At 31.6% G+C, this 72089-nt stretch overlaps 1 protein-coding gene and 2 pseudogenes across 1 annotated transcript; all 3 read right to left on the bottom strand.

Moving 5' to 3' along the window:
* Window positions 1-12125: 12125 nt before the first annotated feature.
* On the bottom strand, window positions 12126-13889 carry LOC124887033 (annotated as a pseudogene).
* A 9201-nt stretch (window positions 13890-23090) lies between these two features.
* Window positions 23091-23912, bottom strand: LOC124887032. The gene is made up of 2 exons (XM_047396197.1): window positions 23627-23912; window positions 23091-23545 (listed from the first exon to the last, which is right to left on the bottom strand). The coding sequence occupies exons 1-2, from the start codon at window positions 23910-23912 to the stop codon at window positions 23091-23093; spliced, it is 741 nt and encodes a 246-aa protein (XP_047252153.1).
* An 11757-nt stretch (window positions 23913-35669) lies between these two features.
* On the bottom strand, window positions 35670-44480 carry LOC107841661 (annotated as a pseudogene).
* Window positions 44481-72089: the final 27609 nt, after the last annotated feature.

Here is a 72089-nt window from a genome sequence, read left to right as displayed (position 1 = left end):
CTTTATATAAGAGTTCAAGGAATTAGTAGGATTATTATAATCTGATGATTGCAAGGTGGTGGATAATAAAGTTGTTCCTATTAGTACTATTAGAATCACGTGCAGTAACAATAATTATGGAAAACATACAATGTCTCTATTTAGAGTTAAGCTAAATATGTTAGGGTAAGTTAGATAGCATTAGCTTCTGGTGTACTTTAATTAGTAGGTTTAATTAATATTTAAATTTTATACTCTAATGATGACAACCATTAGCTTTAATGATTGAAAAGGGGCAAAGTAAGGGTGTTTTAAGAATAAGTACTACGGTTACTGCTAATTTTGGTATAATACCACGACAAATAAAGTAGGATAGAGAAATCTTTATTTCTTATGCTTTTAGAGAGATTTCGAGTAAATAAGTGGACACGGGATTTAATTAAACAATGACAGTTAATTATTTGGTTAATAATGACTAAGCGGAAAGTGTATAAGTGATAGTACATGGAATAGTAAGTTCTGTAGTTCCTGGTATTTATTAAGTCCTTAATTTTAGATTATCAGGTTACAATCAGACATGTTTTTGACCAATTTAGGTATAGGTGTGAGATTATTAGAGTAAGAATTTACAAAATAGGTGTCATTAGATTCTTATTCTCATGAGAATTACGTATTGGACAGATTTGAAACATTCGGAAGCTTTACGGAAGGGCAAGACCCTTGCAAAGTAGCTTTCTTTTGAGTTCTTTGATTGAGGTAGATTATGTTTCAATTGGAGTTTATACTCGACTTAATTGTGTGTATGCTCCTAAATTAAATACTTGTTGATTGGTATTCGGACATGCTTGAAATGATTGATGTTTGGATTGTTAATGTGTGTATAAATGTTTATTGAAAATTGACTTGATGGAATTGCCTTATGACTTTAAGTGTACTTGTAAACTTGGTACATTGTGTGGCATGCTGTGAGGTTGTGTAAATTGATATTGATAATACTTGGTTATGTTTATGTTGGATCGGGTACCACATCGGTACGTTTATATTTATGTTGGATCGGGTACCATGCCGGTATGTTTATATTCATGTTGTATCGGGTACCACGCCGGTACGTTTATATTCATGTTGTATCAAGTACCACGTTGGTATGTTTATATTCATGTTGGATCGGGTACCATGTCGGTACGTTTATACTTATGTTGGATCGGGTACCACACCGGTACGTTTATATTTATATTGGATTGGGTACCACGCCAGTACGGTACATGAACATAGATTGTTTCCTACAGTTCATGACTATTTGGGCAAAAATAAGTCCCATAACATGTGTGTACATATTTGTGTTATTTTTGTGGATGTTTACAGTATGGTTGATACTCTTGATAGTTATGTGGCTTGTTTGTGAGCACTGTTTAATCTGTTCTTGCTGTATTGTTGATTCATTGAATATTTATTGTGTGATGATGCCTATCTACTTGTTATTTAATTTATGTTATGTACATGCTATTAAATTGAGTTGGCCTATGATACCTATCAGTACATAATGGTTTGTACTGATATTATCCTGTACTCTTCTTTTGTTAAGTGCAGAAAGTATTCTAGGCTCAGACATGACCTCACCTCTAGAGTTTGATAGTATATCTTGATCCAAGGGTGAGCACTCCATCTCCAGGCTGCCATGCGTCATCTTCTTTATTCTTGTGCATCTTTCGAGCAATGACACATTCTTTATTTACTTTATTTTTGGATATCACTTTAGATATGATCTTTGTTAGTAGTTCTTATATGATGACTTTCGGGTCTTGGGAATTTTAGTAAGTAGTTTGTTTGAATTTCCGCATTAATAATAATTAGTCCTAGATATTTGTTATTATGTTGAATTTTATCATAATATCATCTAATATTGACTAAGTGTTTGGGTAATTGTTTGGTTTAGATGATTCTCCCACAGGAAGAATAGTGTGGGTGCCACTTATGGCCATTTGGGTCGTAACAAAGTTGGTATCAGTGCCCTAGGTTTGTCGATCCCGTCGTACAAGAACATCTCTAGTAGAGTCCTACGAAACGGTATAGAGACGTTTGTACTTTTCTTCGAGAGGCTATAGGATACTAGGAAAATTCAAATTCTTCTTTCTTACATGATATTACTAGATTTCAATTGGTATCTGGCGATTCTAATTGGTATCTATTAATAAGAGCAATGTCAAGTAGAGTTCCATGGATTAGTGTGTAGGGCCCCACACCCAATCTTAGTAAGGCTATAAGGAATGTAGAAGTCATTTTTCTTTCTTTCTCTCCAATATGGCATCCTAATCTTGGACTACTAGATTGAATCCAATTGGTATCTAGACAATTCCAATTGGTATCTTAATAATTTTGAATAAATATCTGGGAGATTTCAATTGGTATCTGTTAATAAGGTCTAAAAGTTATTTTTAATAGGTAAAGACTTGTGAAAGTTGTGAACTTATTGATTGCTTGTGTTTAATATTTCATTAAACTTGTGTTGCTAGATTTTTGTCATTGTTGTGAGTTGTTTTTGTTAAGTGATAAAAATTGACTGAGTTGTTTTTGTTGATAAATATGATGGGATTATTTGATTTCTTGTTATTGTGAAACTAAAAATTCTATGGTTCTTACTTATTTTGGTACTATTATACAGATGGGATTGATGGTATGAGGATTGAGATGATGAAATGAGAATGTGATGTCAAGAAAAGATGGTGAAAAAGTAACATGAATAAAAGACTGAGGTGATATGTGTTTTCCGTAATGAGAGGTTCTTGTTAATGATGTTGTGGATGTACCCTTGTATAGTTCGATTATTTGATATTATTTGGGGTTCTTGTGTGGTCCGATCATTGCGAACACATTTAGAATTTTTGTGCAGTTCTATTATTGAAATTATAATGGGTCCCTTATGAGGACTAGCTAAGTGACATTATCTTTGAGTTCCTTATGTGAATGAATTCTTAATACTTGACAAAATAATGAATTTTAAATAAAAGTGACAAAAGCTAGTAGAGGTTGTTGATACCTATGGAATTTGATCGATGACTTGTCTGGAATGTGATATTGGTGATGAGACTGTCAACTACCTATAATTGATTTATTTTATTTGGCCTTGTTTATATGCTAGTGGTGTGGGGACCACTCTTGAGGTGATCAAGAGTTAAGTAAAGCCCGTAATAAAAATATTGTTAGGTAGAAATAAGAATGACTCTGTATATCTTAAATTGGTGTTAATGATATAAGAGAAGTTTGGCTGGATGATGAAGTGTTTGTCATTGAAAAATATTGAGTTACTGATTATCAGGACATAAGTTGTAGCTGAGAATTTAGGCATTAGGAAAAATTTTGAGAAGACAAATTATTATTGACTTGACCTTATGGCTGAATTATACATTTCCATGTCCCACAAAGTTGGCTGATATATGACACTTTTAGAGGATAGAAATTTCGATGATAGTGGCAATGCAAAATCAAATGGCATAATTCATTCATAAAATAATTAAGGATAATCCTGAATGGGAAAATAAATGAATTATTAAATGGCATGATTGATCTTCCTTTTAGTGATACTTGGTGGATATTTCTTGTTGAGTGGTTAAGGTATGATAATTAGATGGATATTAACAATGTTGTGGAGGATAATGTGTTGTAGTCTCTAATTCTATGGGACCCATAAAATGGCATGTTTATACCCCTTTTGAATCCTATTGGTTTTTCTCTCTAGTTTAGATTAATTGTAGCGTGGATATGATATAAACCTATGTTTGGGATGTGATTTTGGTATTTGAAGCATGATTTGTATATTTAGCCTTATTGGGCTAGTGTGGTAGTCTTGAAATCGTAAGTTGGGTAGAGTTGACTTGAGTATCTTGTTTCTAGTTGAAGCTGCTATCTTAGGCTTGAATATGGCTTAATTGTCATCTAGAAAATGAACTAGATACCTTAGCCTAGTTTGGGGCATAGTGTGCCTAATTATGGAAATTGAGGATTAGAAGTGGGATCGTCTGCCCCACTTAGACCTAAACTTTTGTTAAGTCTTGTGGACTTGGTTGCGGATGTTATACATAGATGAGTCTAGTAAACCTTAGGATAAGGCTACTTTGTACCTTGGTAACTTGGATTGATGTTCCCGGATTATGGGTTTTGAGTTATTGTTATGATACTTTCTGTGGAAATAATATTGGGCATTTAGAGATGATATTCCTCCTAGATACGTTATGTGGCCTATAGAGATGCTATTTCCTCTTAGATATACAAATTGGCCTAAAAAGGTGATATTCCTCATAGTCATGATGTATGACCTATCGATCTAACATATCCTATAGACTATTACATGTCTATCTATATTATGCCTCCAATATGTGTGATACCTCTTATATGTGAGATGATTAGTGATATGCTATGGCTTATAAATATGATTACCGATATGTGTTCCAGATATGTATATGGGCCTAAGGCCGTAATTATGATGTTGTGACTATTCTGAATAAATTAATGGGCCAATGATTGTGTTATGATAATGATGGAATATTCGATGAGTGGTTATCAGCATAAAGGATACGATTATATTTTATGAATACATATATGTTTGTATACACATCTCCCCGGTCAGGGACGGAGGAAGAGGCATTATATTGCTTACGACTTTATTGATTGAATACTAGTGATGGCATGCATAGATTTGGTAGATTCATAAGTATTATATCGGTAATTGATGTGATTGTAGCTGAAATGTGATCTGATGATTGTTCTGCCTAATTAACGGCTAAGGTATTTGGTAATTAGTTTCCTATTAGGAAACTATAGCACTTGAGGGCAAGGAATCTAATATATTAGTTATTTAATCTTGCTTAGTTGAAACATGGTAGCTAGTGATAGTTCATGCGTGACTTATAGTATGGTCAGGTCTAGCATAGGTGAAGAATAACTGGTATTGATGACTAAGTTCATGATGTCGATTAGTCAATAAACGAGGAGTTATGCATTAATGAGGATAGATAATAAGAGATGTTGGTAATAAGAGGTGACTAGGTAATAACCTTGAAAATTTGCTAAATGGTTAGTTAATGAATAGTTAAGCGAGGATTAGTTGGTAAACAATGGTTAGATAATGAATGGTGTCAGTTAATAAAAGATGGTTAGGTGACAAGTAGTAATGTGTTGTCTAGTAATGATTAATAGATATAGGATGATTAGTTGATAATAATGAATGGTGGATAAATGGTAGTTTTGGTCTAGTGATGAACCTTGACTAGATGTTAGATGTTGGATATTAAATAGGTAGTGGTTAGTTGCTACCCATGAATAAGAATTACGTGAAGGATAATGGTTAGGCTAATAACTAGAGGTTATGTGATGACTAGCGAACTAGTGATTCTATTATAATAAGTGTTGATTACTTAATAACGAGTAGTTGGGAAGTATTGACTAGATAGATATTCTCTGGTGATATAACTATTTTTATGAGTATTTTAGTGTATGTTATTCGGTAATGACTATTATGATGATATATTGATACCTGGCAAGGTCAAAGAATACTATTGTGATGATATTGATACCCGGAAAGGCCGGAGGATACTATTGTGATGTCACTACACAAAACACATCAAATTGTGGGGGGGTTTTTGCTGGGGTTATCTTAACCTCCGTAAAATTATATGAAATGCGAGGGTTAAAAAACCTCCACTAAAATTTGTAAAGTTGCGGAGGTTTTTGACCCTCCCATTAATTGTGGGGGTTTTAAACCCCTTGTAAAATAACACATAGACTCAAATAAAAAAAAATAGCGCTAAACCATTTATTTTTCCTCTCAATCACTTTACCAAATGTTTTGGCAGCTCTCAAATTAAAGCTCTCACTCTCAGTCGACCACTATTTCCCTCAAAATCGAACACTATTTCCCTCTAAGTCGACCACCATTTCTCTCTAACTCGACCACCATTTCCCTCTAAGTCGACCCAGTTGCCTGAAACCATAAGTAGTCATCAAAGTAAATTAATGGAGTTGTAAGTAAATGAGTGGAAAAATCAACTAGAAAGGTATTTATTGTTCTTTTGCTACAAAGTGTTGTACATTTCCATAATTATGGCAGTTAATGAATAATCATATTGAATATTCTTCATAAAAATTGGGGAATTGCAAGAAATTGGTTGCTGAGGAAATTCGGTGTCATATTTGAAGGGGTTGGGTTGGGGTTACAGAAATCGGGAAAATCTATAGGGGAAATTGAATATTCTTCATAAAAATTGGGAAATTTCAAGAATTCTAGATTCTTATGAAGAAATTTCATCTTATGAAATTGTAATTGCATTGAGGGAACATATCTTGCTATTTCTTAGTTTGATTGTCCATCGTCTCTAATTGCATGCATAATTTCTTCCTCTTTTTATTTTGGATAAAAGTGATGCAGTAATATTTTATACCTATATTGCATAATTTCAATTTGAGAACCATTATGTTGCAGGAACAGACATTTTCTAGCTTGTTTGTCTCATATATATGTTTTCTGTTGTAAGATTTAGGTCTAATGATATTTGTTTGTGCTTTCTCTAGTGAGGAATACTCAATTGCTCAAGGAGAAGGGATTTCTATCAGAACTTAACCTCCAAATAGAGAACATTGTCTGCTCACTGGATAAGGAACGTCAAGGAGCAGTATCTGTAGTTGCCACCATTCTCAGGGAAAAAGGGCAAAGTGTTAATTTGGTTTCGGAGAACAAGCCACTTAAGTGGTACATTACGATCTTATAGATTTAGTATTTGTTTGTTGATGTAGCTGCTTGCATCGTTATTATGTCTTTGTTGTTTCACTTTAAAGCTCATATTTTTAATTTTTTCATTGTTTTTTAAGGGTGTTCAAGCGAGCAGCACATATAAATGCACGCAGATTGATTTTGGTCGGAAAGGCTAAATGGCAAAAGGGCATGGTCAATGTTAACACTCTTTCAACAGGTGAGCAATTGGAGATAAAACTCGATGAACTGGAGTAATGGAGTCTTGATGTATGAAATAGTTTTCTTGCCATTCTTTTTATAATGATGCTAAGCTGCTTATTTAGCTAGGTTTTTTTAGTGATGCTGAGTTCCTTCTTTTATACACTTTGCTCACTCTTCTTCACTCAGGCCCAATTAGTTATAATTAAAGATCAGTTTTCCACTATCTGCGTTAAGATTCAAAACCTATTGTTGCACAAGATCTTAAATGAGTTCCTTTTACTTGGTGTTGCATGACTGTCCTATTTCCTACTTGTAACCTTAATCCATGACTTTTTGGTTATGCTGTTAAGTAGTATCACATTTGTTTTTTTATGTATGTAAAGTTAGTCGAGTTGTGCGAAAGTTGACCCGGACATCACAATTATCTGATAGAGTGATTTTTCATAACATATGTTGTTATGCATGTTCTCTGTTAGGATTCAAAAATTGATTTATTTCCTATTACGTTCACTTTTCTTCTTCATGAAATCTTATAGGTGATATTTAACATATTCATGAAATTCTTCAATGGATAGATCTTGGTTTGGAATGCCAAGAAACACACCAAAGTATTTACTTGGTTTGAATCAGTTTCTACATTTTGCATTTACCAACGGAGCTATAGGAGATAAAATAAAGTGTCCATCTTTAAAAAGTGGCAAACAAGAAATATGGTGTTTCACTATTTGATGGATAAGGATTTCCCTGAACATTACATCACTTGGGTTATGCATGGGGAATTAAATATTTTTCCTAATTCCAGAAATATAGAGGTCATTCAAGATGCGCCACATTTTGTAAATCCTATTGACTTGTTGATTAATGAAGCATTCGGGGGTTTAAAGCAAGAGGGTGTAAATACAGGTCTATCACAAGTAGCGGGAGAAGAAGAAACTCTACATGATTTGTCTTATTCAAATAACAAAGATTATTTTGAATTGCTTAAAGAGGGAAGTGAAGATTTGTATGAAGGATCCAAGTACTCAAAGTTGGAATTTTTATTAAAACTTTATCACATAAAGTGCTTGTCTGGGTTAAGTGATAATGGAATGACTATGGTGCTAGATCTACTCAGGGATGCATTTAAATTTTTAAAGATCCTTATATCTTTTTATGAGGCTAAGAAAACCATTAACAAGTTGTGTCTTGATTATATCAAGATAGATGTTTGTCCAAATAATTGCATATTGTACTTGGAAGATGATATTAATGCAGAATCATGTAAGCATTATCATAATTCTAGATGGAAGCCCAAGAAGGATAGTGATCTTAATCATGTTCCTAGTACAAGTAAGAAACAAAAGAAGAAGCAAAAGAAGCCTGCCAAAGTTTTATGCTACTTTCCATTAAAACCAAGATTACAAAGATTTTTTATATGCTCAAAAATGCAGAGCATATGAGATGGAATGTAGAGGATGATAACAAAGATAGTATCTTAAGGCACCCTCGAGATGGTGAAGCATGGAAAAGGCTTGATACAAATTATCCTAAATTTGCTTCTGATCCTCGAAATGTTCGATTAGGACTAGCTACCGATGGTTTCAATCCTTTGGAATAATGAGTACTAACTATAGCATTTGGCCAGTGATTTTGTTTCCATACAATCTCCCTCCTTGGTTGTGTATGAAACAATCAAATTTTATCCTCTCAATGATCATTCCAGGTCCACGTACAGTAGGGAATAACATAGATGTATATCTACAACCACTTGTTAAGGAGTTGAATGAGTTATAGAGTGAAGGTGTAGATACTTTTGATTCACCAAAGAATGAAATATTCAAAATGGGAGTAGATCTTATATGGACAGTTAGTGATTTTCCTGGACTTGATATCTTATCTGGTTGGAACACGCATACTGGGCTTGCATGTCCTTCTTGTAATTTTGATGCAGAACCTTCTCGACTTCGTCATAGTAGAAAGTGGTATTTTATTAACCACCGTTGATTCTTCTTAAGAAATCATAAATTTAGATTGATGAGACATCGTTTTGATGAAAATGTGGAAGAGAGGACCCCGCTAAAGAAGTTATTTGGGTCAAAAATTTTGCAGCAGGTGAAAGATATCAATGTCACATTTAGAAGACAATTAGAGTTGCAGGAAAAAAAAAGGAAAAAGAATGTTGGGGAAGATGAAACTCAATAATGGAAGAAGAAAAGCATATTCTTTCATCTTTCATATTGGGATTTTAACCCGTTGCCTCATAATTTAGATCCGATGCATATTGAAAAGAATGTTTTTGACAATGTTGTATTCACTTTGTTAAATGACAAAGAAAAGTCAAAGGATCATGTTAAGACCCGAAAAGATCTACAAGATATGGGCATAAGACATGATCTTTGGGTTGATGAGAATGATGAGTGTAAACTTGCTACATTTATGATTCCAAAGAACAAGAAAGTGGCCTTCCTCAAGACTTTAAAGAATATCTCAGTGCCGGATGGTTATTCGAGTAATATATATCGTCGTATTGATTTGGATCAAAAAAGAATTTTTGGATTAAAAAGCCATGATTGTCACATTCTTATGCAGCAGCTGTTACCTATTGCAATTCGCAATGTGCTTCCAAGACAGGTTGTTGCAACTTTGGTTGAGTTTTCTACCCTTTTTAGGCAGCTTTGTTTGAAAAGTTTAAGTCCTGTAGACTTAGACAAGCTACAAAATCAAATTGTGGAAACTCTTTGCCATTTATAGATTTTGTTTCCTCCATCATTTTTTACTATAATGATTCATCTAACTGTTCATCTAGTTGATGAGGTAAAAAAAGGTAGCCCGGTACATTATCGTTGGATGTATTTTGTTGAAAGGTAAAATACTCATTATCCAAAATAATTTTAGTTGATTTTATAATAATACTTCCGCGTAAATACTTCTTCTTACATATTTATGTTTTGGATATAGATTGTTTGGACATTTCAAATCCCTTGTAGGGAAAAAATCACAACCAGAAGGTTCCATAGCTGAAAGTTACATAGTTGAAGAAGCACTTACTCTTTATGCTCATTATTTTGAGGAAATTGAGTCAAGGTTAAATCGACCTAAACATGTAAATGATGAACCAAGCCAAAATCAGGCTTGTGAAAAGTCAAGTATGTTCCCTCAGCAAGGTAAGCATGTTGGAGGCTTCATAACAGAACCATTGACACATTTGGAGAAAACACAAGCTCATCAATATGTGTTACTTAATTGTGTGGTCGTGAAGCCATTAATTGAGTAAGAAATTTATATTGATTTAATTTATATGATAAGATTTGATTAATTTGATTAAAATTTCTAATTATGGTGCCTTTATAGTGAATTTAGAGATTACATCAAAAGAAGTACAAGAGGTCGTAGAATTTCAGCAACAGAGGTAGAGAGAAGAGTTAGTAAAGAGTTCCCTAATTGGTTTCTTATGAGATTGAGTGAATGACATTAAAATATTTATTTTCGTATGGTTTTTTTAACAATTTAAAATTTCTAATATAAATGTTTTATATATTTAGATTATGAATCCGGATATAACAGATACTATCTCTGATGAGATGAAGTTCTTAGCACAAGGTCCAGCCCGAGATGCGAGAAGATTCAGTGCTTATAACATTAGTGGATTCAAATTTTGAACTTTACCTAGAGAACAAGGATTAAAAACTCAAAATAGTGGTGTTTTTCTTGTCTCTAACACTTTTTGTGTTGCATCTAGTGCAGATAGAAATGCAACACAAGCAGACCTGCCATATTATGGAAAGTTGGAAGACATTGTTGAGCTTAATTATTATGGAAAATTTAGGGTTGTTCTTTTCAAATGCTAGTGGGCTGACACTACTCGGAACAGAGGGTTTAAAATATATGCTTGGAAGTTTAATTGTGTCAACTTTTCCAAATTGATTCATACCGGTGATCTTGTGGATGATGATCTGTATATTGAAGCATTACAAGCTAATATGGTCTACTATGTTGATGATAAAAATGTTAAAGAATGGAGTGTTGCTGTACATCTAAAACTAAATGATTTTTTTGACATGGAAGAGATTGATGAAGAGGAAATATACGAGAATGAGCCATACCAACAACAAGAATTTGGATAATTTTTTTATGTTGATTACGAGGATGCCCAAATTGCAATAGAGGAGCATATGACTGAATAGATATATCATTATTTTTTAGTTTCCTCTAGCACTGTCTTTTTCTCTCTTGATTAATGTTTTTTTTTCAAAACTTACGATGTTTTGAAGATATGACTATATTAAGTTTAGTTCTATCCCAGTCATCAATGAATTGGTTTATTTGTTTTTCATAGTTATTGTTTGTAGCTAGCGTTGTAATGAATTGACTTGTAACTATATTGAGTTCTTTTCCATGTTCAAACAGCCTTAAAGGATGAGATGTGTTAAATTGCCTGTCATCTTTAAGTTATCCCTCTCTGTGGTAGATGCTGGTTGTTAAAGCGGTTGTGTTTGATGTTGTTATTCCTGATTGCCTCCGGCCCTATCATAGAGTTTAATTCTGAGGTTCAATTTTACTAGCTTGTGTGTTGTATATCAGTATTGGCTGGCACCCATTGAAAAATAAAAGACGTGTTGTAATGGTAATCATATCCTTGTCTGTAGGTCAAAGAAGATTTGGACTTGCATTCGTCGTGCTAGTTAATTATCTCCATGGAGAAAAATTTGCATTAAGGTACTTTGTTTCTTTTACTTCTCTTGTTCTTAATGCTATATTATTGTAAATTATTAGTTTTGCAGTGTGGTGTTTAGAGCTATGAGTGGATAAGAGTGGTTGTTTTCTATAGTGGAACAGAAGTTGAATTAAGGTACTTTGTTTCTCTTATTTTGTTCATTCATTTTCTGCTTCTGCTGGAACGGTTGTGTGCTTGTAAAGTTCAGTTCTTTAAAGGCTTTCGACCATTTCTTCCTATCTATCTTTATACAAACATTTAATGGTCACTTTATACAAACATTTATAGCTGCAAGCCATACTTGATTTTATCTGACATGAAAGATATTGTAGAGAGGAAAAACAACAAATTTGTAACTATATATTATGATCTAATGAAAATTTTGATTAGTCTTGCTTTCTAAAACTAGTAAAATTATCATTAGTCTTGCCTTCTACAAAATAGCTATGGACTGTAACTTTATTATCTAGTTTTCTCTGTGGCAGTCTACTTAATCGACATGCGCGAAAGCTAGCCCAGACAATTGTTTCTTGGTTTTTTAACCTCTACTTGTGTTTGAAAAGACTGGACATAGTTGATTATTTCATCTAGCATTCCTACTTTCCCTGTGATCTTGTTACATCCTGGTACCAAATCATGTAGAAATCCTATCTGCTCGCTGATTTTTCCCTTCTTACCTGCCAAAAATATGAATTAACTTGTTGGTTTAAGTTGTTCACTGGAGTAAACTATTAATTATACGTAGTAAAAACACTTTGACCAAATATTTAACTTACTCTTTCAGCTAAACTATGGCTATCAGTGGCTTGACCCCGACGTGCTTTGCCATTAAAATAGTCAGGCATTTTATCTTCAGTAATTTTGGACTTCTCCTTGGTAGTATCAGAATTTTTCTTACTGTTGTTATTGTTATTAGGTAGTTGCTTGGAAAAGAATTGCATGAAACATGGTTTATTTTATGAAGAAGCTAAAACATTATCCCTACCTTAAGTTGATGGATGAACATCTAATGGATACCTTTGATAGGTCCTAGAACTCGATAATTAAGTTAATAGCTAATAATGCCATTGGGGATCCTTTATGCCCCAAAATTATGCATATGACATTATGATCTTATACAGGTTCACTAAAACTAACAAGGCTTGGAATACTAGAGATTTAGAGGTTGCATGTGATACTTGCTTAGTGAATATTTATGTTGAACACTGTAAAAGAGAGGAAGAGTGTGACCAAGACATGGATGATATGAAAACACAGATAGACTTGCTTACGAAACATTTGTTAGCAAGTGGCACTGAAAAGGTGAGCACTATAGGTTTATAAGGTAAAGTAACTAGTTATACTCTAAAGAGTAGGCTAATTATCTTACTAATCAGATGGGTGTTTCTGAGCTAACTCCCTAGGAAACCAAGATTAGAACTATTAGAAGGATAATTGTTATGATAAGGATGGTTATAATAATAGAGATCAAAGGAACTGGAAGATCAAGAACCATAGAAGTGGTATATACGTGCCTCTAGAAAACGTGATCAAACTAGTAATAATTCATGATGTTTGAGGATGAAAGATATGTTGGATATGAAACATCAATATAGTTGGGCTCTTTATATTCAATAATTTTGGACTTCTCATTTGTAGTATCAGAATTTTCCTTACTGTTATTTGTGTTCCTTTTGTTATATTATATCTCAGTATGCTCTCTAACCACCAATCTCTTCAATACCATGTTAAGTTGTGTGAACATACCTTGAGATGTTGATTTTTATCTACTTTCTTTTTCTAGAAATTCTCTCTTCCTCTATTAGAACTCAATATAGTCTCTTTTCATTTAACAACAGAAACAACATTATCCGCCATGGTAGGTAGGCAGCTTGTAGTTCTTGAAATAGCATAATTCATTTCAGTTGGGTATGACATTCCTCCATGTACAACCCCAATTGGTATATAACCAAAACCATTAGTACCAGTGGTCCCAAAATCACCCCAATTATTCTCCAAACAAGGGTCTAACTTAATTGCCTGAGTCACAAGCTCATTAAGACTCTGATCATTTACATTGATTAGACCATGGAACTGTTAAGCTTCAGATGATTAATGAAAACTATTCATCAGTTGATCATTTTGTCTACTAAAATAACTCATCTCTTGTTGATTGACCTATTCTTCCTACCACTTCATTCTCGCTCATTGTCGATCAAGCACGCTCAGTTTTGTGCTTCCATTACCTCCATTGCTAGTGATATTGTGTAACATTTCTGGTAATGCAATATTCATCAATAAAGAAGATAACAAACCTATAGTTTTACTATTAAAACTTGTAATCTTAATCATGTCAGAACAGTTTGTAACTTTAGGAGTATGTCAATAACTATGAAATATAGAGAGGTAGAATTGAGACTCTCAAGCACTTTTTCCCATAGTAACCTCTTGTTTAAGGGTTGTAGTCCTTCTATCTGGCTTTTGTTAACCCTCACTAACACACGCACACATAACCAAGCTAGACTCTGTTTCTCTAGAACATGCATTTTATGGAAATAAAATAATACATACCATTTCTACATTTATTTCTAAATCATTGTCTTCTTCATGAGTTCTTGGTTGTTTGAATCCAAAATGTGGATGGTTACATAGTAGAACTAATTCGAAATGGCGTTGTCATGACTGTGAGTCCCGTATTAACTGTAAACAGGTGTGTCCACCTTCTATTATTCTTTATGGTTTAGGCTCTACAGGTGGTCTTTCTCTTTTTGAAACACTTGACTTGTCCAAGAACTGAAAGTATTGAAATATTAACAGGTCTAAGGCCATATTTCAATTTTTCCAGGCACAAAATAGTGTTATTTCCAGAACTCAAGTTTTACTACAAGGGTGGTGCAGAAATGGCATTGCCATTGGCAAAGTACTTCTCAATTGCTGGTGAAACTGATGTGACTTTTTAACTATGATCACAGATAGTGTAGAAAATTTTTTAGAATTGTCTTGTACAGAAAACTTCTGACAGTTTCATGAATAACACTATCCGTGTTTTGTAATTGTAACTAACATGTGGATATTTACCAATATATTGCAGATATGCCAAGGTTCAAGCGCATGACGAAAAAGCAAAAATTAGATTTGCCGGTATCTACATCACAAGGTACTGAATCAGCATGTCTGCCAGCAAATTTGCCTCCTCCAATTCAGCATGCACCTCAAAACATCCTATGGACCAGTACACGCCACATCCAGGTCCGACAGTTTGTCCTAAATCACAACCATCCCGATCAGTTCACTTGACATCACATCCATCTCCGATTGGTCAAGACTCATCACAACCATCTCGATCAGTTCACTCTACATAACATCTGGGTTTGGAAAATCAGGATTCATCACAGTCATCTTGATCAATTTATTCTACATCACATTCGGATCCAACAAATGAGGACTCGTCACAAGCAGCTCCCACAGATCAGGCTGTACCCAAAAAACATCCTAGACGTGAATCAAATATGCATTAGGTCGTAGACGCAATAGGTAAATACTTTTGATTTTCAATGCATATTTAACAAACCTTTCTAATCCAATGTAATGTTTCTCATAACTTTAACTAATCTCTTTTCTTATTGCAGATTCGTGAAAAAATGTCAAGAAAATCAAAGTAAAATCTAAGGAAGTACTAAATTTAACAGGTGAAGAACGTATCGTGGTTAAGTTTGATATTTATGATGAACTATTTGGTGAAGTACACAGCCTTCTTTTTGCGCTTTTGTGGAATTTTAGAGTGTGATTGCTCTTTATTTCCAATAAACTTTGAAAAATGGTCGAATTTACCAGTGACATACTTCAATCGCGTCCTCGATCATATTATAAAGGTATAAGCTCTAAATTCTAACGACTATACCACCGATTATTATTTTTAGAGACTGACAACTATTTTTTATTTTTGTCTTTGAATTTTATATTTGTATGTAATAGAAAAGCTAACCAAGATTTTTATTTTGAATCCCACATTCTTCTTTGACGCACAAGAAATTGTTGCACGATGACATATTTATTTATCTATTGGAAAAAAGTGGGATGCAAATAAGCTTAATATGTGGAATGAAGTTGATGATCCACTTAAAAGTAACGCTCAAATTATGGATAAGGTGTCGGACGGGATTCCACCAGATCAGTGAATTTCTTTTATTGAATACAATTTTGAAGAATCAACAAAGGTATTTATGTAAATGTATTTCTTTATAGTTGTATCTTTATTTTTTTCTACTTCACTCTATTTATGTAAATGTATTTCTTTATAGTTGTATCTTTATTTTTTTCTAATTGACATTAAAATATATTTTTATAAGAAAATGCTTCAAAGAAAATCGAAAGAAACAGACAATTTCTCACACTGGGGCTCCAAAGCCAATGCTACAAGAAGGGTTGAAATGGTGGGTGAATTAACCTCAAATGTAATATTCCTAAATAGTAAATTATTTTGATTATGTTTTTTAATTTATGGATGGCCAAGACTGGACAATGGCCTGGACGAGCACAAATGTACATTGCTACTCATAAGAATCAAGATGGAGCATATGTTAATGAAGCGGCCAAAGAAATATGTGTGAGTTTTACTTATGTTCCATAGACTCTTATTGGGCAATCAGCCACAGTATGTAAAATGAATTTCTATTATTAATTTATTTTGATAATAAATTTTCTATATGTAGGAAAAAATTGAGTCAGCTTTGAGCCAAAGCACTACAGATGAGTCTCAAGTTTCGCCAAATGATGCCGTTGGTAAGGTGCTAGGGCAAGAACACTTTGGAAGGGTGAGATGTTTAGGATTAAGAGTTGTTCCTAGTATAATTTTTCAACAAATTAGACCTCGTTTTGGTGGTACAAGTGCATCAAGTAGTGGAGGTTCTTGTTCCTTCCAATGTTGAGAAAACTACAATCAAATGATGAATTCTCACAATCAAATATTGAGTGCTTTGAAGGCATATATGATAATGAAAGAAGGAATGATACCAGAACAATTTGTGGGGCTCTTTGATTTTTCTTCAATGGTTTCTCCCACAACTGTAAGTAAAGTTCTCTTTACTTTTTTTTATCTCGATGTTTGATCTCTGTATACTCATTCATCTTCAGATTTAAAATACTCTTTGTGTTTGAGCTTGCAATTTTATTTATACTTTCAGTAAATATTAACATCAACTTGTTTTTACTGTTAATCCTCCTATAACATAGCATTGGCTTCTCAGCATTGTGGGATCACTATAAGCTTATAAATGAACTAACAGAAACTAACGGGATATTTTTCCATTATCATAGTGCCAAAAAGTTACAAATCTTGCGTTTGGTTAGTCATAGTAGAACGTTAGTAGGTAGTGGAGTCTTGTTTTTCGAAGGTTGTAGGTGTTTTTCATCGTACTAGCCATATTCTTGTTGTTCTTATTTCTGATATCTATCATCTTTGGATGTTTATTGTGTTTCAATTATCACGCTATTTTGTTGTCGTTATTGTTCCTTTCTTGTAGGTTATGACTGCTTTCCTTATTAATTTTGCTGCTTTCTTCTGCTTTTACTTGGATTTGTGGCACTTGAGGCTAGGGCCTTTTGGTTTTTTTTAAGTACTGGGCATCAGAATGTTCATAAAATTATAATAAGTAAAGGAGCTTCCTTTGTCATGAATCACTGTGAACAGAAAAGCAAAATGCACCAAAGTAGAATGCTACAGAAAAGCACCAAAGTAGAATGCAACAAAGTAGAATGTTGTGAATGAGTGATAATTACCAGTCTTTTCTCTTGCATTCTATCACATACAAAATTTATGACTAATGCCACCTCCCGATGTTTCATTTGGAAGTACACAGAGACAATAATTCTCCTTTTCTAAAAGTAAATACAGAACAATCCAAAAAGTTCTCAAGTAAGAACATCCAAAAGATAGATATACTATCATAAAACCATGACAACTGATTGATATAGAGTTCACAATTGATGTGGAAACGAGGTCGGAATTAACATCTTTACTAATTGGGTAATTTAGTAATCAAATGGTCAATCTGAGGGTAACTCTTTTGATGCAAAATCATTTTTCCTAATCAACCTCACTCTACATAATCGTAGGCTTTAAATGATTGAATGTTCTATAAACTGCATGCTTTAAATGATTGAATGTTCCATAACTCTCCCTCCGTCCCAATTATATGGCACTGTTTGACTGGACATGAGTTTAAAAAATAAGGGAAGAAGTCGTTATGTTTATCAGTTACCCTTATTAACCTCACTCTACATTTATCATGATGTTTTTAGTTATTTTTAGTTGTACGCAAATATGAATGTTTTATACTAAGGACTGAAAGTTTATCTGATTGATTTTAATACTTTGCATTTTTATGTATCCAAGGAGACCACGTGATGATTCTGATCCTATTGACGATCATTGATTTCATTGCAAATGGTCTTGGATATTCAATATGCCTTGGATGTACTTAATGTTTAAGTTTAATTTTGAAGATACTACTTAATGTTGAAAAATTGGAGTTTGAAGATGTTAATGTTGAATATTTAATTTTGAAGTTTAATGTTTAACGAATTGTTGACATGTTTTTCAATTACTATATTTAATTATTCATGTTATGTTAATGATATATGAGTTGAACATATATTGGATTATAGATTATTTCTAAAGGTGCAATTAAAATCGAGCTAAAATTAGAATCTATAATTAGTAATTAAAATTGATTAGCCCCATTAATTTAAAAAAAAAATAGCGGAGGTTTTAAACCACCGCAACTTGTAACATTAATTTTTAAAAAAAATACAAATAGCAGAGGTTTAAAACTGCCGCAAATTTTTTGTGGCAGTCAGAAAAAACTGCCGCAACTTGATTGTGACGGCTCGTATTGTGGGGGTTTTGGGAACCCCCGGAAATGAAATTTGTTGGGGTTTAAAATCCCCTCAAAATGTAAAATTAATCCCCACAATTTGATGCATGTTTTGTAGTGTGTTATTAATACCCAGCAAGGCCGGAGGATACTGTTGTGATGATGTTGATACCCGACAAGGCCGGAGGATATATTTATGATGTGTTGATATCTGGCAAGGCCAGAAGTTGATTATAATAACGATGGTCCTAATGGGAAAAATTACCATGAGTTGTGATATGGATTGTGTACTTTGTATTCATTCCTTCATGTGCATCGCTTATCATCTGTATGCACCTATACTTATCATTCGGTATATGAAGGTTGTATATATATGGGTGAATAATATGTCTTGTGTTGTTGTATACTGATTGAACCTTTCGAGGCTGGGGCAGTAGGGGTATGCATAAGCTCGGCTAGGTATTTGGTTGTCCGTAAGTTGAGGACTAAGGAGATTGCATCTATGAAGATCTGGTGGAAGAATCGTCCTATTGAGGAGGCCACTAGGGAGACCGAAGTAGACATGTGTAGCAAGTATCCATATCTTTTTGTGGATACAGGTAATTCTTGATTTTTCCTTTTTGTCTTGTGTTTTACTGTTCGAGGACGAACAGTTGTTTAATTAGTATCTGATGTAACAATCCTCCCGATCGTTTGTAAAATTTTCTCATTTCTTTATTTTAGTGCTCTCTGTAGTTTGTATACGTGGATTATGACTCATAGAATAAGTAGTATTATTTTCTCGAGGTCCCGATAAATTTTGAGGATCTATTCAAAGTCATGGGTATTTTAAATAATAAATTTAATAGTGATTTAATGGTCCAAAGTCTTAATTTATTTTCTTATGTGGCTACTACAAAAATTAATTTAAGTGAGAAGGGTTTACTATGCCTATTTAATGATAATATTGGATAATGGGGAGCAACAAGCCCCGACAGTAGTTTCAGTTTAATACTCCCCATAGCCGTCTTGAAGGGTTTCTCCCAAAATAGCTTCAAGTAAGATTCTAAAGCAACTATATAATTACAATGAGTTGAAGTTGAATAATTCTTACAGGTGTTACTTCCTTTATGTAAGAGTTCAAGGAATTAGTAGAATTATTATAACCTGATGATTGCAAGGTGGTGGATAATAAATTTGTTCCTATTAGTAATATTAGAATCACGTGCAGTAACAATAATTATGGAAAACATACAATGTCTCTATTTAGAGTTAAGCTAAATATGTTAGGGTAAGTTAGATAGTATTAGCTTCTGGTGCACTTTAATTAGGAAGTTTAATTAATAGTTAAATTTTATACTCTAATGATGACAATCATTAGCTTTAATGATTGAAAAGGGGCAAAGTAAGGGTGTTTTAAGAATAAGTACTATATTACTACTAATTTTGGTAGAATACCACGACAAATAAAGTAGGATAGAGAAATATTTATTTCTTATGCTTTTAGAGATAGGTCGAGTAAATAAGTGGACACGAAATTCAATTAATCAATGATAGTTAATCATTTAGTTAATAATGACTAAGTGGAAAGTTTATAAGTAATGTCCTGTAAATGGAATAGTAAGTCCTGTAGTTCCTGGTATTTATTGAGTCCTTAATTTTAGCTTATCAGGTTACAATCAGACAGGTTTTTGATCAATTTAGGTATAGGTGTGAGATTATTAGAGTGAGAATTTACAAAATAGGTGTCATTTGATTCGTATTATCATGAGAATTATGTAGTTGGACAGATTTGAAACATTCAAAAGCTTTACGGAAGGGCAAGACCCTTGTAAAGTAGCTTGCTTTTGAGTTCTTTGATTGAGGTAGGTTACAGTTTAATTGGAGTTTAGACTCGACTTAATTGTGTGTATGCTCCTAAATTGAATACTTGTTGATTGGTACTCGGACATGCTTGAAATTGTTGATGTTTGGATTGTTAATGCGTTTACAAATGTTTATTGAAAATTGACTTGATGGAATTGTCTTATGACTTTAAGTGTACTTGTATACTTGGTACATTGTGTGGCATGCTGTGAGGTTATGTAAATTGATATTTATAATACTTGGTTATGTTTATGTTGGATCGGGTACCACACCGGTACGTTTATTTTTATGTTAGATTGGGTACCATGCCGGTACGTTTATATTCATGTAGGATCGGGTACCACGCCGGTATGTTTATGTTGGATATGGTACCACACCGATACGTTTATATTCATGTTGGATCAGGTAACACGTTGGTACGTTTATATTTATGTTGGATCGGGTACCACACCGGTACGTTTATATTTATGTTGGATCGGGTACCATGCCGATACGATACATGAACATAGATTGTTCCCGACAGGTCATGACTATGTGGAAAAAAATAAGTCTCATAGCATGTGTGTACATATTTGTGTTATTTCTGTGGATTTTTACAGTATGATTGATACTCTTGATGGTTATGTGGCTTATTTGTTAGCATTGTTTGACCTGTTGTTGTTGTATTGTTAATTCATTAAATATTTGTTGTGTGACGATGCTTGTCTACTTGTTATTTGATTTATGTTGTGTACATGTTATTAAATTGAGTTGGCTTATGATACCTACCAGTACAGAGTGGTTTGTACTAATACTACCCTGTACTCTTCTTTTGTTGAATGCAGAAAGTGTTCTAGGCTTAGACATGACCTCACCTTTAGAGTTTGATAGCAGATCTTGATCCAAGAGTAATCACTCCGTCTCTAGGCTGCCATGGGTCATCTTATTTGTTCTTGTGCATCTTTTGGGCAATGAAACATTCTTTATTTACTTTACTTTTGGATATCACATTAGATATGATCTTTGTTAGTAGTTCTTGTACGATGACTTTCGGGTCTTGGAAATTTTAGTAAGTAGTTTTTTTGAATTTCCGCATTAATAATAATCAGTCCTTGATATTTGTTATTATGTTGAATTTTATAATAATATCATCTAATATTGACTAAATGTTTGGGTAATAGTTCGGTTTAAATGGTTCTCCCCCAAGAAGTTTAGTGTGGGTGCCACTCATGGCCATTTAGATCGTGACACTCTGGTTCTGGTTTCTGATGATTTTTCTTTTTGATACAGTGTAGGCAGAATAGTTCCTTAGTTCCCATGTTTGTCTATAGGAAGAGTCCTTAAATAGGGGGTGTCTTGGGGGAACAATTGGGTAGTTTAGGATTTTGAATTTTAAAATTTTTATTTTATTTTTTATTTATTATGTTTTTTTAATTACTATTATAGAAAATAATAATAATAATATTAAACAAAAAATAAAATAAATAAAATAATAATAATAACTAATTATTTTTATATTGAAAAAAATACAATAAATGTTTATAAATAGTCAAAAATAAATATAATTAAAGTAATACTGAAACTACTAGATTTTTTATTAAAATTTAAAAGGAAAGTATATATTTTTTTGATTTATTTTAAAATAAAAATAAAAATAAACATATCTCAAAATACAACTTTATTTATTTTCAATTAAAACTTATTATTAAAAATCAAATAAGATCTAAAATAAATATTGGACAAAAATAAAAATATTTAAAGCTGAAAAAATAGGTTAAAACTCGGGGAGGATCAAAAAATCACATGACTACAGTCGGGCTTCATGTTCAGCCTCTCCACGATGGCCCATAAAATACGGGCGATACGTCAGAGTTTATGATGGAGGTGTCCCCTGTCCTGACCCAGAGCATAGAAGAGACGGTCTAGGTAATTTTTGAAGGAGGAGAAGGTCGTGGTAAAGCTGGAAACAAACTATTCTACGTGGTCTAAGTAAAATTTTCGACATCTGGTCGTATTTGTCATTTTTTTTGGTTGAAGAAGATGAATATTGTGTAGAGTTTATGGTTGTTTATATAAACCAAAATAGAATTCCTTTGGTCTTCCCGCCCAATGATTGATCGATGCATGGATTAACGAAAGTCGAGTAGGTAACGTACACCCAATCGGCGCAGCATGTGAGTGGACGTGCAATAGCTTTTTTTATGTGTCATAAATGCCCGACTATTCATTTGTTCATTTGAATAAATAGGGTTTTTCAATAGACATGAAATAGGATTGATAATAAATGGTCTAGTATATAAAAAATACTCCCAATAGACTTGACACACAAGATATGCTATAGCTTAAGAGGTCGATAATAGACACAGAGTAAAATCGATAAAACTAACATTAATCAGACCACTGCAGGGTTGTCAAAATGCATACACTGCCATGACTTAGAAAAATACATATTCATATAATTCTATCTATGATAGCTGTTATTACAAGTGGTTCTCTTGTGCCCGAGTCTCTTACACAGTGAACACTTGTTTCTCCTCTTTGACTTGAAAGCCTCACCCATGCCCTTAACGTATTTTCTTTTCTTCCTTCCGAGCTTAGTGTTGACTAGTCGTGGAATAATGTCCACGTATCGTAATTCTTATGGCATGCGCTATTCGGACTCTAAAGGGACAACATTAATTGATTCCAAATACGCAAGGAGGTACTCTTTAACTTTATACACGGGCGAAGAATACTCGTAGATGCTCAAACCATAATTATAATCGTGCTTCAATTGCAAAGCATCCATCGCGTGAGCTCATGGTATTTTGACCAAGTCAAACTTTCTACAAGAACACAACTTTTCCAATAGGTTGACTTTGGTCGTAAGACCCCTGCCGAACACTGTGAATTGATTGTCGTCCCCATTTACGTTCTTCACATAAAAGGAGTAACCCTCGCACATATTGTCCTTTACGATCTTTTCAGCGACAGGCACAAATTTGATATCCTTATAGTTGAGGACATATGCACGCCTCTCCCTAAATATCTCACCAAACCTCTTAGAAATCGAATTGAACATGGATGCCACGGGGTACTCCCTTTTGGCAATCAACATAGAGTTGATCGACTCGGCAATATTTGTGGTCATTACATCATACCTATTTTCGAGGAAATGTACCCTGCTCCACCTCTCAAAACCACGGTTATGCTCGAGGAAAAAGGCTGTCTCGGGACAATAGTTCTTGAATTCCTCAAAATTATTACTAAACTCTTCAAAAAAAATATGCCTTTGCCGCGTGGTAGATTAGATAGAGGTGTTCTTACATTGGTGATTTACCCATATATTTTTACCAAGGTTTCTCATGAAGTACCCATGATGAGTATGGTTGTAATCCCTCGCAATGTCGTTGGCGATGCTTTTGTGCCTATTGGAGATAAAGCACAAATCTGGTCCATCGACCACTATAGACTTCAGCTTCTCAAGGAAGAACATCCAAGACATATAGTTCTCCTTATCAATGATGCAAAAGTCAATGGGATAAGTATAGTTCTTCGTATCTTGTGCAACCGCGCTTAGCAGCACACCCTCGTACTTACCGTGTAAATGAGTGTCATCGACTGCAATAACCTTTCTCATGTGGGTGAATCCCCTAATACAAGGGACCAAGGCTAAAAATTAGTACCTAAACCTACAATCATCCTTGTTCACTACGATAGAATAGGTAGAGCCAACATTAAGAGCGTCGATAATGTACGAAAAAGTCGGCCGGCAGGAATACCCATGCTCCGATGTCCCTTGAACCATTTTCTTGAACATCACACCTCCCATACAATATTAACAATAGTTTGCTCTACTACTAAAGTTCTTGAAAACGATCCTCTGAATCTAACTAGTGTCCGGACCTTTTCTTTCGCGATACATGTTCACATAGAGCGATGCAATGACTTTAGCCATGATTTTCTTATGGCTGCACGTGTCATGTTCGACATTGGAAGTGTAGTGACCGACGTATTTATAGATGATAAATCTATCCATTCATTCATACTTCCTCACCCACAACATCCATGTGCAACTAGAACAAATGCATTTCACTTTAAAGAATTTGTCGCAGCTCTTCAACGTAGCATAATCAAAAGAATTTTTCTCCAATGCTACATCCAACAACAATTTCATCTTATTTTTGTTGCTAAATATTTCATCTACGTAAAAATTAATTTCATCGGAGAAGTTGTAGTTGATTTGTGATCCTAATCCACACTCTTCTCTCTCTTCTTAAAAGATATTAGGATCTTCTGATCCCAATGGATGATCTTCCGTATCCATTGGATGAACAAAAAATTCTCATCTTCAAATGAATCATGTTTATCGATTGTCGAGTGTGGTGGCGGAATTGTCAGAGACCCCGGGATGATATTTATCCTCACTAATGGCCTAGAGCCATCGGTTGCGACATCCAACATATATAAGGACACATGCCGATCATTCTTTATGAATATGGGATGCATTTTCACCCTACCCATTCATTAGATAGATAATCACAACGTTCTTTGGCTCGCAATCTGATTCTCCGCTCTCAATTACGCTTCAAATCATGTCGTCATACAAACCATTGCGATGCAGCGGGATGGGTACCTTCTCCTTGCTAGATGATTTCCAATTTTAATAGTTAGGTTCCTCCTCCTACCCCCCCCCCCCACACCCATATAATCACCATCAATGATAATTACTTCATCTACAGTCATTGTAGACCATACTAATCGATAATAGATTATGGTGTCGGTCTATAACTGGTCGATGACTGGTATGAAAACCTCCGTACAAAAACATGAATGAACGAATTTAGGATATAATCGGTGCCCTCCTAGCTCTAGGATGGAGAAATATATGTGTAGGGTTTCTAAACTACTGAAATTTATCTAATGACAAGGTATTGAGTGGATTTGAAAAGATTTTCAATCTAGTAAAAATGGTGAAAAAATATTTTTTGTAATTTTTTTCAAAAAGGATGGAACAACAATGGAGACAATTACAAAGAATGGAGATTTTCAGTTGTGATGAGCATGATTTTGTTGGAAATGTCACCGAAAAAGTCGTCAGAATCAGAAAATATAGGTTAAAAATAGGAACTCCTTTTAGTGGCTTCTTGGACAATTTTTTTAATTAAAAATAGGGAAATTTAAAAAATGGTGGAAAATATTAGATATTAATTGGATGAGGTGGTGGACTAAAGTGTAATGTCTAAAACTTGTGTGCTAGGGATATGTTTAAAGTGATGATGTCATTATAGTGGGTATTCACCTAATTTTTCAAGACTTGTGACTAAATGCTTAAATAAGTTTTCAAAGTGTCTATTTTGCAAACTCCCCCTAGTCATTAATTTTACACCTCAAATTTGTGGTTTCCAATTTTTGCCTCTTAACAATAGGGCTTGTTTGGTTAGAAAACTAAGTTATTTAAAATTAATCATTTTGAGATTGTTATTTCATCTTTAATATTCATAAAAATAACATTTCAATCTCGAGATAACTACTTCTGGTCATTTAAGTTATCTTGCAATTTTATCTCAATCAAAATTAAATAAAATCATCTTAAAATTAATTTTGCAATAAATTATCTTTTATCTCTCATACCAAACGAGCTTTCAAAGTGATAAACAACAGAATAAGAGTGTCCTAATATTTTATAAGAAATTACAAGGCAAACAAATTTGCAAGACAAAAAATTTCCTTAGGCATAGATTATGCCTTATAATGAATCTATTTGATCTACTAAATCCGCGCACCCCCTACAAATGGTATCAGAGCTCAGCAATTTAAAAAGTACGGAAGAGAAACAAATATTAGAATTAAATTTAGAGTTAGAGTTAAAAAAATTTTACCTACAAAATTATTAAATTAATTATGCGAAGACCATTTAAAAATAGAAAAGCTTTTAGAAAGATTAAAGAATCTTTAATTAGTAATTATTCAGAATATATAAGTCTAAATAAAACAAAAGAAAATCCACAAAAATTAGCCTACTTAATTACATTAATATCTAGTATTGAATCAAAATTAATAACACATTTAAAATCCAGAAGAATGAAACACATACCACCTAATTATGATAAAATTAGATTTAGATATCCACCAAGATATTATAAATATAATTTAAAATGAATAAAATACAACAATATAAAGAATTAAAATAAATTATCTCTGAAAAACGTAAAGAATTAAAAATAAGAATAAAAAGACTACATTATAATATATTTGCCGGAGTTAGTAAAAACTCAATAGATACACAGAAAGATGAAATATCAAAATTGGAATCACAAATAGATAGTTTAGAATATATATATCAACATGAACTATTTACGATAAAATGAATAAAGAAGAATTTATAATAGATGAAAAAATATATGAAAATTACGAAGGATCAAAAATAAAAATAGTATTTTCTAATCTAGGACGAAGATATAAGAAAATAGGTGAACATTTATATCTAATGTTAGAAAAAGAAGAATTAAAATTAGAAGATAAATTAACAGCAATGGTAAGAATAGAAAAAGAAAATGAAGAGATAGATAGGAAAAAGGAAATAGAAAAAATAAAACAACAAACTATGGAAGAAATACGAAAAATAGAAGAAACTAAAAATAGTAGGATTGCTGAATTAGAAAAAGAACTACAAATATTAAAAGAGTTGTATGAACAAAGACAAAAAGAAAAAGAAGAAAAAGATAGAGAACAAAAATTACTAAACGAGGTAAATCAATTTAAGGAAAAATTAGAAATAAAAAACGAAGAATTAGAAATAAATAATATAGATATTGAAGAAACAGATAATTATGAGTCCGGAGATAGTGAAACATATACAGAAATATTAACAAATACAAAAAATTTAGAAATCAATGAAAAAGAAATTAATGAGGAAAACTTAGAAAGTACCCACACAGAAATAAATACTCTTGATAAAAAAGAAAATGAAAATATAATACCTAAAACAACAGAAATAAGAAAACCTATATATTATAAGAATAAGTTTAAAAAATATAATGAATATGATAAATGGATACCAAAACAAATAGTGAATAAAAATTATAACTTTATAGACTTAGACTGTGTAATAGATACAGAAAAAACAATACAATTATGGATAGGATATATGACAAAACAATTATTAGATAATAATATAAACATAACAGATGCACCGGAATATATAGAAAAAAACACTAATAGGATCAGTAAAACTATGGTTTGCAAATTTAACTGAAAATAGCAAAAAAGTATTAAGAACTAATAAACCTATAGAAGGAACATCATCAACAACAACTAAACTAACACCTATAGAATTATTAAAAAAATATGAAACAGCTATAAAAGATGAATTTGGTAGTACAACAACAATCGAAGAAGAACAAGATGAAGAAAAAGATACAAATAGAAATTTAATGCTAAAATTAGCAATATGTAATATGTGTTATATAGATGAATATACTTGCGCTTTTAAAGAATATTATTACAAAGGAGCATATAGTATAGAAGAAAGTAAAGAAATAAGAAAATTATATTTTAATAAATTACCCGAGCCATTTAGTTCGAAAATAATAAAAAGTTGGGAAGAAGCAAAAATAGTAGATACGTTAGGAGCAAGAATAAAATTTTTACAACAATGGTATAGAAACTTATGTGAAAAATATAGAGAAGAATTAAAAATGGAAAAAACATTAATAAGAAATTTAGCCTGTTGCAAAAATAAAATAGCACCCCAATTTGGATGCGAAGAAAGATATTATAAGAAAAGAAAAGACATAAGAAATATAAGAAATATAAAAAATCAAAATATAAATATAAGAAACCAAGAAAAAGATATTATGTAAAAAATTATAAACATAAAAGACCATATAGAAAGAAAAAATCTATAAAAGAATGTACTTGTTATAACTGTGAAAAGTTAGGACATTTAGCTAGAGATTGTAAATTACCTAAAAATCCAAAAAATAAACAAATATCAGAAATAAAAATAGATAATACAGAATATATGCAGATAGATTATATAGATTATGAATTAGAAAGTGAGGATAGTATATATGAAATTTTAGAAAACGAAACAGATAATGAAATAGATAGTGAAATAGATGAATCAAATGACTGAAGAAGATATAAAAATAATAACAAAGGAAGAATATTTAAATGATGAAGGAACGGAACAAAAAATAATATTTGATAGTAACATATTTGATGAAATAAAAGGAAAAGAATTAGATTTAAGTGTAGAGAAAATATTTAAAATACCAACAATAAAAAATATTTTTACTAGGAAAAAAAATGAATATTATGTCGTATGCCAAAAAGAACATGTAATAGACTGCAGATATGCAAAAGGAAAAGCTAGTATACCACTAGTAACAAAAAGAATAATTAATAAAGAAATAAATGATATAAAAAATAAAGGAGATCCAATAAAATATGTACACCTTGGAGGTACAAAGATATTGATAAAAGCATGTTTTAGAGAAGGAATAGATACACCAATAGAATTATATTTAGCAGACGATAGAATTATAAAACCTATAGAAAAAAGCATAATAACTGCCGTAAAAGGAAATCTAATATATCAAAAATTTAAATTTATAATAAGTGCAAATTATTCAGTAGCAGTAACAGATAGAAATATAGATAAATTATTAGTATTATATTGGAAAATATCAGGAATAGAGTTAACCCCAGGAAGTAAAATATTTACAGCAAGATGTAAAAATCTATATGTATTAACAACAAAACATAAAATAACAGGAAAAAATAAGATTAACAAAATACAAATAGAAAGCCCATTCGAACAAATAGTAAAAACAATAGATTATAATGATTATACCTATAGAGACATAGATACAGAAGAAAATTTAGAAATAGTAAATGATAGAATAAGTACAACGAAAAGAATAGCTAATGAAAAACCAGAATCATCAAGCTCATCAAAAAGAACAAGTTATGAAACAAATTCAATAAGTAATTTAAACCAATATTATATAACAGGAAAAATAAATGAAAAAGAGTATCTAATACTTTTAAATACAGGACAAGAAGAAAATTATATAGCAAAATATCTAGTAAAAAATGAAGAAATAAAAACCGACAATGATATATGCCCAGACTTACCAAGAAGTTTAATAAATAATAAAAATATAGCAGAAAAAGAAATAATATTAGGAGTTAGAAAAATAAAAATAGAATTCGAAGTAAAGGAAGAAATGCAAAAAGCAGATATAATATTAGGAATAAAATGGTTAGAACAAGTAAAACCATATAATATAGAACATACACAATTAACCTTAACATATAACCAAGAAAAGTTATTCTTAAAAAGAGCCTTAACATGAAATGAAGATATATGTATTAATGAAGATAGTAGTAGAAGGATATTACAGTAGATATTATACGCCTATGATAGATACAGGAGCAAAAGCTAATCTATGTAGATATAATTGCCTACCAGAAAGTAAATGGGATAAACTAAAAACACCAATAATAGTTAAAGGATTTAATAATGAAGGAAGCTTAATTACTTATAAAGCTAGGAATGTAAAAATACAAGTATGGGATAAGATATTAACAATAGAAGAAATTTATAATTATGAATTAACATCAAAAGATATACTTTTAGGAATGCCATTCTTAGATAAATTATACCCACATATAATAACCAAAATAGACTGGTGGTTTACAACACCATGTAAACAAAAAGTAAGAGCAAAAAGAGTTAATAATAAAATAAGAAAGAAAACTGATTGGATACAAGAAAGTGAAAAAATTACACAAAAGTTAGAAACTATAAAAAATACTGAAGATACAGTAGAACTAGTAGTATTTTCGATAAATAAAACAGAAATAACTATATTTTCAATAAATAAAATAGAAATAATTCAGAAAAAATTAGAACAATTATATAGTGAAGATCCATTAAAAGGATGGGAAAAACATAAAACCACTATAAAAAATTGAACTAATAGATAAAAATAGCATAATAACACAAAAACCATTAACATATAATTTTGATGATTTAAAAGAATTTAAAATGCACATAGATGAATTATTAGAAAAATAATATATACAAAAAAGTAATAGTAAACATAATAGTCCAGCATTTATAGTAAATAAACATAGTGAACAAAAAAGAGGAAAAAGTAGGATGGTTATTGACTATAGAAATTTAAATGCAAAAACTATAACATATAATTATCCAATACCAAATAAGATACTAAAAATAAGACAAATCCAAGGATATAATTATTTTAGCAAATTTGATTGTAAATCAGGATTTTACCACCTAAAGCTAGAAGAAGAATCTAAAGAATTAACCGCAAGGATTTTATGAATGGAACGTGTTACCATTTGGATATAAAAATGCACCAGGTAGATATCAACATTTTATGGATAATTATTTTAAACAATCATCTAATTGTATAGTATACATAGATGATATATTATTATATACAAAAACCAAAGAAGAACATTTAAAATTATTAGAACAGTTTACAGATATAATAGAAAAATCGGGAATAAGTCTAAGCAAAAAGAAAGCTGAAATTATGAAAAACCAGATAGAATTTTAGGAATACAAATAGATAAAAGTGGAGTAAAAATGCAACAACATATAGTACAAAAAATAATAAATTCGAAAGAAGAATTAGATACAAAAAAGAAATTACAATCATTTTTAGGACTAGTAAACCAAGTAAGAGAATATATTCCAAAATTAGCAGAAACTCTAAAACCACTACAGAAAAAATTAAAAAAGGATATAGAATATAACTATGATGAAAAAGATAAAAAACAAGTTCAAAAAATAAAATTACTTTGTAGAGAATTACCAAAATTACAATTTCCAGATGAAAATAAAAAAATTATATATATAGTAGAAGCAGATGCTAGTGAATATAGTTATGGAGGAGTACTTAAATATCGATATGAAGCAGAAAAAATAGAACACCATTGTAGATACTACTCAGGTACGTTCAATGAGACAGAAATAAAATGGGAAATAAATAGGAAAGAATTATGTTCATTATATAAATGTTTATTAGCATTTGAGCCATATATTGTATATAACAAATTTATTGTACGAACAGATAATACACAGGTACGCTGGTGGTTAACAAAGAAAATACAAAATTCAGTTACAACAAAAGAGATTCGGAGACTAGTTTTAAATATATTAAATTTCACATTTACAATTGAAGTGATCAGTACTAACAAAAATGTTATTGCAGATTACATATCAAGACAAAGCTACACAGACTGAAATAATAGAAGAAGATACTCTAGAAAAAATACTTAACACCCTAACTACGCTTTCAATGAAAGTGGACAATATGGGTAATGAGATAGAAAAGCTAAAGACTAATGAAGATAAACTGAAGTCTATAGCTACAAATCAGCTAACTCAGCAATATGCAGAGCTATGTCGATCAGAAGACATTAAAAATCCAAAGCTAGAAGGAGACGTTGGGACACTCCCTAAAACCCATAACATTTATCAATCTACTTCTACAGGTACAAGCAAAGGAGTTAATAGACCAAGATACCAGAATATAAATATGAATAAAATATTTGAAAAACTATTTACACCAAAAACACAAAAAGACCATTTATTCATACCCCCACAAGTTAACACATACCGAGATAGGCTAAACCAAGACAAAAAAGTATACAACTAAACCGCCCAGAAATACATAGAAAATATATACAGAGTACAAATCTTTCTAAACCACAACCCCAGAGCTACAAACATCAAAGAACCAAATACCAATTATATAACCCAAAAATTACAAGGATATAACAAACTAATCGCACTACCCAAAACTAACCCAAGCCTAGTTAAAACCTGTTTTGACTATGGACTACTAAATACCATATATACCCAAGACGGAGAAGAGCTAACAGCCATGGAAGAATTATACAAGATATTCACCACCTACAAAAGAATAACAAATGAAAATTTATTTTATATAAAGTGTTATACTGCACCAGCAGAGATATTATATGATGAAATAAAACCAGTTATACAAGTTGTAAAGATAGGATTAACTAGAGATATGATTATACCAGAAGATATTGCACAACAACCGGAGATACCCAGAATTGAGATACCAGATTTTTATGCAAATAAACGACTTATTGGACTAGCTACGATCATTCAAGAACTAGCAAATAATTATGCTAACGGAAACCCAATATGGAGCTATTATTCAAGAGATCATCAAATGATTTACTCAAATTCGAAAGAGCTACGACAAGCAGATATGGAAGATGTAAGACAATGGATAATGACGCTACTCAACCCAGAAAAACAATCTACTGCAAGAGCAATAAAAAAAGGATTTCTTTCTGACGGACTGCTAACAAGATACTGTAAAATAATTGGACATAAATATCCAGATCACCAATGTTCGAGGTGTAATGGAGAAGATAATATTATTCCAGAGGTACATCTAGAATAAAAATCAAGAAGACAAAATGCCAGCAGGAAAGATAAGATAAGATAAGGAGTAATAATGGAGCAGATACGTCAAAATCAACGGAGACAAGATACTGTACAAAGTCTGAATTATTGTATATTATTGTACAAAAAGTCTTGATTGAGTTATGGTACATTAATTAAATTGTTAGGACTTTTACGTAGATAGGATAGGCATGTAAGCCCCTTTTGTTGACTTTTTTTTCTTTCTTTAGAAACATGTGTAAAGATAGATTGTAAAGCTTACTTTGTCGTTCTATAAATAGAGAAGGCAGAAGGCATTGCAAAAGCAAGCCTTTATGCGTTGAAGCAACTTTTCTCTCCACTCCACAACAAATACTTTACTCAGTTAATTAAATAAACAATGGAAAAAGCTATGGAGCAACAAACTTCAGAAATATCAAAGCTACCCGAACAGGTATATCTATTTATGATTATGAATAGCTAAATTCATAATTCCCAACAATCATGATATGATAAAATAAATTCATATTAGTTACTTTATAGTAGAATTATTCGAAGAATAATATGTTAAGAAGTTTATTAACAAAGAGGAAACGGAGAAAAATCCCTAAGGACTATGCCATCCTAAAGGTGAAACCAATGAGGCAAGAAGCCGTGGCGGGGAGTAACCAGAGTAGAGGCGCTGTTTAAGGAAAAAAGTATCCAAATTACCATGTTAATAGTGACGGAAGAACATATTATTTAAGAATAATCTAGTATATAGTAAGCTAAGATGACCATATTTTGTTATGTACATGGTTGAAGGGAATATTTTGAAAAAAGCAATTTTATGAAAATGAATGATAATTTATCTGATATGATGGTAGATAAATTCAAAATCCTTATTTTGTATGCACTTAGAGATATAAAAGTAGCAGATATAAGAAAAATCATATTAGAAAAAGCTTTTGGTAAATATTACATGACTAGAGTAAATTATATACCATATCTACCTAACTACTCTTACAAATACTTACAATGATAAGTTACATAGAATTATTAGAAAAAGATATAAGAAACATACAGTTACTAGAAAAACAGATAAAAATAAACATAGACAGATACATGGAAAATAAAGATATAAAATACATAGAATTTCTTAATAAAAATATGCAAAAACTACTAAGGCTAAAACAAATAACTACAAAATATTATAATAAAACCAATTTTAAAAAATAGATCATTTAGATTATCTTAAAGTTTTAATCTTATATATACTTAAAGATATAGAAATTATAGATATTAAGAAAATAATATTAGAAAAAGTAATAGACTATGAAATTGAAACTATAAATTGGCTAGAACAGCTATACGAAGAAATTTACCCAAAAGGATATTATTCAGATTAAAAAATGTTAGAATATATTAGAAAAACTAGAGAAAATCAAGAAAATCTAAATAATGAAATTAATTATAGAAACCGAATTAGAAAAATAATGGAAAACCTAAAAGAAAAATTAATATGGATAGAAAAAACTTTAGAAAATTTAGATAAAAGTACATGTGATAGTTTATATAGTTTAAAAAACTCACTATGAGAAGAACAACACAAAATAATAAATAACATTGAAAATCTAGAATTAGATATACATTACAGCACAGATAGGATAAATTATTATACAGAAATTTGTAACTCTGCAATTACTACAGGACAAAATAATTAATGAATATATCTTACGAAAAAAGTAAATTATTAAAAGATATTGAAACAAAATTTAAAAAATATCCACGTAAAAATAAAAATAGATTTACTAGTAACCTACTGAATCTATTTGATCTACTAAATCCGCGCACCCCCCTACAAATGGTATCAGAGCTCAGCAATTTAAAAAGTACGGAAGAGAAACAAATATTAGACTTAAATTTAGAGTTAGAGTTAAGAAGTTCACACATTAAACTTATATACATTATAGGGCATAGCGTCTTCCGAATATTTTTTGTGGGTGTTTGAATTGACTTATTTTTAGATGTTTTTTAGTTTTTAAGCATTTTTTTAAAGTTTTGGTGGTATTTGAAAAAGTTAAAAAATGTGCACTTATTTTTAAATTAAAAAGTATCAAAATAAGCCCCAAAAAAAAGGATAATGTCAACTTATGGACTTTGACTTATAAGCTATTTTTTAAAAGCAAATCCAACCACCCCTTTGCCTTAGACATAACTTCAGTCCTAAGACATAAGCTAAATTTTGGAATATTATGTCTCAGAAATTCATACACTAGATGTGTACCATAGGTATAGCTTGTGTCTCTGTACATAAGTTATAGTATGAACTCATGCCTTATTGGGTTTGTGCCTAGCGATTTTTTTAACATCAAGGATAAAGGTTTATCTTGTAAATTAGATAACACTGCAATTATGCCTTAGGGCAAGCATCGCCTAGCGAAATTAAAAATCATTACGAATACTATGAAGTATGAATGAGGTAAACATTAAAGACCACCAATTTATATTACAAAGAGCATCCAAGATACGGACAATCCATCAAAAAACTTGATGTATGGGGTCATTATCACGTTGCCTCTTTTTTTGTGGTCGGCTTCAAATTTTGCCTTCATAACAAATACTTCCTCCCTTTAAAACAGAATGGTTTACTTTCCTTTTTAGTTCGTTTAAAAAAGAATAATCTTTTTTCTTTTTTGGCAATACTTTAATTTTAACTTTACACATGACATATTTAGGACCACAAGATTAAAAGATATTTTAGTACATTTGACACAACTTTAATTTAAGGCTATAAGATTCAAAAGTTTTTTTTTATTTTCTTAAACTTTAGTAACTTTTTCATAGAGATGTAAGTTCATAAATTTCAAAATCTAATATCCAAATGGTTTGATAAAAGAAGAAAATAGAAACAACTGCATCAACAGTATATATATTTTACGCAGTAAGAATTCAGATTGGTTGTTGAAAGAAATCACCCGTCCATTTCATCAAGACCTTTGCTCTCTCACAAGTTGGATTAATTCAAATGGAAAACATGTTCTTCCTCTTCTGATTCTTTAATCTCCACTTAGCCTTTCCATCCACATTTATTCAGCGCCTCATAGTATGTCCATCCTCTATCGCGTATAAAATCTGCGCCCCCAGTGCATATCAGAATTTTGGAGCAGACAAGCTTGGATAGCAAATTCGGATGTATCATCAGATTTGGGATTTTCAGGGCAACAATATGTTATCTTTTATGTATTCGGGTACAAGAATCTGTATATAAGAAACACAAACTTCCAACACTAGTTCAAGTCCAAGACAAGAACACTTATGAAGTACTGTAATACCTTCAACACTAGATTACGAACAATCTATCTAAGAAGTATGTTAAGATTCAAAAAAAGAGATGAAATAGAATTTAAAACCAAGTCCTCCAAATTCACGGAGTGTCCTTAAGGAATAATTCTCCGCACTGTACCCAAGATTTTGGACTCTTCCTCCCAGGATAAAATGGCCTTCAATCCGAACAATAGCGGTACCTCGAATTGTTGGATTCAACGAACTCACTCAACGGTTTGATAGATCACACAGAAAGTTTTTCAAGACAAAAAGAGAATTTGTATTTCAGAAAATTCGTACCTAAACCTGTGAATGAAAGCAGATTTATATAGCCAACATGTGCCTCTTCTGAAAAATGGCAATGGTTCACTTAAAAGGTGTGACCTTTCTGAAAAAGTCATGTATATTCGTCCAAAGAATGTATCTTTTCCGAACAGGCATACAATTTCATGAATCTGTGTGTCATTTCATTGAAGGGTTACATCCCTTCGTTTCAGCACTGCACTGTTTCGAAATACTGTTTTGAAATCTGCATGCATACATATAAATGGAGTATCAAAACACAGAAAAATGTTATGTTTTTTCCCTTTGATATTTTCGAACTGAATGTATAAATTTCTGTCAAATAAACTTTGTCCAAATAGATAGATCTCATCGATCGACCGAAGCCGAAGCTGAGCGAGCGAGCGACGACGATGGCGCGAGGCATCTCTTATTTCTTGCCTCACTTACCATATGGAGTACGTGTTTCTTATTTTAAACACTCACAAGTTCTCTTCTTTCATCAATGTGGGAGAAAGAGTGAACTTTCCAATTTAGGAGTACACTTTCTAAATTAGTGTCTCCCTTTTCTCCGTCATTTTCCCTCCATTTCTCACTCACACTTTTTCATATACTTTGAACCCAACAATCCCCCACATGAATGGGAAATGACTATTTTTTTAATAAAATTTTTACGGAGAAGTATGTGATCATCAAGCAAAGACTGATTCCATCTGGATAAGTAGGTTTTCATTTGAACTTTTCGTACTGAACATACATCGGATGCACTCGGTCAATCGGTAGATTTGATATCTTTGAACCGTCGAGCTTTAGTGTACACCTAGACAACGCATGTCACACAACCATCCTTTTACCGTTTATGGTTCTCACGGTTTTGTTCTTTTCATCCATGAACACGTCCCCATTTCATGAGAGCTTAGAGAATAGGCCTTTACTAACATTTTCCTTGAAGCGGCTTCCACTTCTCCCTCACATAGGTGATTTCTAAACGTTCAATTCTATAAATTAAACTATTTGGTCAAATCTGCCAAATTTAGATAATCATTAAAAGACTTTTCACCTTAAGTTTTATCTTTGTTCATGAGAATGGGTTGGGTAATTGACAATATTGAACCTGTCAGACACAACTTTGTTTGATCTCCTTGAGCCTAGCTCTTGGGATCTCCAGTCTTCCAGGTAGAGTTACCGCCATGCTGACTTTTCCTAGGCCTTAAACCCATTCCCTTGGATATCTTTTCCACTTCTTCTCTAGATAGGCCTTTTGTAAGTGGATTCGACACATTATCCTTTTACTTTACATAGTCAACAGTGATAATTCCACTAGAGAGAACTTCCCTAACGGTATTATGTCTTCATCATATGTGACGAGATTTACCGTTTACATCATGCTCCCTGCTCTACCTATTACCGCTTGGCTATCACAGTGTATATATACTAGTGCCACTAGTTTGGGCCAATAAGGAATATCTTTCAAGAAATTTCGGAGCCATTCTGCTTCTTCACCGGCTTTATCTAATACGATAAATTCAGATTCCATTGTAAAACGATCAATACAAGTCTGTTTGGATGATTTCCAAGAGACTGCTCCTCCACCGATAGTAAATACATATCCACTTGTGGATTTTACTTCATTTGATCCAGTGATCCAATCCAATTTGCATCACTATATCCTTCGAGTATAGCGGGATATTTATTATAATGCAAGGCATAGTCTTGAGTGTATTTAAGATACCCCAAAACTCTTTTCATTGCCATCCAATGAGTTTTGTTGGTATTACTCGTGTACTGACTCAATTTACTAATAGTGCATGTTATGTCTGGTCGCGTACAGTTCATTATATACATTAAACATCCGAATACTCTTGCGTACTCCAATTGTGAGTCACTTTCACCTTCATTCTTTAGAAGTGCAAAGCTCACATCTAATGGAGTCTTGGCAATACCGAATTCCATATACTTTATTTTTTCAAGTACATTTTTGATATAATAAGAATGTGACAATGCTAACCCTTGTGGAGTTCTATGAATTCTTATTCCTAAGATCACATTCGCAACTCCAAGGTCTTTCATATCGAACTTTCTCTCGATTATTCGTTTCATTGCATTTATGTCAGAAATGTCTCTACTGATGATCAACATATCATCTACATATAAACACACAATGACTTAGTGATTTGGAGTGTCTTTAATATAAACACATTTATCATATTCATTTATTTTTAACCCGTTTACCAACATAGTTTGGTCAAACTTTGCATGCCATTATTTAGGTGCTTGCTTTAGTGCATACAACGACTTAATAAGTTTACACACCTTATTCTGTTTTTCTAGAACCACAAAACCCTCAGGCTATTCCATGTAAATTTCTTCCTCCAATTCTCCATTAAAAATGCGATTTTCACATACATTTGATGGATTTAAAGACCATATACCACAGCCAATGCAATTAATATTCGAATCAATGTTATCCTTTTTACTGGCGAGTATGTATCAAAGTATCAAGGTTTTTTTTTTTCTTGAAGCCTTTTACTACAAGTCTTGCCTTGTATTTGTCAATAGTACCATTTGCTTTCATTTTCCTTTTGAAGATTCATTTAGAACCTAAAGGTTTATTTCCTAGAGGAAGATCAACCAATTCTCACGTATGGTTGCTTAAGATTGAATCAATCTCACTATTGACTGCCTCTTTCCAAAAGGATGAGTATGACGACGATAGCGCTTCTTTAAACATTTGAGTCTCATTTTCTAAGAGAAATATTACAAAATCTGATTCAAACGTAGTATAATTTCTTTGACGTGTACTACATCTTGGATTCTTTTTATTATGTATATTCTTACTTGGTTCATCTCGCGGTCGTTTAGACTCTCCACTAGATTGTTCATGTCTAGTTTTATACGGGAAAATGTTTTCAAAGAATTCAGCATTATCTGATTCAATTACTGTATTTTCATTTATATTCGGATGTTCGGGTTTATGAACCAAAAACCGACATGCTTTACTGCTTTTAGCATATCCTATGAACTCGCAGTCCACAGTCTTAGGTCCTATCTTAACCCTTTTAGACATAGGAACTTGGATCTTTGCTAGACACCCCTACACATTGAAATATTTCAAGTTGGGTTTCCTTCCTTTCTAGTATTCATAAGGAACTGATTGTGTTTTACTATGGGGAACTCTATTGAGTATACGATTGGCTGTAAGGATAGTCTCTCTCACAAGTTTTGCGGTAAACCGAAACTTATAAGAAAGGCATTCATCATTTCCTTCAAAGTTTGTTTTTTTCTTTCCGTAATTCCGTTAGATTGAGGTAAATACGGGGTCGTATTTTGATGGACAATTCCATTCTCTACATAAATTTCGGCGAAAGGAGATTCATATTCTCCACCCCTATCACTTCTTATCATTTTTATCTTTTTCTCTAACTGATTTTCTACTTTAGTTTTGTATTTCCTAAACGCCTCTATTGCTTCATCCTTACTATTTAGTAAGTAGACATAACAAAATCTAGTGCAATCATCAATAAAAGTTATGAAACACTTTTTCCCACCACGTGATGGTGTTGACTTCATATCACAAATGTCAGTGTACACTAAGTCTAAAGAATTGGAATTCCTTTCAAAGGACTTATAAGGATGCTTTGCATACTTTGATTCCACACACGTTTGACACTTTGATTTATTACACTCAAAGTTTGGCAAAATTTCTAAGTTAATCAATTTTCATAATGTTTTGTAATTAACATAGCCTAAACGTTCATACCATAAATTATAAGACTCAAGCAAGTAAGAAGAATTTGAACTTTTATTTATTTCAACATTTATTACATTCATCTTATAAAGGCCCTCGGTGAGATAGTATTTCCCTACATACACTTCTCATTTGCTAATTATAACTTTTCCAAAAACGGTTATACATTTGAATCCATTATTGTCTAGAAGTGAAACAGAAATCAAGTTTCTACGTAATTTCGGAATGTACAAGACATTGTTAAGTGTCAAGACCTTTCCTAAAGTCATTTTCAAGCCCACTTTTCCTGTTCTTTCTACCTTAGCCGTAGCGGAGTTAGCCATGTAGATTATTTCTTCCACTTAAGCCGGGGCGAATGATGAAAACAACTCTTTGTTGGAAGAAACATGGCGGGTGGCAGCAGAATCCATCCACCACTCGCGAGGATTCCCCACCAAGTTGCATTCTGAAAACATAGCACACAGATCATTACATTCTTTATTGGACTCAATCATATTTTCTTGGTCCTTTTTCTTGCCTTTCTTAGGGGTACGACAATCCGTGGACTTATGGCCAATCTTGCCACAGTTGAAGAACTTTTCCTTGAATTTCTTCTTGGGTTGATGGCTTCCTTGTTTGACTTTCTTCCTTTTCTTAGAATTGTTTTGGTCATCTTCTACAATATGTGCTACATTAATTGTAGAATTCCCTTTTGACCTTCTCTCGGTAGCCCTATTATCCTCTTCAATACGTAGTCGGACAATAAGATCTTCGACAGTCATCTCCTTGCATTTGTGCTTCAAGTAGTTTTTAAAGTCTTTCCAAATAGGTGGTAGGTTCTCAATGATCGCTGCTACTTGAAATGCATCATTCACAATCAAACCTACAAAAATATTTATGTGCGTACAGAGAACATTTTTAATTTGTTCAACTAAGGTATTTTTCAAAGATATACCTTCTGCTAGGAGATCGTGATGATTATTTACAATTTCTGCACTTGAGAGACGACCGATTTGCTATCTGTCATTTTAAAGTCCATGAACCTTGCAACAAAGAATTTCTTAATTCCCAAATCCTCTGTCTTGTATTTTCGTTCTAGTGCTCCTCACAATTCCTTCGATGTCTTAGTTCCACTGTAAACATTGTAGAGGTCGTCTTGGAGACCACTCAATATATAATTTCTGCAAAGAAAGTTCGAGTGTTTCTAAGCTTCTACAATCATGAAATGCTCTTTGTTCGAGGTTCCCTCGGGCACCTCAGGAGCATTCTCACTAGTGAACCTTTGAAGGCATAGAATGGTGAGGTAAAAGAACATATTTTGCTGCCATCACTTAAAGTCAATGCCCGTAAATTTTTTGGGATTTTCTGCAGGTTCCATTGGTTGCGGAGCATTTGCTCGACTTGTTGAGGCAATACTAGTTGCCCCCACAGTCTTAGCAACATCTTGCATTTGACTTTCGTTAGTCATTTTTCCTATCACCACAAGATAATAAAATTTTGTATTTCCAGAATACTACTTATAAAGTGAAGCAACTTTAAACTCTTCTTCTTGTTTCTAGTTAACGATGAAGTTTTTATGACTTTCAATCGTCAACCGAGTGATCTTTAACTTGTGATGAAGATTTTATATCTTCAAATCACTAGTTAAGTTCAAACGGAGTAGAAAGCTTAAAGCTTTAATCTCCAAAAACAAGCAATACATATTCTGCAAGATTATTCCTTAAGATTGTTATCTTTTATGTATTCGGGTACAAGAATCTGTATATAAGAAACACAAACTTCAACACTAGTTCAAGTCCAAGACAAGAACACTTATGAAGTTCTGTAACACCTTCAACACTAGATTACGAATAATCTATCTAAGAAGTGTGTTAAGATTCAGAAAAGAGAAGAAACAAAATTTAAGACCAAGTCCTCTGAATTCACAGAGTGTCCTTAAGGAATAATGCCCCTCACTGTACCCGATGTTTTGGAATCTTTCACCCAGGATAAAATGGTCTTTAATCCGAACAATAGCGGTACCTCAAATTATTGGATTCAGCGAACTCACTCAACGGTTTGATAGATCACACGGAAAGTTTTTCAAGACAAGAAAAGAGTTTGTATTTCAAAAAATTCATACCTAAACCTGTGGATCCGAAGCCGAAGCCGAGAGAGCGATGATGACGATGGCGCAAGGCATCTCTTATTTCTTGCCTCACTTACCATGTGGAGTAAGTGTTCCTTATTTTAAACACTCACAAGTTCTCTTTTTCCACTAATGTGGGAGAAAGAGTGAACTTTTCAATTTGGGAGTACACTTTCTAAATTAGTGTCTCCCTTCTCTCCACCATTTTTCCTCCATTTCTCATTCATATTTTTTCATATACTTTGAACCCAAAACAACACGACCAAATTCTATCTGGCTTATGATTCCCGAAAAGGGTTGAATTAATGTCATTCCAACAAGCCTTAAGCCATGTCCAAGTTTATCTTCGTCCATACTTTCTCGCATCATCACGTTATGAGAAATATTGGCTCCTGCGCTATCACCTGAGGTTGCCAAAATCATTTAAAAATTTTAACACTCATTCAACATCGTGTTGATCGAGTCATTTCTTATTACTAGACTCACACATCAAGTGGAAGCCCCCTAAAATTAAATTCAAAATTATTTGATCTAAATAGGTAATTAATCTATAGATAAAAATGTAACCTAAATCTAAAACATAGAGAATCAAATATGAAGATGGCAAATAATGTAAACAACAATACCCAACGTATTCCCACAAAGTAGGGCCTGCGGAGGGTAAAGTATACGCAATCCATAACTCTACCTCATATGAAATAGAGATGTTGTTTCTGATAGACCCCTAGTTCAGGATATATAATAGATAGATCTCATCGATCGTTTTCCAAAAATGAAGCCGAAGCCAGCGAGCGACGATGATAACAATGTCGTGAGGCATCTCTTATTTCTTGCCTCACTTACCATGTGGAGTAAGTGTTTCTTATTTTAAACACTCACAAGTTCTCTTATTCCACCAATGTGGGAGAAAGAGTGAACTTTCCAATTTGGGAGTACACTTTCTAAATTAGTGTCTCCCTTCTCTCCACTATTTTCCTCCATTTCTCCTTCACACTTTTTCATAAACTTTGAACCCAACACAATACGACCAAATTATATCTGGCTCATGGTTCCCGAAAAGGGTTGAATTAATGTCGTTCCAACAAGCCTTAAGCCATGTCCAAGTTTATCTTCATCCATACTTGCTCGCATCATCATGTTATGAGCAATATTGGCTCCTGTGCTATCACCTGAGGTTACCAAAATCATTAAAAAAACTTAACACTCATTCAACATCGTGTTGATCGAGTCATAGAAATTACTAGATTCACATATCAAGTGGAAGTCCCCTAAAATTAACTTCAAAATTATTTGATCAAAATAGGTAATTAATCTATAGATCAAAATGTAACCTAAATCAAAAACATAGAGAATCAAATATGAAGATGGCAAATAATGTAAACAACAATACCCAACGTATTCCCACAAAGTGGGGCCTGGGATGGGTAAAGTATACGCAATCCATAACTCTACCTCATATGAAATAGAAATGTTGTTTCTGATAGACCCCCGGTTCAGGATATGTAACAGTATACCAAACAAATAACATCAAAGCACACAACAAGAGAGATAACACACTGCTAGATACTAAAGGAAATAAGAAACCTACAAGGTACTACAATAAACTATTTATCCAAAATCATGGACATCACCAAATTACCACGAACAGGAAACTCTAGGCACAGATACAAACAAAGCATGGCAAATTATGTAAACATGAAACAATTTAAACTACTATTAGTTTAAGAAAAACCTATACTAGGGTTCACATTTTATGTCCATCCTGATCCCCTATCCAACAAATCAATGTGTATCAGGACTCATTTATTGATTTGACCCATTTTTATTCCGCCCATTTACCTGACAAGAGAACACGGGAGAAGTCACATAGGTTTTCAGCCATGGTTCAGTTCCTTGTTCGTCATTGGCATGCTGAGAGTAGGACACCCATTTCATGTAGCCCACGAATCATCATAACACGCTGGAATCATGTGTTCAGGGGCTAATCGGTATTCGACAGACACAACAAGTACATTGGTTTCTGCAGCTAGAGAATGGAGATAACTATCATAGCAAGTAGAAAATGCTGATTCGATTGTAAATCGAAGTGGAAATTTCTGGTTATTTTGGGTTATTTTAGGCAGGTAAAGGCGTACAGTTACGTTGTTGTCGGGAACAATAACGATATCTTTGGATTGAACACGAGTGATTGGATTATCAGAAGGAGAAGCAAAATCGTGTTTTCGATACTTTTCGATACGGCCATCTTTGTGACCTTAAAAAATACTGGAACATCGTAAACAACTTCCTTTGAATCCATTTTTCAATATGATGTTGGGATTTGAAGGGGACAAAAAATGTTGGGTGAAACTGATATAAATCAATATATATATATATATATATATATATATATATATATTTATAAAGGGGAAACAAGATAAAGATGATGTGCCATTCTCTATAGCCTCCATTCCTATTTATCTTTTTTCTCTTTTTTTTTTGACATTTTTCTTTGATTTCCTCTACATAATATATCTAATTAAATGGAATAGAAAAAGTCTCAAGAAGTAAATATTCTTATGCAATAAAGCCTACACAGTGGCAATACAATTTTTTTTAATGAAAATTTCAAAAGGATAAAGTAATTACTTCTCGAAAGAGACCAGGGCTGTCCACGACTTAGTGTTAGACAGTTTCTTTTTAAATTTTTCTTTATTAAGGCATATAGTTCTACACAACTTGCAAGGACCCACGACTTTGTTTTGTATTTGACGATTGGGAGGTATTGTAATCACCAACTAATTACAAAACAAATATTAATGACCAATTTGATTTACTTTTTTGATGTGAAAAAATGCATTTTACTTTATATAAATTAAGTATTGTTGTTTATTTATTTTGCTAATACGTTTCATGCGGATTTCCACCTAAATGAAAGATTGGTCGACTGCTTGATGGGTAATTTATATATTTTTTTTCCTTTTTTTTTTAACTTTCTTTTATATATATATATATATATATATATATATATATATATATATATATATATATATAAAGGAGGCTTAGAAGTATGTTGATGTGGCTATGAGTATTGAAATTTTATTAAATTTAAATTCACATATTTATTTGGACTATATTAAATTTAAGAAAATAGTCCAAATAATATGACTAAAATAATTGGGTTAATCATTTAATCTCAAATACATGAGGTTAATTTAATATGAGGTGGCAATCCTTGTTAAATGAAATGAGCCACTAAAAGCATGACATGTGTCCAAGTTAAATGAAATGAGTCACTAAAAGCATGATATGTGTCAATATTATGTAGCAATTCAAGTTAAATAAAATGAGCCACTAAAATTATGCCACGTGTACAGATGACATGTTCTAGCCAAGCAAATTAGAGCTTTTCATCAAAAGAATATGATAGGTGAATTTCAAACCAACCAATCAAATCACACGGTTGTCTTGGCCCTCCAACTATAAATAGGGGTCCTCATAACTCACAAGAGGGAGGATTTTTGGAGAAACAAAAAGCAAGAAGAGGGCTCGTGGATCAAAACCCATAATTTCTCTGCAAGTTATAAGTTTCAAGCAATCAAGCTCAAGATCAAGTTCAAGATCAAGAAGAAGGAAATTTTATTCAAGATCAAGTTACTTGTTTATATTCATCATTTGTGGCAACCATCCAAGTGTTTGTGGCGAATTAACATTCAAATTCAAGTCCAAAGACGAAGATTCCGGATCAAGCTACTCAAGCCCTTGAATTCAAATCAAATTCAAGTCCAAGTTCATATAACTTTGAAGAATAAGAGGATTATCTTATAGATTGTAACATTTACAACATTTGAAATCAAATATTACATTTGTTACTTCAATTTTTCTGTCTCAATTATTATTTTCTTGACTTAGAAAAAAATTTTGTCTACAAATTTTTGGCACGCCCAGTGAGACCTTCTCTACCTCTCATCTCTTCACATTAATCATCCTATTTAAGAATACTGGAATGACATCCAAGAAGTTTTACTCCAAATCTGTTATTACTAAGACTACCGACTCCAAGTTTTCCACGGAAGTGGATAACATACTTGATGCTACCATGAAAAGTGTGGGGCCCATTACTAGGAACAAAGCAAACTTACTAGGACAACAAAAACTTGAAGTGTCATCCGTATCAGCTCCTTCATTTGATCTTCAGTCTTCAAATAGGGTAAGAGTTTTTTCCAATGACTTGGAAGAAGGGGAAAATATCGTTGAAATCGTTGAGAAGACTTTAGCTCGACTCAGCCCTTTTAAGACTAAGGGCCACACTATGCATGAAGATGATCATGCTTTGATCACTAAGTCTGCTCCAATTACTCCGCGTGAACTGTTTTACTCAGATTTTAGTTTGAGGGAAAATCCATGTTTTAATCCTCCAGCTTCGGTGGCCATCCAAGTAATGGTGACTAACACCCCACCTATGGAAGAATAGCTTGTAAGTTTGACAAAGATGATTGAAGGCCTAACAAAATATGTGCAAGAGCAGGATGATCGGATTGTTAAGTTGACAGACAGAGTTGAAAATGTTATAGAGGGAGGCTCAAGCCAAGCATTTAGGAATCATCTAATGGAATAAGACAAAAGAGACTCATCTGCGAAGCAAAGACATGTTGCTGATAAACTACAAGTATCTACTGAGAGGTTAATCCCAATTCACCAATTGAAAGACTTTATTTTTGGAACTATTAAGATAAGTACGATGTTTCTTCCAAACTATCTCTTAAATATGCTAAGCTATATACTTCAAGAATTGATGGATTAAAGATGCCTGCAAGTTATCAACCTCCAAAATTTCAATAGTTTGATGGTAAGGGACACCCAAAGCAACATGTTGCACAGTTTGTTAAAACATGCAACAATGCTAGAACTTATGGAGATTATCTGATTAAACAGTGTGTGTGCTCTTTATAAGAAAATGTATTTGATTGGTATACTGACCTCGAGTCTGGTTCTATTGATAGTTGGGAACAACTCGAACATGAATTTCTCAATTGTTTCTATAGAACGAGGAATATTTTAAGTATGGTTGAACTTACTAATATGCGCCAACAAGAAGATGAGCACACCATTGAGTTCATCAATCGATGGAGAAACGCGAGTCTTAATTGTAAAGACAGACTAAGTGAGGCTTCTAGGATAGAAATGTGTATTCAAGGAATGCATTAGGGACTTTATTACATCCTACAGGGCATCAAACCCAAGTTATTTGAAGAAATTTCTACACACGCTCATGATATGGATCTAATTATGTCCTCAAGTAGAAATCAAGGACCACCTATTTACGAGCCCCGAAAAGAAAAAGACAAACTAGAAGTGAAAAAAAGGGATCAAGTTTATGCCAAAATCTAAAAGTAAAGAGGCAACGAATGTTAATGTCGTACCATTGAGGGTCACCACAAAGCTAAGTAAAAAGCAAAGTATGAAAACCACATCTTTCCAGAATAATGCCAGCAAAAAGTTGCCTTCAAAGGAGATGCAGGCAAAAGAGTATCCATTTTTGGACTCAGATGTACCAATAATTTTTGAAAAACTCCTTTCATATTAACTCTTTGATTTACCTGAAATAAAGTGTCCAGATAAAGCTGGAAGGACTAGTGATCCAAACTACTACAGATATCATCGGCTGTTTGGTCTCCCATAGAAAAATGTTTTATCTTTAAGGAAAAGGTCATGGACTTGGCCCGCGAAGAAAAGATAATGCTCGAAGATGAGAAGGAAAGTTCAAATCATGAATCGGTCACTTTTGGTTCACTTGATCCCATATTTCTTTGAAACTTGGTTGAAGTGCATGAATGTGTTGATGTCCTTATTCCAACCCCACAAAAGATGATTAAATTTCATAAATTTAAACCCATCGATTTTAGTAGGTCATTGCCTCTTCCTATGATGAATAGAGTAATAGTGAAGAAGGAATCATTAGAAGAAAGTCAACCGCTTATTGAGCATACTGACGATGAAGGATTGATCCTGGTGACTCGATGAAGACGTTATAAGATGAGATCATAAAAGTAATCGAGCAAACAATCAATAAGAGGAAAGATGGTCAAAAGACCCAAAGAAAAATGGCAAAGAAGAATGTGAGAAAGATGAAAATTGAGAAGAATTATCGTCTAAAGACCCGTTACCCTGTCACATTGGAGGAATATTTCCGATTTGGCTTCAAAAAGAAATATCTTATATGGGCATCAAGGCCTCATGTTGCAATATTGATAAAGAAGAGACAACAATGGGAGACTCGTCATTACCTTTAATCCTTTCAGATATAGAACCCATTAATCCTCTTTCTGACAAAGTGAAAAATTATGATGCAAAAATCACATTCACTGATGATGAACTCTTGTTAGGTAAGACATTACACAATTATCCCTTGTATATGGCTAGCTACGTTCTCGAGCACAAAGTGAAAAGAATTATGATTGACGATGGTTTTGGAATTAATATTCTCCCAATTCAGACTATAAAGAAGCTTAGAATCTCGATGGATAAATTTTTTGAATGTCGTCTTATGATTAAGGGATTCAATCATAGGGGACAAAGAGCCATAGGTTCTATCAAACTGGAATTCAACATGAAAGATAAGTGTTTAAGCATATTAATGTATGTAATTAATGCAAAGAACTCATATAACATCTTATTGGGAAGGCCATGGATACATGATAACAAAGTGATCACGTCCACCTATCATCAATGCTTTAAGTATTTTGGAAATAGAGTACAAAAGAAGGTAGTTGCTGACGATCAGCCTTTTACTGAAGCAGAAGCCCATTTTGCAGATGTGAAATTTTACTTGAAGAAACACATCCAAAAGGAGGTAAATATTAGTGATGTGGTTCTTATAAGGAAGGTTAACATTGTAAAGAAGAATGATAAGGTAGTGGCAAAGGAAAAGTTAGTGGTTGAAAAGAGTCCAACATTTTCTAATGTGAATAAGGTACCCAAGATCAATGTGGTATTGTTAAGTAAAAAGGTGACTCTAATTATTCGTTAAGTCCCAAAGAAAAAGAAAGTTGAAGTACAATCATCTGAATTGCAGCAAAATGTGTTAGGAGGGTTGACCTTTCCTATTAAGCAAATTAATGTAATCAAGTCACTTTCAAGATCAGTGGAAGGTTTTGTCAAGTCATCTAATTTGATTCACATAAAGTATTTCCTGAAAAGCGTACGAATGAGGATTTTGACCCAAACGCCTATAATTTATCGGCAAAATTAGGATACAACCCCGATGAATTCTCTAAGCTAGGAAAGATCCCACCTGAAGCACAAAGAGGGCTAAACCATGGTCTAAATCCTAAATCCTACTCAGAGAATGATGATAGAGAAAGGGTATACTGTCAAACAATCTCGTGATGGTTTGGGTTACAAACAACCATCATCGATCTGTATATCTATAAATAGGGCGTGTATCAACTACATTACCCCTAAGGACGATTCTGTAACATCTAACAAAAAGGTTTCTGTGTTTGACCGGCTCACTGACCCAAGTACAAGAACGTTGATGTTTGATAGGTAGGGGCTAATAAAGAATAAATACACATTCTAAGGAAATGATAGAAGGATAGAAGATTATGTTTATGCTAAAGAGCCTAATTTTCACAAAAGTTGCTCCAGTTTGATTCCTTCTAGAATGGGACAAGAAATGAAAGTCTTAGTTTCATGTGGAGATGTCCTCAAAGCAAGAATACATACTATAGTTCATACCAAGGAGCGTGAAGAAGATGTAGAAAGTGTAGGATCATTATATCATATCATAATGTGCTACAAGAAGGGTACTCTCCCACATGTGAAGATCTAAGATGAGTTCGCTAATAACCATACATATCATCACATATCTTTCAATAATGGTGATCCTCAAAAAGTTGAAGATGCTAAAGATGTACCACCTGAACTTGAGGAAGGGGTGAAGAACACTGTCGATGCATTAAAGGAAGTCAATCTTGGGACTCATGAAGATCGAAGACCTAAGTATGTAAGCACCTTACTAGATGAAGATTAAGAAAACAAGTATGTTAAGTTACTTATGGAGTGTAAAGATGTATTTGCTTAGAGCTACAAAGAAATGCAAGGATTAGATCCTAAAATTGCGGTTCATCATCGTACTGTGAAGAGAGGTGATTTCCCTATTAAGAAGGCTCAACGTCGGTTTAGACCTGAATTAGTCCCTTTGATTGAAATTGAAGTTAACAAGCTCATCAAAACAGGTTTCATTTGAGAATTCAATTATCCCACATGGATTTCAAGCATAGTACTTGTAAGAAGAAGAATGGTTAAATTCGAGTTTGTGTTGACTTTAGGGATCTTAATAATGCGTGTCCTAAAGATGAATTTCTTCTTCCGATACCCGATCTTATGATTGATGCCACAACTGGATATAAGGAAATGTCTTTCATGGGTGGTTCATCTAGGTAAATCAGATTCATATTGCACCAAGAGATGAAGAACTCACGGCCTTCCGAACTCCTAAAAAAGTATATTGCTACAAGGTAATGCCTTTGGGTTTAAATAATGCTGGTGCTACTTACCAACGAGCTATGCAGAATATTTTTTATGATATGTTTCATAAGAATATTAAGTGATTTATTAATGACTTAGTGGTGAAATTAAGAAAAAGATATGACCACTTACATGATGTGAGAATGGTATTCAAACGACTTTGAAGATACCAACTCAAAATGAACCCTATGAAGTGTGCTTTTGGAGTTGCTTCTGGAAAGTTCCTTGGCTTTATTATTCGACATTGCAGGATTGAAATTGATCAAGATAAGGTAGATGCTATTTTGAAGATATCTGAGCCTAAAGATATTCACGTGCTGAAAAGTTTGCAAGGAAAGTTGGTGTATCTTTGAAGGTTCATTTCAAACCTAGCTGGGAGGTGTCAACCATTCAGTCATCTCATGAAGAAAGATATCCCCTTTGAATGGGACTAGGCCTACACCAATGCTTTTGAGATTATAAATTCTTATCTAATGAAGCCTCCAGTGCTCGTAGCTCCCATACCTGGAAAGACACTGATATTATATTTTGGCACAAGAAAGATCAGTAGGGGAACTTCTAGCTCAGGAAAAACATGAAGAGAAATAAAATGCCCTTTATTACTTGAATAGGATGATGAAACCAAATGAGACAAAGTATTCACCTATAGAGAAGTTGTGTTTGGCGCTTGTATTCTCAATTCAGAAAATGAAGCATTACTTTTAAGCTCATTTTGTATGACTCATCTCAAAAGTGAATCCTATCAACTTTTTCATGTCCAAGCCTGTCTTAAGAGATAGACTAGCAAGGTGGTACCTAAAATTTCAATAATTTGAAATTGTATATATCTCTCAAAAGGAAGTGAAGGACAACTACTGGCAGATTTCTAGGTTGACCATTCGATTCCATATGATTGGAATTTATCTGATGAACTACCTGATGAAGATGTTATGTTTGTAGAAATCCAATCTCCTTGGAAGATGTACTTGATGGCGCTGCACATCATGAGGGAGCTGGTGTTGGAGTAGTGTTTATCACTCCCAATGGGGAAGTTTTGCCATATTCCTTCACTTTAACACTATGTTGCTCTAATAATGTCGTTGTATATCAAGTGCTCATACTTGGACTCGAAATGGCTGTTGATATGAAACAATTACAATTGTAAGTCTTTGGAGATTCCAAGTTAGTGATCAATCAAGTTTTGGGTAATTATAAGGTCAAGAAACCTAAGTTTCTTCCTAATCACAATTATGCTCAGAAGTTGATAAGTTGGCTTAGAGAGGTTACCATTTAACATGTCCCTAGGACGAAAAACAAAAGAGCTGATGCATTGGCAACTTTAGTTTCTGCATTAGTATCTCCTGATCAAATGCAAGTCATTATTTGCTAAAGATGGGTAGTACCAACAAATAAAAATGTAAAAAAAGTTGAAAAAGTTATCATTTCTTTTGAGACCGAGATTGAAGACTGGCAACAACCAATAATTGATTACTTATGTTATGGAATTTTACCATAAAGCCCTCGAAGTAAAACCGAAATTCGAAGACTAGCCTCTAGCTTTCTTTACTATAAGGGTACACTTTATAGGCAATCATTCGATGGGGTACTCTTACGTTGTTTGGGCACAGATGAGTTTGTTCAAGCTATGCAAGAAGCTTATTCTGGAGTGTGTAGGGCGCATCAGTCTGGGCCTAAGCATCATTTTCATATAAAAGGGATAGGTTAATATTGGCAGACTATGGTCAAGACTAGGAGTTTCTAAATTAGAGTCTTTAACCCAAACTAGATGATAGACATACCCCTTGGATATCATTTCTTCTCGCTCTAAGGTACGAAACAAGTTGACCCCTAAGTGATGAAGTACTACCTCTCCATTCTAGGATTGGTTCATTTGGAAACTAAAAATGAAAAACTCTGTTTCTATGATAAACAGAAGTAGCATGAGTAGAGCCAATCCATGCTGAGAATGACATTAAAATCCATTATCTCTAAATCTATAAGATTAACTAAAGTGACTTTTTAGGATATTTTGACCGGACAGTTCTTATATACCTGTCTGACTATAATAGAGCCACCTTCTGGGGTAGACACTGAAAAGGGTTCTTCTAAAGTCTCAGGACTGACACTGAAATCAACAGCTATGTAAGGGGTTACAAAAGAAAGAGAAGCTCCGAGATCTACCAAAATATGTACATGTAAATAAAAGACCTGGAATGTACCAGTAACCAAATCAGGAGAATTTCGCTGATCCTACTAAGACTGAAGTGCATATAATATTTTTTGGTGCTGACCATTGGTGGCACTGGAAGCGGCACCCTGCTTAGTCGGGCGACCGGATGGAACTGGGGGATGACTGCTCTGACCTTGTTGGCCACTCTGTGGGCAATCCCTGACCCTGTAGCCTGGATTTTCAAACCCAAAGCATACATCACTGCCATATCTACACACACCCTGATGATTTTTATCGCATTTCTGACAAAGATGATTTTGTGCGACCACTGGTCATACTTCCTGGGGTTTAGGGCCTGGCGCCCTATCTTAATTATCATTTCTGAACTTTGGCGCTGGCGTACTAGTTGAAGATGGAGCTGGTTATGAAGATTTCTAATAGAATTAAGGATGGTTACCACCCTCCGACCTCAGCTTTACTGAAGCTACCTATTCTGCCCTCTTACTCTGCCTCTCTTTTTTCTTAAGATTTTTCTCCTCAATCTGTTGAGCATGGACCATCAACCTAGAAAATTCCATCTCTTTAATCAATAGCGTGGTCTTACACTTCTTAACTCCTTTATCAGCTACACCAGAAACAAACTTACTCATCCTAGACCTGTTACCACACACCATATTAGGAACATACTTGGCTAGCCAAGTAAACTTATGAGAATAATCCTTCACACTCATGTTTCCCTGACTCAAATGAATAAACTTTTGCACCTTATCTTCCCTTAACTCCAAGGGAAAGAGTATATCTAAAAAGGCTATGACAAATTCTTCCATTCAACTGGCCCTACATCTGCCCCTATATCTCCCTTCCACTGCTTATACCAGGTGTGAGAAATATCCTACAACTGGTAAGCACCCAAATCTGCACTCCTACTAGAAGTCACACCCATAATATCAGTTACTCTTTTGAACTATGTTGAGGAACTCCTGCATATCCTCATCAGACTTAAATCCCAAAAACAGAGGATGGTTCATTCCGGTGAAGTCTTGAATCCTAGCTGAGACAGTATTAGCCACCAGAATGACTAGGATGACAGTTGGTTGATTATTCTAGGCTTCTACTAAGTGATATAAAGTAGTGAATGCAATTCTAAATTCGTCATAGGATCTTCCTAAACAGGTAGAGGTGCGGGTTGATTTCCATTTCTCCTTCTATTATTCTTCCTGAGAGGCATGATCTGTAAATAAAATAAGATTGAATTAGAAAGTGGGTTTAACTTGAGCTCATAATAACTCATATGACATGAATATTGAAAGAAGGGAAATTTTCCTAAAACATTTTGTACCCTCTTGTCCATAAGTAAGGCACGCTTTACAACCATGCACAAAACTCTATTCAGTACGGCTTTCATACTCCCTAGGACACTTTAAAACCTTAGGCTCTGATACCAAGTTTGTAACTCCCTGGGAGTACACTCTAGATGCCACACGATACTTACAGTCATAAATATCCATAAGCTAACCCATGAGTTGGTACTGCAGTGAGCACCGAACAAACTGATAATAAAAGATATACATGTGCGAAAAACAAAGCTGGATACACCATAAGGTTTTAAACATAGAAAAATATCTCTAAATTAATATTCTCAAAAATAAATGTCTAAAAACAATACTGTAAAGACTATCAATAACAACTGATAACTGACTAACTGTCTGAAAGTGTCTGAACATCTCTAACTGACTGATTGTGGAGTTGTGGGACAAATACCCAACTAACCCTGACTGACTACAAAACTAAAACACTTAAATAAACATAAAATGTCCAAAAAATATGAGGACTCAACACTGCTGCTGCTGCTAGTACATCAAGATGTCTAGGTGCAGTCGAGAACTGGAGCGTATGAACCTATGATATGAGACATCATAGCACAATAAACGAGTATATGGTCAGTAATTTGAATATACTGGTATGCTAAATGAGGTTAGGTTGATATGTATGGCTCATATGCATGAATAAAAACTGAATGAATAAATATCACGAGATAACTGATGAATAGTATTTGAGAAAGATGTAAAATTTGAGAATGCATGACCAAGCATATGACATGATACTGGGATAGTCTATAAACTGAAATACTTATATGAATAACTAATAACTGTATTTAATGGTCAAGCAAGCCTGAAACTAAACTCTAAATTGAACACTGGACTAGGATTGTGAGAGCTATCATCTAACTAACATGCCCCAACATGAGCTAATTGGGTCCAACCTGACCCAGTTAGAAGGGTATTAGTACCGTGCCACAGTTACTAACACTGGCTGCGTGGATCCACTGAAATGGAATCTCGAGGGACTAAGGAGTCACCCTTTACTGGCAGGTGTTCTAGTGAGATATATGTCAACCTTCAACTGGCAGGTTAACATCTCTAACTAACACTGGCAAAAGAGTTATGGAACGTAGGTACTGATACTAAAGTCCACACCCTCAACTGACAGGTGAGCCACCATTCTGGGTTCTCTCGGTGCTAAATCCTACTCCCAACTGAACTTACTCGGAACATTGAACTAATCTAAACTTAACTAATAAGATAACTGACTAAACTAATAATACTCATGTATTCCTGAAAACCATTTTGAAAGTACTAATACTAAGTAAACAACTAAATTTTGGTTATTCATAACCCCCAGTACTCAATAACTTTTAACAGTAAAAGCATACCAAAGCTTCAAAAGCATAATAAGTAGTCATTGCTCAAAATTCATCTCTTAGGCATTTCATCAAACACTTGAAATTCATGAACTTAGGTATAAGAATGATTAAAACCTGTGGGAATAACATAATCATAAAACTAAAATCATACATTGGGAGATTTAACATGGGATTCCATGCCTCAAACGTGTAAAGGCTATTTCCAATTAAAACACTTTTAAACATCATGCATAATCGAAATTCCTAAAAGCTTCATGAAAATTAACTCATTGTAGACACGTGAATTTATTATTTAGAACACAAAAATAGTTACTTAGACTCCATGGGTGAAAATGGTACATGGATGAACATTTAACATACCTTAAGATTTTAATCTTGCAAGAGAATTGACGTTCTTGATCGTTCTTAGGTGGTGAGGCTTGAATTCTGGAGTTTTCTTGAAGAAATAATAGTTGAACTTGATGAATTTGGGTGATATCTAGGGTTTATTTTGAAGTGAAATTGTGGAAATAGGGCATATAATGCCTTAACTAATGATAAATCTCGTGTTTTTATGGATTGGCACCATGGAAAAAGACCTGACTGCCCCTAAAAAATTTAAATTCATAATTGGAATATTGATTAAGCCTTCACTGTGATGTGCCAAGGCCTCCATCTCTATTCCACTGTGACACGCCCCAATCGTGGTGACTTGCTATTTTGGAAATCCAAATGTGTTTCAATTCTCATCCAAAAAATCCAAAACTTACCTGAGACATGCTACTTATACCCCTAAACATAAATCAACTTAAAAAATTATGTCTCGGGGTCGGGAAGGTCACTTTAAAAATAATCAAAGTTAAGAGGCCAAAAATAAAACTAAGTCTCCAACACTTAGCTAAATTTCCAGATTCTAAGCCCCTTGTACATGCAATATGGGCTAAATTGAGCTAAGACAAATGTGGGGTATTACATCTCTAGTAACTAGTTGTTTATACTCATATTATAAACAACCCTTGAAAATAAGTGAAAAAGAAATTTAGTGGGTATGACCCAAATTATGTTTTTAAAGTAAGTATCATTCCAAATATTCTCTAGTAACTAGTTGTTTATACTCATATTATATAGAAATAATTTAATTTATTCCACTGAAAACAAAAACAACAGCAAACTCATGAGATGTGTAGATTTTATGTCTGCCTAAATGAGATTAGGGGTGTCAAAATGTACCCAAATTGAGCTGACCAGCTCAACCCACTCAATATTTAGTGGTTTGGGCCCAAGATAATTTGCTATTGGGTAAATCTCAACCCATTTCGTTTCAATTTTGGAAACATTACAAAATATCACAACTTTACTTTCTTTTATTACACAATATCTCAAATCTCTAAACTAGTTGCAAATATCTCATCTTTACAATTTATCTCTCTATAATCCATAAACATAAATTTACCTTCCCCTTCTCACATTTTTGTTTCCTTAAAAGGTATCTATAATCAAGGAACCTCAATTTTTTGAATTTTCAATTTATTGTTCTTCTCAAATCCTTATTTCGAATTCATTAAAACCCTACAAAAAACAACCTTAAACCCTACCTGACCCCCCAACCCCAAATCAATGGCAATGACTAATTTGCGAGGTAACTTCTATGAAGAACCACCCAAAAATCATGGGTCGTAAAAGAGATAGAAGCTACTTGCAAAAGAGATAGAAGCCACTTCAATCAACCCGTGCCTTACTCTTACCCGAAATGCCACCGTTTAGCACCAACCACCGAAGATTCTTTGCCGTTAGAATTCACCAACTTCTTAATACTATTGACTTATAAGTAGTAAGATGCACAAGAAGGTTTGGATCGCTACTGGTGCTATCATTCTTGTTGGAAGTAAAGAAAAAAGTATGTTTATACATGAAATTTGACATTGTCGAGAGTTGTTATGTCACACCACATATATATATGTATGGAATTTGTTGTTACTTCGTCCCATATATATAACATTATTATGTATATGATCCCATATACTTTAAATTTGTTATGTATATGTGGTGAAACAAAGACTGATAGGCTGTTTATTTCAACACATATACATTACAAAATTATGTATATGTTATGCATTAACAATGTTATACATAGCATAGTTATGTATATCTACTCATATACATAATTCTGCAATGTATATGCGTTGAAACAGACACTGTTGGACTATTGTAGTTTCAGAACATATATATTATAGAGTTATGTATATGTTATACACTAATAATGTTATACATAACACGGTATATAAATGGCTCAATTAGACAAGTTGAGGGGTGTTTAATCAGCATATATACATAGCATTGTTATATATATGAAAGACTATTAGGCATAAATATTAAGCATTGTTTTATGTTTTCAAGTTTTGAAAAATTTTGTTTAAATTTTGTTGCATATTAAACTAATATTGGTTTGCAATGTATATTATTACAGGGGATTCAATTCGGATGCAATTGTCGAAATCAACCCGCGATTCATCAATCTCTAATTCCGAGCATTGAAATTGATTTGGTATTTTAAAATTTGAAATTGAAAAGTTGTTACTGAATTCAAGGGATCCATTAATTACAATTGTATAAAGACAACATTAATTGTGTTATGTATTCAAGTCAAATATTTTATTTTCTTAATTATATTTAAATCAGTTAGTTCAGATACATAAATAGTAATGTATATAGTCGGCAACTTATGTATAAAAATAGGGATAGAGAAATTTTAATTGAAAAAAAAGGGAGAGAAGATAATTATTTTTCAAACTGGTGGATTTATGATATTTATACATTCATTTTTAAATTGGGTTCAAATGGACCCAATTCAATCTCTACTTCAACCGGTTTAATAGAATAATAATTTTCTTAATAAAAGAAGAAAAACAAGTAACAATGTATCCTCCTAATAAATCTATTTAATACCCAAGTTATCCGCACCCCCTACAATTGGGATCAGAGCCTATGCTAATTAAAGTTACGGAAGTAGTATATATTTGGATTAATTTGATTAATTATAAAATAATTAAATTTAGATATTTACCAAAACAATATTTATAATATTTGTTTAGATGGATAACGTACAAAAACCACAATAATATAAAGAATTAAAACAAATAATATCTGAAAAATGTAAAGAATTAAAAATAAGGATAGAAAGACTACAGTATAACATAATTGTCAGAGTTAGTAAAAACTCAATAAATACACAAAAAGAAGAAATAGAAAATTTAGAATCAACAATAGATAGTCTAGCATATATATATCAACATAACATATATACATTAAAATAAAATGAACAAAGAAGAATTTACAATAGATGAAAAAATATATGAAAATCATGAAGGATTAAAAATAAAAATAGAATTCTCTAATTTGGCAAGGAAATATAAGAAAATAGGTGAACATTTATATTTAATGTTAGAAAAAAAAGAATAAAAATTAGAAGATAAGTTGGCAGCCATGGTAAGAATAGAAAGAAAAAAACGAAGAGATAGACAGAAAAAAAGGAAATAGATAAAATAAAACAACAAACCACAGAAGAAATACGAAAAATAGAAGAAACTAAAAATAGTAGAATTGCTGAATTAGAAAAAGAACTACAAATGCTAAAAGATTTGTATGAAAAAAGACACAAAGAAAAAGAACAAAAAGATAAAGAACAAAAATTATTAATTGAAATAAATCAATTTAAAGAAAAATTAGCAATAAAAAATAAAGAACCAAAAATCAGTGAATTAGAAATAAATACAATAGATGCTGAAGAAACAGATAATTATGATTCGGAAGATAGTGAAACATATACAGAAATTCTAGAAAACATAGGAAAGCTAGAAATTAATGAAAAACAAGAAGTAATTAATAAAGAAAATCTAGAATTAATAAATACAGAAGTAAATACACTAGATAAAAATATAATACCTAGTACATCAGAAATAAGAAAACCAACCTATAACTACAAAAATAAGTTTAAAAGATATAACCCAAAGGATGAATAATAAATGGACACCAAAACAAATAATTAATTACAACTTTTTAGATTTAGACTGTGTAATAGACACAAATAAAACAATACAACTATGGGTAGGATACATGTCAAAACAATTATTAGATAATAAAATAGATACAACAAATATACCAGAATATATAGAAAAGACATTAATAGAACAGTAAAAATATGGTTTTTAAACCTAGCCGAAGCGAGTAAAAAAGTACTAAGATTTGATAATAAAACAGAAGGAACATCAATACCTACAAAAATACTACCAATGGAAATATTGAAAAAATATAAAATAGCTATAAGAGAAGAATTTAGTAGTATAACAACAGAAGAAGAAGAGCAAAATAAAGAGAAAGATACGAATAGGAATTTAATGTTAAAATTAGCAATATGTAATATGTGTTGTATAGATGAGTATACGTGTGCATTTAAAGAATATTATTATAAAGGAACTATAATATAGAAGAAAGTAAAGAAATAAGAAGATTATATTTTAGTAAATTACCTGAACCATTTAGTTCAAAAATAATAAAGAGTTGGGATGAAGCAAAATAGTAGATACCCAAGGAGCAATAATAATATTTTACAACAATGGTATAGTAATCTATGTGAAAAATATAGAGAAGAAATAAAATTGGAAAAAACATTAATAAGAAATTTAGCATGTTGCAAAGATAAAATAACACCTCAATTTGGATGTTAAGAAAGATATTATAAGAAAAGAAAAAGACATCAGAAATATAAGAAATACAAAAAATCAAAATATAAATATAAGAAACCAAGAAAAAGATATTATGTAAAAAATTATAAACATAAAAGACCATATAGGAAAATGAAATCTATAAAAGAATGTACTTGTTATAATTGTGGAAAACTAGGACATGTAGCTAGAGATTGTAAATTACCAAAAAAACCCAAAAAATAAACAAATATAAAAAAAAAATAGAAAACACAGAATATATGCAGATAGATTATATAGATTATGAATTAGAAAGTGAAGGTAGTATATATGAAATTTCGAAAAATGAAACAGATAATGAAATAGATAGTGAATTAGATGAATCAAATGACTGAAAAAGATATAAAAATGAACCAAATAACTGAAGAAGATATAAAAATAATAACAAAGGAAGAATATTTAAATGAAGAAGGAACAGATCAAAAAATAATATTTGACAGTAATATATTTGATGAAATAAAAGGAAAAGAGTTAGACTTAAGTGTAGAAAAATATTTAAAATACCAACAATAAAAAATATATTTAGTAGAAGAAAAGAAGAATACTATGTAGTAAGTCAAAAAGAACATGTAATAGATTATAGATATGCAAAAGGAAGAGCTAGTATACCACTAGTAACAAAAAGAATAGTTAATAAAGAAATAAACGATATAAAAAGTAAACACCCAATAAAATATGTACACCTTGAAGGAACAGAGATATTGATAAAAGCATGTTTTAGAGAAGGAATAGATATACCAATAGAATTATATTTAGCAGATGATAGAATTATAAAACCTATAGAAAAAAGTATAATAACTGCTATAAAAGGAAATTTAATATACCAAAATTTTAAATTTATAATAAGTGTGAATTATTCAGTAGCAATAATAAATAAAAATATAGATAAATTATTAGTATTATATTGAAAAATATCAGGAATAGAACTAACCCTGGAAAGTAAAATATTTAATGCAAGATGTAAAAATCTATATGCATTAACAACAAAACATAAAATAACGGGAAAAAATAAAATTAATAAAATACAAATAGAAAGTCCTTTTGAACAATATGTAAAAACAATTGATAATAATGATTATAATTACAAAGACATTGATATAGAAGAAGATTTAGAAATAATAAATGATAGAATAAGTACAACAAAAAGAATAGCTCATGAAAAATCAGAATTATCAAGCTCATAAAAAAGAACAAGTTATGAAACAACATCAATAGTTAATTTAAATCAATATTACATAATAGGAACAATAAATGAAAAATAATATTTAATACTCTTAAACACACGACAAAAAGAAAATTATATAGCAAAATATCTAGAAAAAAGTGAAGAAATAAAATCTAATAGTGATATATGCCCAAAAAAAGAAATTATAATAGGATTCAGAAAAATAAAAATAGAATTTGAAATAAAGGAAGAAATGCAAAAAGCAGACATAATATTAGGAATAAAATGGTTAGAATAAGTAAAACCATACAATATAGAACATGCACAATTATCTATAACATATAATAAAGAAAGATTATTCATAAAAAGAACTTTAACATGATATGAAAATATGTACTTGTAAAAATAATAGTAGAAGGATATTATAATAGGTATTATACACCTATGATAGATACAGGAGCAGAAGCAAACTTATGTAGATACAACTATTAACCAGAAAGTAAATGGATAAATTAAAAACACTAATAGTAGTCAAAGAATTTAATGGTGAAGGAAGCTTAATTACATATAAAGCTAAAAATGTAAAAATACAAATATGGGATAAAATAATAACAATAGAAGAACTCTATAATTATGAACTAACATCAAAAGATATGTTTTTAGGAATGTCATTTTTAGATAAATTATACTCATATATAATAACTAAAACAGATTGGTGGTTTACAACACCATGTAAACAAAAAGTAAGAGCAAAAAGAGTTATTAATAAAATAAGAAAGAAGACTAATTGGATAGAAGGAAGTGAAAAAATTATACAAAAGTTAGAAAATATAAAAAGTACAGAAGACACAGTAGAACTAGTTGTATTTTCGATAAATAAAAAAGAAATAACTATATTTTCAAAAAATAAGGTAGAAATAATAAAGAAAAAATTAAGACAATTATATAGTGAAGATCCATTAAAAGGATGGAAAAAACATAAACTACTATAAAAATTGAATTAATAGATAGAAATAGCATAATAACTCAAAAACCATTAACATATAATTTTGACGATTTAAAAGAATTTAAAATGCATATAAATAGAAAAACAGTATATACAAAAAAGCAATATTAAACACAATAGTCCAACATTTATAGTAAATAAACATAGTGAACAAAAAAGAGAAAAAAGTAGAATGGTTATTGATTATAAAAACCTAAATGCAAAAACTATGACATATAATTATCCAATATCAAATAAGATATTACAAATAAGACAAATACAAGGATATAACTATTTTAGTAAATTTGACTGTAAATCAGGATTTTACCACTTAAAGTTAGAAGAAAAATCTAAGGAATTAACCTCATTTACGGTACCACAAGGATTTTATGAATAGAACGTATTGCCATTTGGATATAAAAATGCACCAGGTAGATATCAACATTTTATGGATAGTTATTTGAAACAATTACCTAATTGTATAGTATACATTGATGATATACTACTATATACAAAAACTAAAGAGGAACATTTAAAATTATTAGAACAATTTACAGATATAACAGAAAAATTGGGAATAAGTTTAAGTGAAAAAAAGCCGAAATTATGAAAAACCAGATAGAGTTTTTAGGAATACAAATAGATAAAAGTTGAGTGAAAATGCAATAACATATAGTAAAAAAAATAATAAATTTAAAAGAAGAATTAGATACAAAAAAAGAAATTATAATCATTTTAAGGATTAGTAAACCAAGTAAGAGAATATATACCAAAATTAGCAGAAAACCTAAATCCTTTATAGAAAAAATTAAAAAAGGATGTAGAATATAATTACAACAAAGAAGATAAAAAATAAGTTCAAAAAATAAAAAACTTTGTAAAAAGTTACCAAAATTACAATTCACAGATGAAAATAAAAAATTTACATGTATAGTAGAAGAAGATGCAAGTGAATATAGTTATGGAGGAATACTTAAATATAGATACGAAAATGAAAAAGTAGAACATCATTGCAGTTACTACTCAGGTACGTTTAATGAAACAGAAATAAAATGAGAAATAAATGGACAAGAATTATGTTCATTATATAAATGTTTATTAGCCTTTGAACCATATATTGTATATAATAAATTTATTGTGAGAACAGATAATACCCAGGTTCGGTGGTAGCTAACAAAGAAAATACAAAATTCAGTTACAACCAAAGAGATTTGGAGACTAGTATTGAATAAATTAAATTTTATATTTACAATTGAAGTAATTAGTACTAACAAAAATGTTATTGAAGATTACATATCAAGACAAAGCTACACAGATTGATATAATAGAAGATGATGCTTTAGAAAAGATACTCAAAACCCTAACTACGTTTTCAATGAAAGTGGACAGTATGGGTAATGAAATAGAAAAGCTAAAGACTAATGAAGTTAAACTGAAGTCTGAAGCTACAAATCAACTAGCTCAGCAGTGTGCAGAGCTACGTCGACGGGAAGACATTAAAATTTCAGAGCTAAAAGGAGACGTTGGGACACTCCATAAAACCCATAACGTTTATCAATCTACAATTGCAGGTACAAGCAAAGGAGTTAGTGGACAAAGATACCAGAACATGAACATGAATAAGATATTTGAGAAGCCATTTATACCAAAAATACAAAAAAAAAAAAAAACCTTGTACATACCCCCACAAATTACCACATATCGAGATAGTTTGAACTAAGATAAAAAAAACTTATAACCATCTAGCCCGAGGATACATAGAAAATATCTATAAAGTACAAACTTTTCTAAACCTTAACCCCAGAGATACAGATATCCAAGAACCAAACACAAATTATATAACCCAAAGATTACAAGGTCATAACAAGCGAATTGCACTACCCAAAACTAACCTAAGCTTAATAAAAACTTGTTTCGACTATGGATTATTAAATACCATATATACCCAATATAGAGAAGAACTATCAGCTATGGAAGAATTACATAAAATATTCACCACTTATAAAAGAGTAACCAAAGGAAATCTATTTTATATAAAGTTTTATACTGCATTAGCAGAGATATTATACGACGAGATCAAGCCAGTTATACAAGTTGTAAAAATAGGATTAACCAGAGATATGATTATACCGAAAGATATTGTACAGCAGCCAGAGATATCCAGAATTGAAATACCTGATTTCTACACAAATAAACGACTTATTGGACTAGCTACAATTATTCAAGAATCAGCAAATAATTATATCAATGGAAACCCAATATGGAGCTATTATTCAAGAGACCATAAAATGATTTATTCAAATTCAAGAGAACTGCGACAAATAGATATGGAAGATGTCAGACAATGGACAATGACGTTACTTAACCCAGAAAAATAATCTATTGCAAAAGCAATTAAGAAAGAATTTATTTCAGACGGATTATTAACAAGATATTGCAAGATAATTAGACATAAATATCCAGACCATCAATGTTCGAGATGTAAAGGAGAAAATAATGTTATACCAGGCGTACAGCTAGAATGAAGATAAGCATAACTGCTGGAAAGAAGATAGAAAAACATCAAATACGAGAAGAAAAAGATAACAACGGAGCAATAATAGAGAGACAAGTTAATTAAAGTTGAAAGTGACATATGGAAAAATAGATACTTTTTATTGAAAACTTTACGTAAATTATTTATTAGATACTATTTACTTTAAGACTTTTGGCAAACATGTGTCATTATTAGTCTTAGATATTTTAGTTTTTGTCTTCATGTAGAAAGACTTTTTGTAAAGCTATTCATAGCTTAGTCTGAAATTGTATAGACATTTATAGGATTTAATTAGTTTTTGTCTTTTTAGAAGACTTTTTGAAGTAGGTAGGTTACGTGTAAAGTTATACGTGTAAAGATGTAAAAAGTTTACGCGTTTTTTGAACATTATAAATACAAGGCATCGAAGGCAGAATGAAAGCAAGCCTTCATGTGTTGAAGGAAACACTCTTCTTTCACAACAAACTTTTGAATATTTATTAAAAACAGGTATATTTCAATGGAAAGAGTTATCGATGAACAAAGCTTAGAATTATCAAACCTACCAGAAAAGGTATATTTATTTATGATTATGAATAGCTAAATTCATAAATTCCTAACAATCATGATATGATAAAATAAGTTCATGTTAGTTGCTTTATAGTAGAATTATTCGAAAAATAACATGTTAAGAAGTTTATTAGCAAAGTGGAAAAGGATAAAGATCCCTAAGAACTATGCCATCGTAAAGGTGAAACCGGTGAGGCAAGAAAGCCGTGATAGCAGAGTAGCCAGAGTAAAGGCGCTGTTTAAGGGAAAGTATCCAGATTACCATACTAATAGTGACCGAAGAATATGTTATTTAAGAATAATCTAGTATATAGTAATCTAAAATGATCATATTTCGTTATGTCTATGATTGAAGGGAATATTTTGAAAAAGCATCATATGAAAATGAATACTTATTTATCTGACGAATTGGTAGATAAATTTAAAATACTTGTTTTGTATGTACTTAAGGATATAGAAATTATAGATATAAGAAAAATCATATTGGAAAAAATATTTGATAAATATTTTATGACTAGAATAAATTACATACCTCACCTACCTAACTACTCTTATAAATACTTACATACCAAACCTACACATCAACCATGATAAATTACGTATATTTAGAATATTGGAAAATGGATATGAAAAATATACAATTAATAGAAAAACGAATGAAAACCAATTTAGAAGAATATATGAGAACCAAAAATATAAAATATATAGAATACCTTAATGAAAATATAGAAGAATTAATAAGATTAAAACAAACAACTAAAGAAAATTATGAAAAAGCATTTAATTAGCCCACCTAAAAGACAGACAATTTTGAAGTACTAGTTTTATACATACTTAGAGATATAGAAATTATAGACGTAAAGAAAATAATATGGAAAAAAATATTTAACATTGAAGATGAAGAGTTCGATATAAATCAGATAGAAGACGAGTTAGGAGAAATATACTTAAGTGATGGCAATCATTATTACTTCCTAGATAATTATTCAGATGGGTATTATACGGATTAAGAAATGCTAGAATATATTCAAAGAGTTAGAGAAAAACAAAGTTGGCTATACGAAGAAATTAATTATAAAACCAGCTTAGAAAAGGAACAGAACAATTAAAAGAAAGATTAATTTGGATAAATAAAACTATAAAACAATTAGAATTAAAAAACATTTTAGAATATGATTTAGATATAGAATTATTCATAGACGAAAAAGATAGGATAATTAACGAAATAGATAACCTAGAATTTAATATCAGATATAGTGCAATTAGAATAAATTATTACAAAGAAATTTGCAGTATCACAACTACTTTAGGATGAAATGATAGACTATGAGTATTTAAAATATTCGAGACAAGATATGGAAGAAATAAGATACAACAGAGATACTTATGAAAAAAAAATTTAATTGAATATTTTAGAATAAAAGATATAGAATATTTAGAATACCTCCAAAATAATATAGAAGAATTAAAAGACTAAGAGAAAAAACTAAAGAATACTGTAGTAAAGCTTTTAATCAATTACCACATAATCACCCTCCAAGATATGACCATTAATAAAATAAAAATATTTAGAGTAAGAAATATCCAAGTACAAATAAAAATAGATCCATTAGAGCTATAATAGATCTATTTAATACCCAAGTTATCCGCACCTCCTACAATTGATACTAGAGCCTATGCTAATTAAAGTTACAGAAGTAGTATGTATATATTTGAATTTATTTGATTAATTTATTAATTATGAAACAACTAAATTTAGATATTCACCAAAACAATATTTATAATATTTGTTTAGATGAATAACATACAAAAACCACAACAATATAAAGAATTAAAACAAATAATATCTAAAAAATGTAAAGAATTAAAAATAAGGATTGAAAGACTACAGTATAACATAATTGTCAGAGTTAGTAAAAACTCAATAAATGCACAAAAAGAAGAAATATCAAATTTAGAATCAACAATAGATAGTCTAGAATATATATATATCAACATAACCTATATACATTAAAATAAAATGAACAAAGAAGAATTTATAATAAACGTAAAAACATATGAAAATAATGAAGGATTAAAAATAAAAATAGAATTCTCTAATTTAGGAAAGAGATATAATAAAATAGGTGAACATTTATATTTAATGTTAGAAAAAGAAGAATTAAAATTAGAAGATAAGTTGGCAGCCATGGTAAGAATAAAAAGAGAAAACGAAGAGATCGACAGAAAAAGGAAATAGATAAAATAAAACAACAAACCATAGAAATAATATGAAAAATAGAAGAAACTAAAAATAGTAGGATTGCTGAATTAGAAAAAGAACTACAAATGCTAAAAGATTTGTATGAAAAAAGACACAAAGAAAAAGAAGAAAAAGATAAAGAACAAAAATTATTCATTGAAATAAATAAATTTAAAGAAAAATTAGAAATAAAAAATAAAGAACCAGAAGCCAGTGAATTAGAAATAAATACAATAGATGCTGAAGAAACAGATAATTATGATTCGGAATATAGAGAAACATATACAGAAATTCTAGAAAACATAGGAAAACTAGAAATTAATGAAAAACAAGAAGTAATTAATAAAGAAAATCTAGAACTAATAAATGCAGAAGTAAATACTCTAGATAAAAATATAATACCTAGTATATCAGAAATAAGAAAACCAACCTATAATTACAAAAATAAGTTTAAAAGATATAATCCAAAGGATGAATATAATAAATGGACACCAAAACAAATAATTAATTACAACTTTTTAGATTTAGACTATGTAATAGACACAAATAAAACAATACAACTATGGGTAGGATACATGTCAAAATAATTATTAGATAATAAAATAGATACAACAAATACACCAGAATATATAGAAAAAACATTAATAGGAACAGTAAAATTATAGTTTTTAAACCTAGCCGAAGCAAGTAAACAAGTATTAAGATCTGATAATAAAACAGAAGAACATCAATACCTACTAAAATACTACCAACAAAAATATTGAAAAAAGATGAAATAGCTATAAAAGAAGAATTTAGTAGTATAACAACAGAAGAAGAAGAGCAAAATAAAGAGAAAGATACGTATAGAAATTTAATGTTAAAATTAGCAATATGTAATAAGTGCTATATAGATGAGTATACGTGCACATTTAAAGAATATTATTATAAAGGAACTATAATATAGAAGAAAGTAAAGAAATAAGAAAATTATATTTTAGTAAATTATATGAACCATTTAGTTCAAAAATAATAAATCGTTGGATGAAGCAAAAATAGTAGATCCCCTAGGAGCAAGAATAAATTTTTTACAATAATAGTATAGAAATCTATGTGAAAAATATAGAGAAGAAATAAAAATGGAAAAAACATTAATAAGAAATTTAGCATGTTGCAAAGATAAAATAACACCTCAATTTGGATATTAAGAAAGATATTATAAGAAATGAAAAAGACATAAGAAATATAAGAAATACAAAAAATCAAAATATAAATATAAGAAACCAAGAAAAAGATATTATGTAAAAAATTATAAACATAAAAGAGCATATAGGAAAAAGAAATCTATAAAAGAATGTACTTGTTATAATTGTGGAAAACTAGGACATTTAGCTACAGATTGTAAATTACCAAAAAAACCCAAAAAAATAAACAAATATCAGAAATAAAAATAGAAAATACAGAGTATATGCCGATAGATTATATAAATTATGAATTAGAAAGTGAAGGTAGTATATATGAAATTTCGGAGAATGAAACAGATAATGAAATAGATAGTGAATTAGATGAATCAAATGACTGAAGAAGATATAAAAATGAACCAAATAACTGAAGAAGATATAAAAATAATAACAAAGGAAGAATATTTAAATGAAGAAGGAATAGATCAAAAAAAAATATTTGACAGTAATATATTTGACGAAATAAAAGGAAAAGAGTTAGACTTAAGTGTAGAAAAAATATTTAAAATACCAACAATAAAAAATATATTTAGTAGAAAAAAGGAAGAATACTACGTAGTAAGTCAAAAAGAACATGTAATAGATTATAGATATGCAAAAGGAAGAGCTAGTATACCACTAGTAACAAAAAGAATAGTTAATAAAGAAATAAACGATATAAAAAGTAAACATCCAATAAAATATTTACACCTTGGAGGAACAGAGATATTGATAAAAACATGTTTTAGAGAAGGAATAGATACACAAATTGAATTATATTTAACATATGATAGAATTATAAAACCTATAGAAAAAAGTATAATAACCGCTATAAAAGGAAATTTAATATACCAAAAATTTTAATTTATAATAAGTGCGAATTATTTAGTAGAAATAACAGATAAAAATATAGATAAATCATTAGTATTTTATTTGAAAATATCAGGAATAGAATTAACCCCAGGAAGTAAAATACTTTCAGCAAGATATAAAAATCTATATGTATTAACAACAAAACATAAAATAACGGAAAAAAATAAAATTAATAAAATACAAATAGAAAGTCCTTTTGAACAATTTGTAAATACAATTAGAATTAAAAGACAGTTTAGAATATGATTTAGGTATAGAATTATTCATATATGAAAAAGATAGGATAGTTAATGAAATAGATAACCTAGAATTTAATATCAGATATAGTACAATTAGAATAAATTATTACAAAAAAATTTGCAGTATCACAACTACTTTAGGATAAAATGATAGACTATGAGTATTTAAAATAGTGGAGACAAGATATGGAAGAAATAAGAGCAACAGAGATACTTATGAAAGAAAATTTAAATGAATATTTTAGAACAAAAGATATAGAATATTTAGAATGCCTCCAAAATAATATAGAAGAATTACAAAGACTAAGAGAAAAGACTAAAGAATATTACAGTAAAGCATTTAATCAAATACCATCTAATCATCCCCCAAAATATGAACATTAATAAAATTAAAATAAATACACTAAAAATAAAAATGTTTAGAGAAGTTAAGAAATATCCATGCACAAATAAAAATAGATTCATTAGAGCTACAATAGATCTATTTAATACGCAAGTTATCCGCACCCCTTTATAATTGGTAATTTTATACATACTTAGAGATATAGAAATTATAGATATCTTCTTCAGTCCTTCTTCTGTTGTTATACTACCAAATTCTTCTCTTATAGTCTAACTCTTCCCCCCCTCCCCAACTTACCCAACCCTCACCCCATCTCCATTAAATAAATTATTTCTATTTCTTAAAAAGCTCTTTCATAAATTTTTTTCTTGGCCCCACCCAACCGCATCTCCCTCCACCTCCCAACTCCGAACCTCACTCCCAGCCCCACCTGAATAAAATAATTTTAAAATTTTTATTAAAAAACCAAAAATCTTTTCTTATCCATGGTAAAACCCTACCCCCGACCCCAATCATCCCCTTCCCCCCATTTTCTAAAAAAAAAATAGTTTAAAAAATCAAATAAATAAAGTTTTTTTTATAAGAAAAAAAATCTTACCACAACCTCTATCCTCCTACCCCCTTGCACCCTACTTACCCCTTCCCCTATACGCCATACCCCCCCCCCTCCCCCCCCCAAAAAAAAAATCATTTTTAAAAGAAAATTAAATTTGTTTTTTTAAAATAAATAAAAATGTTGCCTCAATCCTCATCGCTTTCCTAAAAGTCTTACCTCAACCCCTATCCCCCACCCCCACCACACACCCCTCCCAATTTTTTTCTTAAAATCTTACCCCAACCCCCATTACCCTATAACACCCCCCTCCACCCCCACAACATACACCTTCCCCAAAAAATATTTTTTTTTAAAAGATTCTTACCTCAACCCCCATCAAAGTCCCATCCTCCTACCTCCGACCACTTACCCCATGCCTTTCCAAAAAAATGAATTTTTATTTTTAAAAAATTAAATTTTTTAAAAAAATATTCTTACCCCACCCCCACTCCCTATCAACCCACCCAACTTCTTAACCCCATCTAAATTTATTTTCTTGAGTTGGATTTACAAAGAGTTAGTATCAATATGTTAATATTTTTTTAAGACTAAGCGGGTTAAATTGGATGGGTCAAGACCCAACTCAATTTTTAGCCCATTTCAACCCAAATAAATTTGGGGGGGGGGGGGGGGTCATGACCCAACCCAATATTCAATTCAACCCATTTAATATCTTCAATCCCAACCTAACCTGCCTATTTGACACCCCTACATGAGATAAAAGAAACTGTTTCTGAAGTTATCTGCGTGAAATTTGAGCTATGGGTCCTTGGTGGCACCAATACTTGCAACCCATTTCAAGATAGTCCATCTATCATTATAAAACAGGTAGTGGGTGTTGACACCTAATTTTTGCCCTCCACGACTAAGTTTAATTTTGAGTTTCTTCGAATTTAAATAAAATTAAAACATTTATCTTACCTGAAAAGAAAGGTTCAAAATATTTTCTAGGCATTTTTATCAGTTTAAGTAGCGATTATATATTATCGTATTTGTATATATGAGAGTATATAATTTTGTGACTTAAAAAAAAATTATTATTTTATTGAAACTTTGATGTTAATCAAGGGTAGTCTCTA

The sequence above is a fragment of the Capsicum annuum genome, chromosome 9, assembly GCF_002878395.1.
Source record: "Capsicum annuum cultivar UCD-10X-F1 chromosome 9, UCD10Xv1.1, whole genome shotgun sequence".
Classification (NCBI taxonomy): Eukaryota; Viridiplantae; Streptophyta; class Magnoliopsida; order Solanales; family Solanaceae; genus Capsicum; species Capsicum annuum.
Note: the sequence above shows the minus strand (reverse complement) of the source record. Positions and strands in the feature narration are given on the sequence as shown.

Excerpts from the sequence above, each read along its gene's own strand:
- LOC124887032 (XM_047396197.1), bottom strand. The coding sequence starts at position 23,912 with ATGAGAAAGGTTATTGCAGTCGATGACACTCATTTACACGGTAAGTAC. Across the intron at positions 23,546-23,626 it reads GTACTTCATGAGAAACCTTG|AGTTTAGTAATAATTTTGAG; the intron begins GTAAAAATATAT and ends TTTTTTTTGAAG.